Source organism: Eleutherodactylus coqui, chromosome 6, assembly GCF_035609145.1.
Source record: "Eleutherodactylus coqui strain aEleCoq1 chromosome 6, aEleCoq1.hap1, whole genome shotgun sequence".
NCBI classification, from domain to species: Eukaryota; Metazoa; Chordata; class Amphibia; order Anura; family Eleutherodactylidae; genus Eleutherodactylus; species Eleutherodactylus coqui.
This window is the reverse complement of record NC_089842.1, coordinates 242,199,092-242,270,443: the sequence shown is the minus strand read 5'-3', so window position 1 is coordinate 242,270,443 and position 71,352 is coordinate 242,199,092. Positions and strand designations below refer to the sequence as shown.

Genomic DNA, 71,352 nt, shown 5'->3' with positions numbered 1-71,352 from the left:
ATCACTCAAAATTCCTTCAAATGAACAAATTTGAGCGATAATCGTTCAGTGTGAAGAGAAAAAAAATCACTAACTTGTCGTTCGCGGTTATTTAAAGTCAGCTTAAAAAACCTTGTTAGCTCGCTGGCTTCTCGCCGGTGTAAACGCTTCCCTCTCAGAGCGTCCTATAGGAGGTGAAGCGCTGAGCAAGACGCAGACAGGAAGACCGCGATCCAGGGGAAGTCTTACTGTGTAAACGCTCTGCACGAGTGCTGACGGCCTTGGTCATTTAAAGAGTGTTGGCCCATGTAAAAGGGCCTTAAGGCTGCCAACGGTGTGGAGCAGTTGATTATGATGGGGCCCCCCCGGTGAGTGCCCCCACAACTGTGTAAAAAGCTCAATAGCTGTGGAAGCTTGCAGTGCGCTATGCACATTGCTTAAATTATTAGGCCATGCCCCCTTTTTTGCAAAGCCATGCCCTTTGTGTCTCCTCAGTAATAGTGCTCACTAGTTAGCCCTACATAGTAATAGTGTATCTGTGAACAATAGTCCCATAGTGACACTGATCCCACTGCAGTTACCTCCAATGATCACAGGTTCGTCAGCTCTGATTGGTGTCATTCTCTCTTCTTTTTCTCTTCTATCCGTGCCAGATCGCCACAATGACTCTTCCTGTCCACAACTTGTCTCTGCAGAATTTGACACACAGAAATCTTTGGCTCCTTCCTCTTCCATCGCCCTCCCTACACTTCCCACACCTCTACACAGTTCACAGTGCCCCAGCTAACAATTAGGCCCCCGGCAGTAAGTGCTCTCCACACAGTAAAAGTGCCCCCTTTTCTGCCCCGTCAGTAATAATGCTAACATCTTCTGTCCCATAATTAAAACCCTCCATTTTTTGCCCCATAAATAATGATGCTGCCTTTGCTGCCACCTGCTCTAATACTGCCCCCTTTTCCTCCCATATTTATGCCATTCTTTCTGACCCCATAATAGACAACTACCACCACTTCTGTCCTTGTAAGTAGTGGTCACCATTTCTGCCCCCGTAATTAATACTGCCCCTCTTCTCTTCTACAATAAAAAAATGCAACTCTTTTTGCCCCTTAATAGACAATGCCTCCTTTACTGCTCCTATTATTAATGCTGCCTTTTCTGCCCCCATTATCAATAGTAATGTCCTCTTTTCTGCCCCATGGGTAATAATGTTGCCTTTTCTGCTCCCATTGTTAATGTTGTTTTTTCTGCCCCTCTAATTAATAATGCCACCTTTTCAGTCTCTGTACTTAATGAAGCCACCTTTCCTGCCCCTGTAGTTGTTAAGGTCACTATTACTGCCCCTGTAGTTGTTAAGGTCACTATTACTGCCCCTGTAGTTGTTAAGGTCACTATTACTGCCCCTGTAGTTGTTAAGGTCACTATTACTGCCCCTGTAGTTATTAATGTCGCTTTTACTGCCCCTGAAGTTGTTTATGCTGCGTTTTCTGCCCCCATTATTATTAATGCCATCTTTCCTGCTCCGTAATTAATTTAATCGTGTCACTTTTTCTGCCTCATTATTATTTTTGCTACCTTTCCTGCCCTTGTAATTAATAATTTTGCATTTTCAACCCCTGTTATTAATAATGCTGCCTTTTATGCCTCAGAAACCTGACAAAGGCCTCCATGTCTGCCACGTGATTCAGTCTATTAGGCTCCACCTCCTGCAAAGTCTAATAGGCTGCTGTCATAGACTTGGTACAATGCACTACCTAAGTAATGCAGTGTACTGACCGAACAATCACATCTTCAAGTCCCATTCAGGGACTAAAAAGTAGTGTGAAAAATTGAATTTAAAGAAAAGAAAATCCTTTAAAAAGAAAAAAAAACGACTATGTATTTTCCCCCATTTAAAATGGATAAAATACAACATTTTTTTAAAAATGCAGCCCGGCAGGTATTACCACATTTGGAAGCACACAGAGAATGAAAGTATTTTGTTATTCATCTCGCTTGGTGAACGTCGTAGAACTAGTTTTACAAACTAATGCCAGAATTGTCATTTTTCTTTTGTTTGCCTCCAAAGAAATGCAATAAAAGCAACCCAAAGTTCACAAAAGAACAAGATCTCATGGATCCGCCCTGCCAGGGAATAAAAGTGTTATGGGGCTTCGGATTCGGCAATAATGGAGATTCAATTGTCTTGCCTTAATAACATGTTTTTATGGTGCAAAAGTAGTAAAAAAAAATGCTGTGAATGCTGTAAAAACAAAATGCAGAAACAATGACGGAATTTGTGCACCTTTTATCCATCTGCCAAGAATGTACTAGAAGTTGTACAACACATTATATGTGCCCCAGAGTACAACGTATCCCACTAAAAACAAGCCCTCATACACTTATGGCAACGGGTTCTATCCCTGCAATGTGATGATGAATATCGAGTTGGTCTCTAAGGGGTTAATAATGTCCCCATCATCAATAACACTATTGGGTTTTCTGCCTTTGTTAGTAACAATTTTGCCCTTTCTGCCCCCATTATTAACCCCTTCCCTCTCCATGACGTATAGGTACGTCATAGAGCGGCGGGGTATGTATGAAGAGAGGTTGCGGGGCGACATCTCTTCATACAGTGCGGACGTCAGCTGTTTGTTACAGCTGACACCCGCGGGCAATAGCCGCTATCGGCCATTCGGCCGATTGTGGTTATTAGCCATTTAAATGCCGCTGTCAATTCTGACAGCGGCATTTAAATCCCCCGAACGATGTTCAGGGGTCCCGCACAGCCCCCCCCCCTGCGGTGAGATCGGGGGAGCCGTGCAGGTGTCATGGCAGCCGGGGGCCTTTAGAAAGGCCGCAGCGCTGCCTGACCAGACTGCCTATCAAGCCATCCCCATGGGGTGGCTTGATAGACCGCCTGCTAAATGGAAGTATGACGAAATGCTATAGCATTACATCATACTGCAGGAGCGATCAAAGCATCGCATGTTGTGGTCCCCCAGGGGGACTTTAAAGTAATGTAAAAAAAAAATCAATGAAGTTTTTTTAATTGTAAAAAAAAAGTTAGAAAAGTTTAAATCACCCCCCTTTTGCCATATCTATTATTAAAAAATCTAAATCATAAAATAAAAATATGTATTATACGCCGCGTCCGTAAAAGTCCAAACTATCAAAGTAGTGCATTATTTTTCCCGCATGGTGAGCGTCTTCCGGGGAAAAAAATAAAGAACGCCAGAAATACACTTTTTTAGTCACCCTGTCTTCCAGAAAAAAACGCAATAAAAAGCGATCAAAAAGTCGTATGTATTCCAAATTGATACTATCGGAAACTACAGGACATCCCGCAAAACATGAGTCCTTGCTCAACTACATTGACGGAAAGATAAAAAACGTATTGCGCGCACAAAATGACCGCAGAAAATAATTGAAAAAAATTAATGTCTTTGAAAAAAAAAAAAGAGTAGTACAGTAAGAAAAAACCTATATATGTTTGGTATCGCAGTAATCGTACCGACCCGTAGAGTAATGTTATCATGTCATTTTGTTGCCGTTTGTGCATCGTAGAAACCAGAAGCACTGAAAGATGGAGGAATGTTTTTTTTCATTTTACTCCACTTAGAATTTTTTAAAAGTTTTTCAGTACATTATATGGTACTTTATATAGCACCAATGAAAACTACAACTCGTCCCGCAAAAAACAACGAGCCCCCATACAGCGACGTCGGTGGATAAATAAAGGAGTTACGATTTTTTTGAAAGGGGGAGAATAAAACGAAAACGGAAAAAGGAAAGGGGCCGCGTCATTAAGGGGTTAATAATGCTGCTCTTTCCACACCATCAGTTATAATGCTGTCTTTTCTGTCCCCGTTGTTAATGTCGCCTTTATTGCCCCTCTACTTAGTAATGCCGCCTTTTCTGTCTCTGTGATTAATAATGCCTCCTTTTTAACCCCCTTTACTATTAATTCCATCTTTTCTGGCCCTGTAATTAATAATGCCACCTTCCTACCCAACAGTTAATAATGCCACCCTTCCATAATTAATAATGCCACCCTTCCTACCCAATAGTTAATAATGCCACCCGTCCTACCCAATAGTTAATAATGCCACCCTTCCATAATTAATAATGCCACCCTTCCTACCCAATAGTTAATAATGCCACCCGTCCTACCCAATAGTTAATAATGCCACCCTTCCTACCCAATAGTTAATAATGCCACCCTTCCATAATTAATAATGCCACCCTTCCTACCCAATAGTTAATAATGTTGCCTTTCCTGTCATTGTTATTAATTTTGCCTTATCCACTCCTCTAATTAATAATGCTGCCTTGTCTGCCCCATAGGTAATAATGCCGCTTTTTGTGCCCCCTATTATTAAAAATGCCGCCTTTCCTGCCCCATCTATAATAATGCTGCCTCTTCTGACCCCATTGTTAGTGTCTTTTCTGCTCCTCTAATTAATAATGCCACCTTTTCTCACTGCGTTATTATTAATGCCCCCTATTCTGTCCTTACCATGACTAACGCCACCTTACCTGTCCTTACCATGACTAACGCCACCTGACCTGTCCCCATTATTAATATTGATACCTTCTTTGCCCCAATAATAAGGCCCCTTCTGCCCCTTTTCTGCTAGCTAAAAAAAAAACAAACTGCGTTATAGTCGTCCCTGGAAGCCACTCCGGACTGCTCATTCATCTTCATTCCCTTCCTGCCTACCGGGGTCAGTGTGATACAGCGGTATGTACCCAACACTGGGTACATACCGCTTGGCCAGCAGGGATTGGCCAGCACCAGTCATGTGTCATGGCACTTACCTTCATACCACGCTGACCCCGGAAGGCAGGAAGGGAATGAAAATGAATGAGCAGGTTGTCTGAGCGGTCTATCGTCTCAGTCAGGAAGGGAATGAAAATGAACGAGCAGGTTGTCTGAGCGGTCCATCGTCTCAGTCAGTCTATCAGTGCCGTTCTCTGGGTGTTTATTCACAATAGAACATTGAATGTCAGAGGTTGAAAGTAAGACTTTTTTTTAGTTTATTTTCAAAAATGAACTTCTTTCGAAATTGATGGCAGCAACAGATCTCAAAAACACTGGGAAAGGTTAACAAGAGGCTGGAAAAGTAAGTGGTACTAACGAAAAACAGCTGGAGGGTCAACTCTCTACTAAATCAAATGACGGTGTATAAAAAGAACGTGTTAGAGAGGCCGAGTCTCTCAGAAGCAAAGATGGTCAGCGGTCACCAATCTGTGAAAAACTGCGGCTAAAAAGTGTAAAACTATTTCAGAAAAATGTTCATTAAATTAAAATTGCGAAAACTTTGAATATCATCCCACCATCGACAGTACATAATATCATCAAAGGATTCAGAGAATCTGGAGAAAGTCATGTGCACAAGGGACAACGGTCAATATTAAAAGCTCGAGATCTACGGGCCCTCAGGCGTCACTGCATCAAAAACATTGTGATTCTGTACTACAAATCACTGCATGGGCTCAGGAATACTTCCACCAAAGCAGATGCCGTATATCAACACAATCCAGAAATGCCTACATCTTCTCTGGGCCAACATGGACTGAGGCAGACAGGACCCTGGCGCAACTTTTGTGAGATGTGTTGCTGCCATCAATTTCTAATTGTTAATTTTTTTAATTGAAATGTGAAACTGTCTCCCTTTCTCCTTCTGATATGTGTTCTATGTTCTATCCCCAGAGACACAGGTACCGCCCATCCCCTGAGAAGCTGACACGTTTTCTGGCTCACTGGCATGTCCACTGCCGCCACCCCCGCTCCTTCCCACGCACATGCTCCCTGGTGCAGTGTGCGGGAGCATGGAGCTGCTTCTCCCGACTCCGCTGTCACTCTGCTCCCCGGTGGCCTGGATGGATAGATGGATCCACAGGAGCCAATCGGCAGCTAGGGGCATGAATGTGGCGTTACCTCCACCTAAGGCCGATCAACCCCTAGCTTCCGGTGTAGACATAATACACCAGTACCCTATCTAGCTATATTGGATATATGTGCTGACTTAAAAGTGAACCACCCATCTGATAAACAATGAATTATCCCGATTTATGATCAATTCATTGTAAATCTCTCTCCGATACGGCTTATAATGGGCTCATTAGGACTCGCTCTGCTACCTCTACTGTCCACACACAGACCGACCTCTGTCTGTGTGGCTCACTCACATGCAGACTGCTTCCAGCTACTCTCTTGCAAGACTCCTGACTGACTCTGCACTTGACTTTGGCAGACTCACACTAGACTGTTTCCTCACTGCACACTTTGCAAGACTAACTTAGGCCTCCTGCACACGGGCGGAAATTCCGCGGTGGGATTTCCCACAGAATTTCCGCCCTTGGAAGCTGTCATAGGCTTGTGTGAGAAAACGCAATCCTGGGCAGACGGCCGCGATTTGTCCGCGCGAAATCTCGTGCGGAAAGCAAACCGCGGCACGCTCTATTTCTGTGCGGGGTTCGCAGAGCCCCACACAGAAATATCACTCCCCGGGCGCTGCGCATGCACCGGCTGGGCGGCAGCTAGCACACCACAGAGCCGGAGCGGCGGGAGCAGGTGAGTGCCGCGCTGGTCCCTGCAGGGGCTCGGGTCGGGTCCCGCTGTGAGAATTCTCTGCAGCTGGCCTTACACTCACTATGCAAACACGTATACATAGCACGATCACATGACTCACAGAATGATACATTTTCCAGACGTAACCCAGACATTAACCCATTCAGTGCTGCAAAGGTGCAATACACATCACAAATACATACTGCATATGAGACGCTGACAAGACAATGGCACGAGACAGACATTTAATATTATGGAGGGGCCCCACTAACTTAGGGTCACTACAGTAGCACTAACTTATGTCCGACCTGGAGGCGCTGGATCTGTCACTCGCAGATCTACCGAAAATCCAAATAAACGACAAAACAAGAATGGATCAAAAGTAAGGGGAACGCTGTCCCTGTACAACCAATCCTGGGAAGGCCCTTGTGACATATACAATAGAATCTTTTGCTTTAGGACCCTTTTACACGGGCGATAAAATCGCACAATTTTCTTGCGATGCGACGGCGCTACAGATCTGTACATCCGCGATGTGTGATGTTGTGTGGCCCTTGTTTCTCTATGGAGCATGATGGCTGTGATTGGTTCATCGAGTGCTGCAGTGATTGGCTGAGCAATAACGCTCAAGAACCAATTAGAGCCAGCGCTTCCTGGAGGCAAGATTTTTGAATCCCCCGACAGGAATCATCGGCTGAAGACTACAGACAAATGTGCCAGAGCTGCGGGAGGAGAAGCCTAGCAGAGCGGACAGCGTCTGTTAGGTAATGTATTGTTTTGTTTTGTTTTTTTATGCAGCTAGGGCTTATTTTTGGGATAGATATTATATTTTAAGCTCCCCTGAAAACGCTGTCAATAGAGCGCTACAAAATTGCGATATCACTGCAAGAAGACGCAGTGATATCGCACAGAACACAGCCACGATGTCGCTGCGATTTTCTCACGGCGATATCGCTGTCGCCCCCGTGAAAGAGGCCTTAAGGACCAGGTTATTGTCATTGTCACGTTGCAAGAGCCATAACTCGTTGACATAGCTGTATAAGTGCTTGATTTTTTCATACCGTTTCCCCAAAAATAAGACCTACCCTGAAAATAAGCCATACCATGATTTTTGGGGGATTTTCAGGGAGGCTTGAAATATTAGCCCTACCGCGAAAATAACCCCAAGCTGTATTCCATTAAAAAAAAGAAATACATTGCCTAGCAGGCTCAATAATGCCACGGCTCAGCTAATTCATAAATCTCATCTCCGCAACACGATGGCTGTGATTGGCTGAGCAGCGGTCAAAGAACCAATCAATGCAGCGCTCAATTAACCAATCACAGCCGATTACTTCCTGGAGGTGGGATTTCTGAATCCTGTAACCAGGAAGTGATCTTTTGTGGGCAGACGAGGACTGCAGCAAGCGCGTCTGGAGAGCAGTGGGAGGGACCTGGACAGAGTATAATAAGGCACCCGCCAAAAATAAGACCTAGCGCCTCTTTGGGGGCAAAAATTAATATAAGACAGGGTCTTATTTTCGGGGAAACGCGATATCATGTGCTGTAAAACGTTTAATACATTTTTTTAGGAAAAAAGGAAAACGCCCTCAGAAAATTTGCTATTGTTTTGGGTTTTGTTTGACCTTTGACACTGTTTTAGTCCTTGAAGGGCACCTGAAGATGCGATTGTGTGATCGCTAGAATAGTACACTGCATTACCTATGTACTGCATTCTACTAAGGCCTCCTTTCCACGAACGGATTTCCGCCGCGTAATTCGCGGCGAAAATCCGCTGCGTTGCCCGCAGCTATTAGGTTCTATTGAACCTAATAGCTCAATGCTCACGATGCGTAATTCCACCGCGGAATTACGCACCGCGATTTCTCCCGTCCTCACCCGCAGCATGCTCTATTTTCTGCGGGTGAGGACGGGCTGTACGCACTGACGGCTTCCATTGAAGTCAATGGAAGCCGTCCATTCACGCTATCTCCCGCTGTAACCAGCGGGAGATAGCGTGAAAAAAACGCTTTCCCGCCCACCGCCGCGCGTCATATGACGTCATATGACGCGGCCGGCCGCGTCACGTGACACGGCCGGCCGTGCACGTGACACGGCTGGTGACGCGGCAGCGGTGGGCGGTGACGGGCGGTGACGCGGCGGCGGTGGGCGGGGAAGCGATTTCACGCTATCTCCCGCAGGCATATTACCAAAAGAGGCCTGAGTTCTCCTGTGCGGCCGATTCAGCCAATCAGCTGGCTGGAATCGGCACCACGTGACACAGCGGCGTGCCCGCGCATGGCCGTGCACAGGATTGTGCTGCCTGAGTTCTCCTGTGCGGCCGATTCAGCCAACAGCGGCGTGCCCGCGCATTGCCGTGCACAGGATTGTGCTTTGCCCGCGCTTTCACGTGCTCAGTGCCTTGCCATGCACTCGTGTGCACACAGGATTGTGCCTTGCCCGCGGTTTACATGCCACTCGTGTGTGTGCACAGACAGTTATTGATTTGGCAGGTATTTTTTGTGCTTTTGCCAAAGGTGATGATTTCTTTTGCGCAAGTGGATTTGCCAGCGGAAGTTTTACACAGGACTACTAAAAGCCAAGGTAAGCTGCTGCATCTGCTCATTTAATTGCGCTCTTACTTCCCCTGCGCGCATTGGCGGAGAGGCGGCCAATTCTGCATGCCGCTGCATTGTCCACGAGCGCGATCCCCAGCATGCCGCTGCATTGTCGCTGCGATCCCCAGCATGCCGCTGCATGCATGGTCGCCGCTGCATTGTCCACGAGCGCGATCCCCAGCATGCCGCTGCATTGTCGCCGCGATCCACAGCATGCCGCTGCATGCATGGTCGCCGCTGCATTGTCCACGAGCACGATCCCCAGCATGCCGCTGCATTGTCGCCGCGATCCCCAGCATGCCGCTGCATGCATTGTCGCCGCTGCATTGTCCACGAGCGCGATCCCCAGCATGCCGCTGCATTGTCGCCGCAATCCCCAGCATGCCGCTGCATTGTCGCCGCGATCCCCAGCATGCCGCTGCATTGTCTCCGCGATCCCCAGCATGCCGCTGCATTGTCTCCGCGATCCCCAGCATGCCGCTGCATGCATGGTCGCCGCTGCATTGTCCACGAGCGCGATCCGCAGCCTGCCGCTGCATTGTCGCCGCGATCCCCAGCATGCCGCTGCATGCATTGTCGCCGCTGCATTGTCCACGAGCGCGATCCCCAGCATGCCGCTGCATTGTCGCCGCGATCCCCAGCATGCCGCTGCATGCATTGTCGCCGCTGCATTGTCCACGAGCGCGATCCCCAGCATGCCGCTGCATTGTCGCCGCGATCCCCAGCATGCCGCTGCATGCATTGTCGCCGCTGCATTGTCCACGAGCACGATCCCCAGCATGCCGCTGCATTGCTATGTGTGGAGACGCGGTTACCTGAGATTTGTGCGCTGTGCGCTGCTACGTGTGGAGACGCGATTACCTGAGATTTGTGCGCTGTGCGCTGCTACGTGTGGAGACAACACCCAAGATTTGTGCGCTACGTGTGGTGAGTACGTCACCTGAGATTTGCGCGACGCCACCTGACGCAACCTGTCTTTTTTTGCAGATTTGTGCGCCTTATTGCAAAATAATGTGTGGAGAGGATCCTGACGTTTGGACGCGTTTCGAGAAGAATTTCGCTTCGCTCGGACACCATCTGACATCACTCGGCGAGGTAAGCTGCTGCATCTGCCCAAATGTTCATCGCGTGCATCTGCTCATATGCGCATATTTGCAGGTGTTCGCTTGCATCTGCTGATATGCGCATATTTGGCGCATATTTGCAGGTTTTCGCTTGCATCTGCTGATATGCGCATATTTGGCGCATATTTGCCGGTTTTCTCCTGCATCACCTGATATGCGCATATTTGCTGGTTTTTGCTTGCATGTGGTGGAGGAATTTCGCTTCGCTAGGACACCACCTGACGTCACTCGGCGAGGTAAGCTGCTGCATCTGCCAAATTTTTCATTGCTTGCATCTGCTCATATGTACACGCCTGCCTCTATGCGTACATGCACGCCTGCCTGCATGCGTACATGCACGCCTGCCTGCCTGCGTACATGCACGCCTGCCTGTACGCGTACATGCACGTGTACATGCATGCGTGCCTGTATGTGTACGTACGTGCGTGCGTGCATGCCTGTATGCGTACGTGCGTGCATGCCTTATCCTTGCATGCCTTATGCGTACATGCATGTATGTATGTATACATGCATGTATGCTCACCCACTTACTCAGCCACCCCCTCTCTCTCACACACACACACTTGCTGTGTTAAATTCGTCTTATTGGCCGAAAAAGACATTCCATTAGATTTGAGTATTTAATTCCTTTTTTTAGCACACGTACAGGTGCCATCCCAATACTGCACCAACCTTCGGAGAAACAGACCAATTGTCCAAATAGGATGTCTTTATCTATTAAAGTAGGAGTGAAGAAAAGCAGGAACAGTGCAAGAACTATGAAAACCCACGGAATGAAGCCAATTGCAGGGATAATTTTTTTTTTCTTCCTCCTTCTAGGTCAGCTGATAGGTTTTGGTCAGAATCTTGCACTGTGGTAACCGTTTCCGCTGCTCGCAACCGCAGAGTTGAATCACCAGAGAGCCAGAAGTTCCCAGATGTTGGCTCCGGAGGACGCTTAAAAGCTGGAAATGGCCCATCACCTGCTATGGAAATCCATCCTCAGGATCTGATGGAGCAGTACGATGCATGTGATGCTGCTCACTGTCCCTCGTTAGTCGGTTCACAGTTTATACACTAAGCTATTTATCCCCTTAGAGAACAAGCCTGTTTGCGCCTTAGTGACAGACCCAAAATGTGGAACTTTACATGTGTCACTTGACATATCATAACTCCGTAAAGGTTTTGCATATCCAAGTGACTGACATTGTTTTCTTCCCCTTGTTGTACTTCTGTTAGGTAGTAAAAAGGACTGTTAAAAGTTGTGTATATTTATTAAAATTGCTACTTTGCACAATTTTGAATTTTCATTTTTTCACTGTCAAATGTCATATATAAAATAAGTGCCAACATTCTGTACAAATCTCTGCGAACATATAGATTTCCATCTGCTCACTTTATTCTGGATGCACGGTTTAAAACGTTTGTAAATTTATTTTTTCCATCTAGGAGACGTACAAATTTAACATTACTTTTCAGAATTTAGAGGAACACTTAGTTTTCCTCCACCAATCCAAGTTTGCAAAGGCTGCTAGGTGTCATAATTAAGGATGAGCGAGTATACTCGCTAAGGCACTACTCGTTCAAGTAATGTGCCTTAGACGAGTATCTCCCTGCTCGTCCATAAAGATTCGGGGACCGCTGCGGCTGACAGGTGAGTCGCAGGGGAGAGAGAGATCTCCCCTCCGTTCCTCCCCGCGGCGGCCCCCGAATCTTTAAGGACGAGCAGGGAGATACTCGTTTAAGGCCCATTACTCGAACGAGTAGTGCCTTACCGAGTATACTCGCTCATCCTTAGTCATAATGATAGATACTTACAAATTACCACATTTTAACAACTGCACCCCTTAATGTATTCTCTGAGAGGGTCAGGGGTATTTTGACCCCACATTTATTTTTAGGAATTAATGCAATTTAGGAGACCAAATAATATTTAATTTTTAGAAAAATGTCCTTTTCAAGACCTTTTTTTTTCTATATTGCACATCAAAAGGATTGAACCTCCGAAATGGATACCCCTGTTTTGTCTCGTGTTCACAAGTATACACAGCGTGGCCCTAATGTTATGTCTGTATGCACCACTGGGCCCAAAAAGAAAGGAGTAGTCAGTGGCTTTCTGAACAGACTGTTACAATCGTGTGAGCAGATAAAGCAGAGGGCCCACACGATTGTGACCAAAGGAGTGGTAGTCTAGTAGTATACACGCACACAGGGAACACAGGAGAGTCACACAGAATCCAGGCAACCAAACCTGTGCTACAGGGAGGATGACAGTGACCCTACCTAAGCGGGGACATCAGCCGAGTAAGAGGGCGGCCCAGCGATCTTAAGAACTGGGCCCTAGCAGATCCGAGGAGCCACACCACAGAACAGGAGTCATACACATGCCACATAACAGACACCGCCAACTGCATCAGGAGCAGGACAGGGCGCACCGCCAACTGCATCAGGAGCAGGACAGGGCGCACCACCAACTGCATCAGGAGCAGGACAGGGCACACCGCCAACTGCATCAGGAGCAGGACAGGGCACACCGCCAACTGCATCAGGAGCAGGACAGGGCACACCGCCAACTGCATCAGGAGCAGGACAGGGCGCACCGCCAACTGCATCAGGAGCAGGACAGGGCACACCGCCAACTGCATCAGGAGCAGGACAGGGCACACCGCCAACTGCATCAGGAGCAGGACAGGGCACACCGCCAACTGCATCAGGAGCAGGACAGGGCACACCGCCAACTGCATCAGGAGCAGGACAGGGCACACCGCCAACTGCATCAGGAGCAGGACAGGGCACACCGCCAACTGCATCAGGAGCAGGACAGGGCACACCGCCAACTGCATCAGGAGCAGGACAGGGCACACCACCAACTGCATCAGGAGCAGGACAGGGCACACCACCAACTGCATCAGGAGCAGGACAGGGCACACCGCCAACTGCATCAGGAGCAGGACAGGGCACACCACCAACTGCATCAGGAGCAGGACAGGGCACACCACCAACTGCATCAGGAGCAGGACAGGGCACACCACCAACTGCATCAGGAGCAGGACAGGGCACACCACCAACTGCAACATAGTCAAAACACGACAGACTCCACCCAATTCAGATTTTATAATTTATTGCTAGTGTGGATGTTACACCAAGGTTCATTCCGTGATATAGACCAAAGGTGGCTGTGTTTATGGGTCTTTTCTGTTTACTGCATTGCCGTAAAATATTGCGCAGTTTTTCAGGATCCTGCGTCATAATTCTTTTTTTTTTTTTTAAAACGTATTAAAAAAAAAAGGGAGTCACTGGGAAAAAAAAGTTCATAAAAAGAAGGGTTTCAAGATTGCTGAACGTCGAGGGTCTCTTCACTGTCCGCCAGCCTTCCCGTTCTCAAGGACGTCAGATCTGCAGGAAATGACGAGAAATCAGCACAACAGTCACATCCCACCATTATTACTGATTCCTAGATCCGCTCAACCCACTTACAATGACCACTACTCCCCCAACCAGATCAGAATAATTATACATGCATGCGTCTATGCATACATGCATGCGCCCGTCCATGCACACATGCGTATATGCATGCCATATGCATACGTGCATGCCCCTATGCATGCACGTGCCTACGCATGCCCTATGCATACACGCCCCTACGCATGCGCCTATGCATACACGCATGCGACTATGCATCTATACACGCATGCGTCTATGCATCTATACACGCATGCGTCTATGCATATATACACGCATGCGTCTATACACGCATGCGTCTATGCATACATGCGTCCATGCATGCACGCGTCCATGCATGCGTCTATGCATACATGCAGGCATCTATACATGCATGCGTCTATACATGCATGCATCTATACATACATGCATCTATACAGGCATGCATGCATCTATACATACATGTATACAGTCATGCATGCATCTACACATGCATACATCTATACATGCAGGCATCTATACATGCACGCATGCATAGGTGCATTCATAAATACATGCATGTACACACGCATGCCTGCATGTACATATGAGCAGATGCAAGCAATGAAAAATTTGGCAGATGCAGCAGCTGCTTACCTCGCCGAGTGACGTCAGGTGGTGTCCTAGCAAAGCGAAATTCCTCTCCAGAAGAGTCGTCCTCTCCAAAAGGCGGGGGGCAAATGTGAGATCAGCACCTAAAACGCCAATCTCCGGTTCCGTACGTTGTACAAAACGCAGCCAAATGTCAGGTTCCTCTCCACACGAGTCGTCCTGTGGAAAACGGAGAGCATATCACCACATGCAAGCAAAAATGCACATATCTGGTGATGCAGGAGAAAACCGGCAAATATGCGCATATCAGCAGATGCAAGCGAACACCTGCCAATATGCGCATATCAGCAGATGCAAGCGAACACCTGCAAATATGCGCATATGAGCAGATGCACGCGATGAACATTTGGGCAGATGCAGCAGCTTACCTCGCCGAGTGATGTCAGATGGTGTCCGAGCGAAGCGAAATTCTTCTCGAAACGCGTCCAAACGTCAGGATCCTCTCCACACGTTATTTTGCAATAAGGCGCACAAATCTGCAAAAAAAGACAGGTGGCGTCAGGTGGCGTCGCGCAAATCTCAGGTGACGTACTCACCACACGTAGCGCACAAATCTTGGGTGTTGTCTCCACACGTAGCAGCGCACAGCGCACAAATCTCAGGTAATCGCGTCTCCACACGTAGCAGCGCACAGCGCACAAATCTCAGGTAACCGCGTCTCCACACATAGCAATGCAGCGGCATGCTGGGGATCGCGCTCGTGGACAATGCAGCGCCGACCATGCATGCAGCGGCATGCTGTGGATCGCGACGACAATGCAGCGGCATGCTGGGGATCGCGCTCGTGGACAATGCAGCGGCGACCATGCATGCAGCGGCATGCTGGGGATCGCAGCGACAATGCAGCGGCATGCTGGGGATCGCGCTCGTGGACAATGCAGCGGCATGCAGAATTGGCCGCCTCTCCGCCAATGCGCGCAGGGGAAGTAAGAGCGCAATTAAATGAGCAGATGCAGCAGCTTACCTTGGCTTTTAGTAGTCCTGTGTAAAACTTCCGCTGGCAAATCCACTTGCGCAAAAGAAATCATCACCTTTGGCAAAAGCACAAAAAATACCTGCCAAAAAGCACAAAAAATACCTGCCAAATCAATAACTGTCTGTGCACACACACGAGTGGCATGTAAACCGCGGGCAAGGCACAATCCTGTGCACGGCAATGCGCGGGCACGCCGCTGTGTCACGTGGTGCCGATTCCAGCCAGCTGATTGGCTGAATCGGCCGCACAGGAGAACTCAGGCCTCTTTTGGTAATATGCCTCCCGCAGGTAAGTATAGGGGCTCTGGGGGGCGCCGTGACGGGCTTCGCAGCGGAATATTACGCGGCGGAGCCCATCACGCTCGTGGGAAGGAGGCCTAAGTCTATCACAGCAGCCCATTAGACGCTGATGGAGGCGGGGCCTAATAGGCTGAGCTACATGGTGGACATGGAGGCCTTTGCCAGGCTGCCTTGGAAACCCAATGGTACAGAAGGATTCCCCTTCTCATCTGCTTACATGCAGCAGTTGGTATTGATTGTGGCATGTAAAGAGTTAAACCGCCAGGATTAGAAGTTTCTCTTCTCTCGGCTGTCAGTAGTCAGCCGAGCCACCGCATAAAAAAGATGTGCACGCAGGTACAATGTCCATTAGTGGGGTCAGTAAAAAGGCGTATTGACCGTCACTAAAGGGTTAACAGCGCAGTGTAATTGGAAATGTAAAGGAGTTAGCATTAAAAAACACTTTCTTCTATTTACAGCGCCACACCTGTCCACAGGTTGTGTCTGGTACTGCAGCAAATGGGACTAAGCTGTAATACAACACACAACCAGTGACCAAGTATGGCGCTGTTTTGGGAAGAAACAAAAAGCGGCCATGTTTTTCTAAGCTCAAACAACCCCTTTAATCACAAAATTCCAACCAGACAACATTATTTACTTCAGGCAGAAAACCGCACGCAGATTGCCTTTTCCCTCATCCCCAGTTGCATCTATTTCCCCACCAGCGGCCTCCGCAGCTAAAACTACAAATCCCATCAGCCCTTGCCTTATTTATACCATAGAAGTCTCCTTATACATTCAGCCAATCAGCACTAGAGTATACAGTAACCAATCACAGCAAAGCTATTCCACGTCTGGCCAATCCCAGTGCTCTTACGCAACCTTTCCTCTTGCGTCAGAAGCTGACCTAACATGCTAGCCTCGCCCAGAGCCTTCCGAGTGGTTCGTCAGCCTGATGAATGATTTCTATTGGATGGATGTGCTGTCAATCATATTCCGAGCTCCCGGCCCACTAATAGCAAGCTCGGTTGAGCTCGGCGACCCGTATTCCCGTTTCGTTAGGTAGGAAAAAAAAACCGAGCCCCTTGTACAGCTGCCGCCATCTTGTTACCGGGCAGCGGGAGGACCGGAAGTGTAAGGCTGGGGATGGCAGCGGCGGCGCATCCAGGTGAGTGCAGCGGGGGAGGCCAGGGACCGGGCGGGTTTAATCTCCCGGTAATTCGGTGAGCCCTGAAGTGACGCGTTGTGTGGCGGCGGCGGCGGCTGTGTGTGTGGGCGGCTCTTGCTCATGGAGATGAGGTCTGTGTGAGGAGACATTTGGGGTGACTACTTCTTGTGGTCCGTGCTGTAAGCCGCGCCGGTGTCTCACGACTAACGGCGGATTCTTAAAGGATTCCATAAAGACGCTCCGATGTGCGTTTACACCGACGTACGTGTAAGGCGACTGCGAGCGCTGCTGAGAGTCCGGCCGGCGTACAGGGAGGGGCGGATACACGGGGCGGATACGTCCTAGTGAAAACCGGTTACCGGCTCAGGTAATGGTCCAGGTGGAATGCCCATAGTAAAGATGGCGGCGCGCTGGCATTTATGAAGATGATTGGATTCACGGGATGACTGGGACCCCCGCCGCGCCTCATCTACTGGATGCAGGACCCCTGGAGTAGAAGCGGGACCCCCGGATGGACAGTCGGGGCTCATGAACTTTTGTAGAAATTTTTTTTTTTTTTTCTGTTAGTGAGAATATCAGCGCGGACCCCTGGAGTTGGCTCGGACCTGAGGCTGGACTGTCTCTCTGGGGTCTCGGAAGCCTTTGAGTTGACGTGGGACCCTTGCTAGACTACCGGCGTCTCCTGGCCTCGGGACTCCAGACTGGAGTTGGCGTGTGTCGCAGCTCTGCTGTTGACGTAGGACCCCCAGCAGGACCTTCATGGTCTCCTAGGCCTGAGACCCCTGGGGTTGACGTGGGACCCCCAGCAGGACCTTCATGGTCTCCTAGGCCTGAGACCCCTGGGGTTGACGTAGGACCCCCAGCAGGACCTTCATGGTCTCCTAGGCCTGAGACCCCTGGGGTTGACGTGGGACCCCCGGCAGGACCTTCATGGTCTCCTAGGCCTGAGACCCCTGGGGTTGACGTGGGACCCCCGGCAGGACCTTCATGGTCTCCTAGGCCTGAGACCCCTGGGGTTGACGTGGGACCCCCGGCAGGACCTTCATGGTCTCCTAGGCCTGAGACCCCTGGGGTTGATGTGGGACCCTTGCCAGACCACTTGGGTTTCCTGGACTTAGGACCTTGAGGCTGCAGCCCCTGAGATGACTTAGGACCATTGGTTAGACCGCTGGGTTCTACCTGGACCCAGGAACCCTTTGGCGTGAGATTCTGGAATTGATGTTGGACCCCCAAGGTGACCTGGGACCTCTGGCAGGACTGCGGAGGTCTCCTGAACTCGGGAGCCCTGGAGTTGACTTGGGCCCCTTTATGAAGAGGCTTAGAGTTGATGTAGGACCCCCAGGTGGACCTTAGGGCTGTCCTGGACTCAGATCCTTGGGGTGAAGGCTCTAGAGTTGACATGGGACCCCGAATCAGGGGCCTTGGAGTTGATCCAGGACCTCTGAAGCAGGGGCCCTGCCAGACCACTAGGTTCTCCTGGCCTCAGGAAGCCTCCTGGACTTGGTACCTTGGTTTTAGTTTGCTTATTCCTATTCTAATGGGAAAGTATCCTGATTGTTGGGATATGCAAATGAGCGGTAAACCCTCCAGTGGGCGGTCCTCCAGTTCAAGCGCTTTGGCCTCCCATTCCTTAGGCTAAACGCACCCATCTGAGTCTTCGTTGACGTCTCCAACTCAAGCAGTCGGCGATGCCAGATGCTCCGCCCACACTTGGATCCAGCACAGGAGCAGTGGTTGGCAGCCATCGTCCCGTCACACGCATGCGCCAACCTCTCTTACGGGACCCCCGCCTATAAATGAAGACCTGGAGCAGCGCAGGGCGTCTGACCCATCTCCAGCGGCCCGAGCAGGAGACCAAAATCAAGACTGATGGGCTTCCAGCCTGAAGAAGGCAGTGAGAGGCCGGACCACGGCCGGAGGCGAGCCAGCCAATGGACGATTCACCCATCATTTGCATATCACACGGGAAGCGCAACAACCAGGATGTTCCTCCGTTGGACTATCAAACGAGCAAAATAAAGGGACCCCAGGACTCCCACCTTGGGGGTCCCACATCAACCCCGGGGGTCCCGTATCGGCTTCATCCACATCTCGCACCGCTTACAATATGATTGGCTTATACTGCTGAAATAAAACAGACCAATCAGCTGCTGCCTTCTGATCTGAGAAGTCCTTTTACTTGGTTTTGCATAAGGAGCTTTCTCGTTCACCACCCCGCCTCATCAGCGCACCCGCCCAGCTGTGGCGCCGCTCGGTACTGCGTTTAGTCTCCTGCATAGCAATAAGGCTGTTTTCAAAGTGTAAACTTGCTTGTGGAGAGACGTTACGTAAAGGGGCGGTCCGCTCTGCAGTCATGTGACGCTCGGCGCTATGATGGGGTCCTCTGTGGTCGTGAATGTTGCCGCAGGACGTGGTTAGTCGCAGCCACAGTGGAGGGAGGGGTGAAAGATGCAAGGACTTATTTTCTTTCCCAGCTTTGTTGCTGTATGATGTTGTCATGGTTACAGGACTAATTGGATGCCTACAAATTACTGTGTCTCTTTAATAAAGGGATTGTGCTACAATTGCAATTCCTCTCCTCTCCACAGGAGGGCTGATCGGTGGTAGTCCGACAAGACTCCTTTTATAGGGGATGTCCTAGACGGTAGCTCTGGTCGTGTCTGGGGTCTCGCTGCTGAGATACCCACTGATCTCTAAAATAGGGGTCCCGTTTCCCCGTCCCCCCTCTTCCTGCAGGAGGGAAGAGTTTTAATGGAGCGGCGGCGGAGCTTCAATGGGACTGCTGGAGAGATTGTAGCGGAGCAGAAGTGCTGGACTATTTTTGGCGGTCCCATTGAAATGAATGGCGCAGCACCACCACCTTGTTCTGGGGTCTCAGTAGAGAGGGCCCCTAATCGGAGCTTAGGGCCCACTTACAGGGGCTGATAAGTAATTGTTCATTGTAGACGCGTGCCAACGAACAGGAATCCATCCGCTTCTCGTATCGCTCAGTTTATGTATGCACCGGCCGTGTAAACGGGTCTGATAATACCACGAAGCCACCTTTACTTGGGGTGACTGCCAGGCGTAGAAGTGCCCCAAAGCCGTCCCACAGACCAGCGCATGACCGAGTGGTCCGGGAAGCGACCGATCCAGAGCGGGTCGGGGGGCTCTAATGAAGGGGCTGTTCAGCGTAAATTACACCCAAGTACCCGTGAAACTATAATCATACCCCATGCTGCCACTAGTAACCGCATGGGGTCCTCCACGGGCACACAAGTCTACCCCCGAGGGTCTACCCCACGGGCCGCAGCTGCTGTAGACCCTCCTAAAGATGCGGCCGGATTGGAGGGTCTCTGCACTAGAGACTAAGTTGTCAATGTGGAGATGTGAGAAGTGGTGATCCGTGGGGGTCCCGCTGATCCTTACAACGAGGGTCTGCAGCGCTCACATATTTGCCTCTCGGCTGTCTTTGCGGCTCTTCGCCTCTTTCCAGCAGCTGAAGACGGCTGCGCCGAGGTCTACAGGAAGCTATGCGGCCGTCTTCAGCGGCTGGAAAGGGTTAAGAAGCCTCAAGGACAGCCGAGGGTTAATGGTGTCAGCGCTGCAGCTCCTCGTTCTAGCGATCACCCGGGGGGTCTCGGCAGCGGACCCCACTGATCACTACTTGGGACTTGTCATGGCAAAAGTTAGGTGAAAGTGCGGCTGCTCTTTAACTTCAGCCCACACCCCTGCCTTGGGCCGCTCCCACCACGGATAGGGATTGCGGATTCCGCTAGCCATAGACCTGCGGTAATATACGGATCAGTCACATATAGCAAACGCCGCCAGCGCGACTACGCAATACATTACGTGGCCGGGCGCAGGGTCACCGACCGCAATCCGCAGACTTCTGTTTGAGCCTGGCCTTAGTAGACCCCCGTCGTGCCATTGGAGACCTCAGATCTGTGGGGGTCTTATCTCTGTGACACCCCCCCCTCCTAAATAAACCCCTGAACACGCTCGTTAAAGGACGGCAAAAATGTGTTAAACGCGCTGAATGTCATCGTCCTTTTTAGTCGGGTCGGCAGGATGAGTGCGTCTTGTTGTATAACGATGTGGTCATGCTGGGAGTTGTAGTACCACACTTCTGTATTCTGGCGGCGGACCTTCTGGTTTTCCGGCCTCGTAGCGTGAAGATGTAATGAAGACAGATGTCCTCTGCCAGCTGCACAGTCACAGGAAGGACGGGAGACTGTGGGGGGATTACGGCCCCCTCAAGGCCTGTTCCATGTCCTGACAGTCCTCCTTACACGTTAAGGGGAAATGAAAGCAAGATGTCGGCCTGCTTCACTCCCGTGCGGGCGGCGTCCTCGTCCGACCTCGGCTCAGGGCTGCCTGATCCGCTTTCCTCCTAATCCTCCCTGCACCTGAATCCCACTGCGGAGTAACGGGGGCGGCGGTGACAACCTGGGTGGCCTGCCGGGCAGTATCTGTGCGCCGCTCCTGGCCTGGGACGGACCGCGCTCACTCCGTAGGGCGAATTCCGTTCCGCGGTACGTGCTAATTTCCTGAAATGTCTCATAATGGAATTTTTACTCCTTTTTCTGCTATAATACCAAGTGCCGCCAAAAATCCGGATCCGGCGCCTTATCTGACTAATGGCGTTCTGAATGCTCTACACGATGGGGCGGCGCGTCGGCCCCTGGGGGCCCCGGGACATGGATTATAATCTGGTATTGTGGCCCCTGTAAGAGGGTTGCGTTTTTTTTTTTTTTTTTGCATGTGCAAAAGTACAAACCTGCTTGTGCAAATATGCAGCACACGTAGCGCAAATGTAACTGCGCTTCCACCCGTGTGACAGCGGCCTGGGGTTATGTTCACACCGCGGAATTCACTGCAGAATTTTCCGTGTGAATGCTGCCTCAAAATCTGTGACTTTGGCGCGGGTCTGCACGCTGAATTTGCTTTTTCAATCTGCAAAATTAGCACGTGGAATTCTGATATGGCGAATCCTGTTGTCACACAGAAAAGCGGCATCTCTGTGCCCGCAGACAATGCACCATCTTCCCTGCTCCCAGTGCCACCTGCAGGGTGCGCTCATTCTCATTCACCCAGCCTACATCTTAATGGCCCAGTGTGCGCACCCAGCTTTCCCATCCCCTGCCACTCAGGATCTTCCGCTGTCCGGGGTACTCTGGGCCTTGTGCAATATCCACCCCTGGATATACTAGAGCCCAATATAACATTGCAGTGTAGCGCTGCCCCTGCTGGTCATTCTGGACAACTGCCTCATGGCCCTGGGCAAAAAGGCTATTCTGAGAGTTCTGCAGGCGTCTTGTCCGTTCTGTTCGCCCCTGTGCCATCGGGTCCATCTCTTCTGACATCGTTCGCCGGGCGGGCAGGGCTGAGTATCTTCAATTCCGTAGTGTGACCGGCGCGCTCCCGAACATCCTCATGTGAGGACATCGGGTCCGAGGGGGAGTTGGAATATGTTATTCTCTGCGTGCCCCCAAATATCAGCACAACGTCCTCTAATGGGTTCCCCGGCCTCCATGGGCACTAATATTTCTGCGGTTGAGCAGTTTGGCGCGCTCTCTCTCTCTCGCTTGGCGGCTGATTGATTGTTTTTGCTCTAACCCCGAAATTCCCCTTGCAGCAGTAAGACTATTCTCTCTCGCCAGTTCAGCAGTCAAGCGATTGTCTCCCTGAAATCGGCGTATGAGCGATGGCCGCTGTCTCTCTTCCCACAAAACCGTCATTTGAGTGATTGGCGGTCCAGCGATTGTCTGTAGCCTTCTATTAAATATGAGTAGCCATTACCTTTATTTGCATCTCAAAAATGTTGAGCGATTGCCTTTTTTTAGGTGCAACTTCATCTTAGATTGGTGAGTGACCTGTTTAGGCAATGGAAAGTTAAGAGTAACTGTAAGAGGAATTGGCATTTTCTATCCATTGAGCGCTTGCCCGTCGAGCGGATGTGATGTAGATAATGCAATAGGCTATTGCTCGACTGGCAACCGCTCTACTGTTTGAGAATGACCTTTGCTGTGCCGGAGATGGAAATCCACCACCAGGCGCCTACTTATGTCTTCCCTAGGGAAGTGATTGGTCTTCATAGTCATGGACTGAACGCAAGTCTTAGCAGGGGGTTACACTGTCTGCTCTATATCAGGGTGGCATGCAGTGGGTATGGGAAGGGCGTGCCACCTACAGCTTATGGGAGATGCCACAGAACAGCCTAGATGTCATTTCTGTATAGGAACGTACTGCTAACGGGGCTGCAGCCAGGGAGCAGGATGATCGGGTGCAGTGGGCGGGGTTTAATAGTTGGGTGGGAGGAGAATACTATACTGCAGCCAAAGGGATTATGGGAAATTTAGTAGAAACACCAAATAGGATGTTTTTAAATAGTATGTAAACAAACAGTACAGAGCGGATTACGGCCCCTTTACACGGGACGACCTGTCAGGCGCAGATGCCCAACAAGTTGTCCCAGTGATAGGCGTTCCTGTGCATCGCCCAGTGAATGGAGGTGGAACGAGAATCGCCCGGCTCACCCGCCGCAGTCACAATAAACGGGCCGATTCCTCGTCCAGTTTGTTTGCATGCAGAAAGAGGAATGAGAAGTGAATGAATTCTCATTCGCAGTTCAGTCTGGGAATACATCTACACTGAGGGATAATCGTACAGGCTCTACCTGGAGGCAGAAATCTGAACAGTTCATCGGCCCGCGGTAAAGAACCCTAATGCTGCGTTTACACGCAACGCGAATCGTTCAGTTTACATGTGAGCCAATGACGAACGAGAAGCGTGACGGTGCCAGCTCAGGCGCCCGGGCAAACGACAATTGGGAGATTCTCGGCCCGTTGCTCAGGACGAAAAGCAGAAAATCTCTAGGAAAGGGACAGCTGGACGACTTCTAGTGGTGTGTGATGATATATGGCTGTTTAGCTTGGACTTTGTTCTCGGACGGCCCCTCTAAGGCGCCCTTCCCCCGCTGCAGGGGCCGCAGCAGTAGGTTACATTAAATTCTGTGATTCACCCAGCTTTCCCATCTTCGCCTGTCCTGACCTCGGCTTGGATCTGCTGCCTGCCCTAACTCAGTCTGTCTCATCATTGCTCAAGAACTTCCCCAGCCGTGACCTCTCTGTGTTATCTAGTTTTTTGGGGGGTTTTTTATGGGAAAAATAGGAAAAAAGTGTAGAAAAACTTTTACTAATGTAATTAAAAAAAAAAAATTTTTTACTGTTGAAATAATTTGAGTGAACGTCTCCTTTTTTTTTAACCCTTTTATTTCATCCCCACGGGGGACTTGAACCAGCAATCCTTTGATCGCTTGTATTATGTACTACAATACCTCAGTATTGCAGTATATAGTTATTTTGAGTATTGCCTATGAAGCGGGCTGGATGGGCATCTTCACGAGGCTCCGGCCACCACACTGGCTCATCGGCACCCCTGATCTTGTTGCCATTCCACCGATTGTTCAGATGCGCCGTCAGCTTTGATCCGGCATCCAGAGCATTGCCTGCTGCGATCAGAGCTGGCAGCTGTCAGAAACGCCTGCTAACCGCCGGCTATGAAGCTCCATACACCCTCCCCAACCACATGAGGTATATTTACATTACACGGTCAGGAAGGGGTTAATGCTGGTTTTTCGGAAGGTCCCGGCCAGTTGCATCAGTTCTGTGTGATATGCAGACGTGTGAAGGTCACCGCGGCGACATGTGCCGTCAGGATGTGATGACACCGTGCTGCCTGCAGTGAGGAAATAGGGGACGTGCCGTGACACAACGGCGGCGGGGACGGAGGGACGGTCTGACATTACTGCGGCTGCTGCCTGTCCTCCATCGCTGGGACACAAGGAGTATTCCTGTCTGCTGTCATCAGTCTTATAGTGACACTCTGGTCTGGACGCGTGCGGCGCCATAATCGCAGATCCGTAGAGATGGGAGCGGCGCTGTAATAACCCCCCTTGTACGGCCGTCTGATCTGGATGCGTACGGCGCCATAATCGCAGATCCGTAGAGATGGGAGCGGCGCTGGAATAACCCCCCTTGTACGGCCGTCTGATCTGGACGCGTACGGCGCCATAATCGCAGATCCGTAGAGATGGGAGCGGCGCTGTAATAACCCCCCTTGTACGGCCGTCTGATCTGGGCGCGTACGGCGCCATAACCGCAGATCCGTAGAGATGGGAGCGGCGCTGTAATAACCCCCCTTGTACGGCCGTCTGATCTGGAAGTCTACAGCACCATAATCGCAGATCCGTAGAAATGGAAGCGGCGCTGGAATAACCCCCCTTGTACGGCCGTCTGATCTGGACGCGTGCGGCGCTATAATCGCAGATCCGTAGAGATGGGAGCAGCGCTGTAATAACCCCCCGTGTACGGCCGTCTGATCTGGACTCGTACGGCGCCATAATCGCAGATCCGTAGAGATGGGTGCGGCGCTGTAATAACCCCCCTTGTACGGCCGTCTGGTCTGGACGCGTACGGCGCCATAATCGCAGATCCGTAGAGATGGGAGCGGCGCTGGAATAACCCCCCTTGTACGGCCGTCTGATCTGGACGCGTACGGTGCCATAATCGCAGATCCGTAGAGATGGGAGCGGCGCTGTAATAACCCCCATTGTACGGCCGTCTGGTCTGGACGCGTACGGCGCCATAATCGCAGATCCGTAGAGATGGGAGCGGCGCTGGAATAACCCCCCTTGTACGGCCGTCTGATCTGGACGTGTACGGCGCCATAACTGCAGATCCGTAGAGATGGGAGCGGCGCTGTAATAACCCCCCTTGTACGTCCGTCTGATCTGGACCCGTACGGCGCCATAACCGCAGATCCGTAGAGATGGGAGCGGCGCTGTAATAACCCCCCTTGTACGTCCGTCTGATCTGGACGCGTGCGGCGCCATAATCGCAGATCCCTAGAGATGGGAGCGGCGCTGTAATAACCCCCCTTGTACGGCCGTCTGATCTGGACGCGTACGGCGCCATAATCGCAGATCCGTAGAGATGGGAGCGGCGCTGGAATAACCCCCCTTGTACGGCCGTCTGATCTGGACCCGTACAGCGCCATAATCGCAGATCCGTAGAGATGGGAGCGGCGCTGGAATAACCCCCCTTGTACGGCCGTCTGATCTGGACGCGTACGGCGCCATAATCGCAGATCCGTAGAGATGGGAGCGGCGCTGTAATAACCCCCCTTGTACGGCCGTCTGATCTGGACGCGTACGGCGCCATAATCGCAGATCCGTAGAGATGGGAGCGGCGCTGTAATAACCCCCCTTGTACGGCCGTCTGATCTGGACCCGTACGGCGCCATAATCGCAGATCCGTAGAGATGGGAGCGGCGCTGTAATAACCCCCCTTGTACGGCCGTCTGGTCTGGACGCGTACGGCGCCATAACCGCAGATCCGTAGAGATGGGAGCGGCGCTGGAATAACCCCCCCTTGTACGGCCATCTGATCTGGACGCGTACGGCGCCATAACCGCAGATCCGTAGAGATGGGAGCGGCGCTGGAATAACCCCCCCTTGTACGGCCATCTGATCTGGACGCGTACGGCGCCATAACCGCAGATCCGTAGAGATGGGAGCGGCGCTGTAATAACCCCCCTTGTACGGCCGTCTGATCTGGACGCGTACGGCGCCATAATCGCAGATCCGTAGAGATGGGAGCGGCGCTGTAATAACCCCCCTTGTACGGCCGTCTGATCTGGACGCGTACGGCGCCATAACTGCAGATCCGTAGAGATGGGAGCGGCGCTGTAATAACCCCCCTTCTACGGCCGTCTGATCTGAAGCACATGGTGGTATATATAGCCACATGTGGTCCTGGTTTAGCCGCAGATTGGGCGCACCCGGGTGTTTCCGTATTGGCGCTGTGTTTTATCCTGCGGCTGTTTCTATACCTCTGTGTAATGTTTGTGGGACCCCGTCCTCCTGCCACGGTCTCTTGGCAGCACCGCCCTAGATTGGTGTTATAGCAGAGGTTTCCTACGGCTGCCCGTTTGCCCTTTTTCTGCCCTCACATAGGGGAACACACGAAGGGACGGCATAAGGCTGCCACGTTTAGCTGTTTTTTGCCAGATTTGTCGTTAAAAAAAAAAAAAAAATTCATCACGCCGCATTTTTTCCCCCCAGTAAAATAGTAGAACTCGACTGCCCCCGCCATAAGGCATTGGGGTCCGTGGGGTGCCGGATCAGTCCTATGACTGCCCCCGCCATAAGGCATTGGGGTCCGTGGGGTGCCGGATCAGTCCTATGACTGCCCCCGCCATAAGGCATTGGGGTCCGTGGGGTGCCGGATCAGTCCTATGACTGCCCCCGCCATAAGGCATTGGGGTCCGTGGGGTGCCGGATCAGTCCTATGACTGCCCCCGCCATAAGGCATTGGGGTCCGTGGGGTGCCGGATCAGTCCTATGACTGCCCCCGCCATAAGGCATTGCCGGTGTGAACGGCCTCCATAACCGCGGCTCCTCCGCGCTGCTCATTAAGACGTCTTACTGACAGCTCTGGGGTAGGAAATGTTGAGCTATCAGGGCTTTCAGTGGAACACGTCAGACGTCCCGATGTCTGGGGGCCGCGTCAGACGTCCCGATGTCTGGGGGCCGCGTCAGACGTCCTGATGTCTGGGGGCCGCGTCAGACGTCCCGATGTCTGGGGGCCGCGTCAGACGTCCCGATGTCTGGGGGCCGCGTCAGACGTCCCGATGTCTGGGGGCCACGTTCGTGCGGTCAGCGCCAGGCCTGTTCTTACAACCTCCTTCAATCACTGCAGCCAGCCTCGTTAGAAAGCCTCGTTAGAAAGCCTCGTTAGAAAGCCTCGTTAGAAAGCCTCGTTAGAAAGCCTCGTTAGAAAGCCTCGTCGTTAGCACTGCCGTTGATGTCTGTTCTTTTTCTTTTCTGCAGAGATGGCGTCGGACGTCCCTGCTCTGGGGGTGCCCTCAGGAAATCCCGGTTCCAGTGCCCAGGCCGGAGGGTCCATGGTGCAGAGAGCCAACAAGCGGCGCTCGGGGTACGATGTGATGCAGTGCGAATAGCAGAGCGTCTAGTAATAATACTGTAACATTCCGTTATAACTTGGCACGGCCCCTCTACAGGGACCTCCTACCTATAGGGTGGGCGTAACTTCCTTATGGATGAAGGTCCAACTGGTGAGACCCCCACCTTTCCAAGAAGGCGGGTGATTGCAGCTGGGATATGCCACCATACCATTCACTTCAATGACGGCGCTACTGAGTTCATGCGCTCTGGCACTCTCATTGATGTAAGAGGAGCAGCGGAGCACCTGCACAACCCCCACTGTATTCACTCATGGATTGGTCAGACCCCTTAGGTGGGTTGTGTGGAGGTGCAAGCGGTCCTGTGGATAGGGGGGTTTGGTGGGGGTCTAGCGGTCCTCTGGATAGAGGGGTTTGGTGGGGGCGCTAGCGGTCCTGTGGATAGGGGGGTTTGGTGGGGGGCGCTAGTGGTCCTGTGGATAGGGGGGACTGGTGGGGGACGCTAGCGGTCCTGTGGATAGAGGGGTTTGGTGGGGGTGCTAGCGGTCCTGTGGATAGGGGAATTGGTGGGGGCGCTAGCGGTCCTGTGGATAGGGGAATTGGTGGGGGCGCTAGCGGTCCTGTGGATAGGGGAATTGGTGGGGGCGCTAGCGGTCCTGTGGATAGGAGGGGTTTGGTGGGGGCGCTAGCGGTCCTGTGGATAGGGGGGGTTTGGTGGGGGGTGCTAGCGGTCCTGTGGATAGGGGGGTTTGGTGGGGGGTGCTAGCGGTCCTGTGGATAGGGGGGTCTGGTGGGGGGCGCTAGCGGTCCTGTGGATAGGGGGGTCTGGTGGGGGCGCTAGCGGTCCTGTGGATAGGGGGGGTTTGGTGGGGGCGCTAGCGGTCCTGTGGATAGGGGGGGTTTGGTGGGGGCGCTAGCGGTCCTGTGGATAGGGGGGTTTGGTGGGGGGCGCTAGCGGGCGGTCCTGTGGATAGGGGGGTTTGGTGGGGGGCGCTAGCGGTCCTGTGGATAGGGGGGTTTGGTGGGGGTCTAGCGGTCCTCTGGATAGAGGGGTTTGGTGGGGGCGCTAGCGGTCCTGTGGATAGGGGGGTTTGGTGGGGGGCGCCAGCGGTCCTGTGGATAGGGGGGTTTGGTGGGGGCGCTAGCGGTCCTGTGGATAGGGGGGTTTGGTGGGGGGTGCTAGCGGTCCTGTGGATAGGGGGGTTTGGTGGGGGGTGCTAGCGGTCCTGTGGATAGGGGGGTCTGGTGGGGGGCGCTAGCGGTCCTGTGGATAGGGGGGATAAAGTTTATACCTTGGCACAGACTCTTAACATATATTTACATCAGGGAGGCGCGGGGTTTGATAGAACAGGATGAGGAGCCAATCCTGCCCCGTACACAGCAGGCGCCGGCTGTCTTTGACAGCTGACACCCGCCCACAAAAGCCACAATCAGCTTGAACAATGTTCGCAGCTGTTAACCCTTTTAATGCCGCTGTCAGTTCAGACAGTGACATATAAACGTGCCAATCCGGGTTCCAGAACGGCACCCCTGCGATGAGATCACAAGGTGCTGAAGGCCTGAAGGCTGCCACGACTGACTGCTTGTGGAATGGCTCGATAGACTGCCTGTCAGAATGCAATATAATGCAGTTATACTCTGAGCAATCAAACGATCGCAAGTTCAAGTCCCCTAAGGGGTCTAAAGAAGGGCCATGTGAAATTAGTGGAAATAAACAGTTTTATTAGTTATTAGAAAAAATAAAAAGTAGTAAAAGTTAAACCTATAAACTATTTGGTGTCGCTGCATCCGTAAACGACTGCTTTAACAGAGTAACACATTATGTATGCTGCATGGTAAAAGAAAATGCACGACTCCAGAATTGTCACCCTGACTCCAAGAAAAGAGGAAAAAATAAAGTTCTCTGTCAGACGATGGCAGCGGATAATTTATTTTTTATTTTTTTCCCAAAGACTGTTTTTTACTTTTAAAAGTCCTGCAGCAAATAAAGCCTGTATGAACTTGGTATAATCGTGGCGGCCCATGAAATGATCCTGTCCTGTCTGCTACATCGTGCCTGCGCCACACTTCAGTATTTGTGGTATGCACAGTGGCATACTTAAAGCGACCCTCCAGGCCTGGAAACCAAAGATGGCCGCTCCAGCTTCTCTGACTATGCCCACTGTCTATTAGTCCGCATCATCATCAGTTTAACCCCTTAATGACATGGCCTATTTTGGGCTTAAGGACGCAACAATTTTTGGCAGATTTTCTTCTCCGTTTATCAAAAGCCATAACTTTTTTATTTTTCCGTCGACGCGGCCGTATGAGGGCTTGTTTTTTGCGTGGCGAACTGTAGTTTTTATCGGTGCCACTCTTGGGTACATAGACTATATCGTAAAACTTTTTTTATTTTTTTTATGATAGCAGGGAGAGAAAACGCATCAATTCTGCCATAGATTTTTTTTTTTTACAGTGTTAATCATGCAGCATAAATGAGACATTCCATTTTTTTTGCGGACCGGTACGGTTACAACGATACAAAAATTATTACATTTTTTTTTTAGGTTTTCCCACTTTTCTGCAATAAAACCCTTTTTTTTGGAAATCTTTTTTCTATTCTAAATTGCTGCATTCGAAGTCCTGTAACTTTTTTATTTTTTGATGTACGGCACTCTGAGGGCTTATTTTTTGCGAGACGAGCTGTAGTTTTTACTGGTACCATTTTGGGGTACATATGGTTTTTTTGATCACTTTTATTGCGTTTTTAGTGAGGCAAAATGCTAAAAATTAGGATTTTGCCTCAGTTTTTTAGCGTTTTTTTGGGGTTTTTTTCCCGTGCACAGTCAAAAGCATGTGCAACTTATTGTACGCGTCGTTACGGACGCGACAATACCAAATATGTGGGGTTTTAATTTTTTTTTTATGCTAATCTGAGAAAAAGCATAAAAAAATGTTTTTTTACTCTTTTTTTTAACATTTTTTTTTAAATTCATTTTTTTAATCTTTGTTTTTTTTACACTGTTTGTGTCCCTCTGAGGGACTTTAACCACTGCCCTGATGATCGCTGTCATAAGGCATGGCAAAGCTACTGCTGTGCCATGCCTTATCGCTTATACAGCGATCTCAGGCATAGGCAATACAGGACGCCAGTGTGACAGGCCGGGCTCTCGCGATGACATCGCGAGTTCCGGCCGGAGACAGAGGGAGCGCGATCCCTCTGTGAACTCTTTCCCTGCCGCGATCTACTTAGATCGCGGCAGGGAAGGGGTTAACAGCGGGGGGGGCGCATCTCCGATGCCCCCCCGCTGTTGCAGTGGGACGCCGGCTGTGACTGACAGCCGGCTCCCGCTGCGGGATAGCGCGGGATCATATGTGATCCCGTGCTATCTCCAGGACGTAAGTTTACGTCCTGTTGCGGGACATACCAGGCTGCCAGGACGTAAACTTACGCCCTGCAGCGGGAAGGGGTTAAGGCTGGGTTCCTACGGGACTATTCTCTGCAGAAATCTCGCGGTTTTGCCACAGTGAAGTATGTCCTTGTCGAGGCCCGGAGGGTCACTCTGTCTGCTCATCGCCCTCATTGACGTTCCGTGCGGCTGAATCTCGGACTGTGGCACAAGTGCAGCCTATTGGAAGGGCATGGCGTCCCCAGCAGATGGGCCCATTGTTTAGATGCACAGATACACAGTGATTACGCGGCTCCGTTGACTTCAATGGTCTATTTAGGTGTGTAATTCGCACCAAAACAGGACATCCTGCATATTTTTTAATGCGGCTTGAAGCCGCGTTGAGAATATTTTCATCTGAATCAATGTGCCCGTGTAAAGGAGCCTTACGTAACGGGGGCCTGCTCTGCAAGACCTTGATGTGCGGCCGCCGAGGTGTTATTATTCATGCAATGCTTTCTTTGTTTTCCAGGTTGGATTTTGATGACGACGATGATGATGATGATTCGAACAGTAAATTCCTCAGGTATTGTTGGTACAGAATATATGGCCAGAAAATCTGTGTTTTGGCATTTTTTTACCCTCTCACTAATGGATCCATTAAAACCATCTACACGCATTGTGGGGAGATTCATTAAAGGGGTTGTCCAGTTACGAGTTGATGACCTAACCTTGGCGGAGGTTCGTCTCCTGGGACCTGTGCAGTCAGCTGTTCCCCATGCGCTTCTACACTGACCTGATTTCTACAGGAAGCAGAGAGCTCCCTTCTCATTGCAGTGGTCAAGCTTGGTATTACATACGAAGTTCACACGTTTCAATGGGAACTTTGCTGCAATACCAAGCTGAGCCACTGCAGTGGGAACGGCAGAAAACAGCCTAGTAGTACGTGATCGCATGGGCCCAGAGAACAGCTGATCGTCAGGGGGCCCTGGCAATGGATCCCTGTCAATCTACTATTGATTACCTATTGTGTGGGTACGCCATCAGTACCTTACAACTGGACAAGCCTTTTAAGACTGGCATTTCATACACAAGTCTTAACCAGAGTTCTGTTGACATAAAAAACACTTAACAGGCATATCTGTGACTGTCTTTAACCCCTTCCCGCTCCAGGACGTACAGTTACTTCCTGGAGCGTTAGGGTATGTATGCAGAGAGGTCGCAGGGGCGACCTCTCTGCATACAGCGCGGGCGTTAGCTGGTTACTACAGCTGACACCCGCGGGCAATAGCCGCGAACCACCGTTCGGCCGATCGCGGCTATTAACCCTTTAAATGCCGCTGTCAATTCTGACAGCCGCATTTAAATCCCCCAAACGATGTTCGGGGGTCCCATCCGGCCCCCCTGCGGTGAGATTGGGGGAGCCGTGCAGGGCTGCCTTAAGTGACTATCAAGCTAACCCCGTGGGGTGGCTTGATAGGCTGCCTATCCGAATGCAGTATGATGTAATGCTATACATACTGCAGGAGCGATCAAAGCATCGCATATTGTAGTCCCCCAGGGGGACTTAAAAGTAAAGTAAAAAAAAAAAAAATCAATAGTTAATGGTAAAAAAAAAAAAAGTAATAAAAGTTTAAATCACCCCCTTTTTGCCATATCTATAATTAAAAAATTCATAAATTAAAAATACATATTTGGTATCGCCGCGTCCGTAAAAGTCCGATCTATCAAAGTAGCACATTATTTACCCCACACGGTGAACGTCGTCCGAAAATAAATAAAGTACGCCACAAATACACTTTTTCCGGTTCCTTGTCTCCCAGAAAAAACGCAATAAAAAGCGATCAAAAAGTCGTATATATTCCGAATTCTTACTAATGGAAACTACAGGACATCCCGCAAAAAATGAGCCCTCGCACAGCTACATCGACAGAAAACTAAAAAAGTTATCGCACGCACAAAATGACCGCACAAAATAACTGAAAAAATAAAAATTTCCTTGAAAAAAAAAATAGTATAGTAAAAAAAAAACTATACAAGTTTGGTATCGCAGTAATCGTACCGACCCGTAGAATAAAGTTATCAGGTCGTTTTTGTTGCCGTTTGTGCGCCGTAGAAACAAGGCGCACTGCAAAATGTCGGAATGTCGTTTTGTGGGTTTTTTTTTCATTTTACTCCACCTAGAATTTTTAAAAAGTTTTTCAGTACATTATACGGTACATTAAATAGCACCATTGAAAAATACAACTCGTCCCGCAAAAAACAACGAGCCTCATACAGCGACGGTGATGGATAAATAAAGGAGTTATGATTTTTTTTAAAGGGTGGGGATGGGAAAAACGAAAATAGGGGGGGGGGGGGGAGGGCTGTGTCATTAAGGGGTTAAACTAGAAGATGAAATCTTCTTGGGCAATCCAACTTGCAGTACTTCATTTGCCCTGTGGGCGTGCTGCAGGGGAATTGAGCAGCTGGGTTCCCTCTTTGATTATAGTTGAGTGCAGGATACAGACTCCTATACAGTGTAGAAGTAGGGGATATGTATATTTTTTAAAGAGTAACTGTACTTTCCAAAAACTTTTGACACTGCTGAAGTTCTTAAGGTGGGCTCATCTCATAGGCTTTCTGGTGAGCCTGTTTTCAGCTAGCAAGCACAGACAGCGCTGAACTCTTCTGCTTCATTCTTCAGTCCGTTGGGGTCTCAGCACCCGGAGCCCTCAGTGATCAAAGCTTACTTTTTGGAAAGTACGGTCACGCTTTAAGTCATTCCATGGCTGATGTACATTTCCACCGGACAGGACCCTGATCTCCACGGCTGACCACGTGTGATTGTGCAGGGCGTCCCGCGGGACAGATGTACTGTTGTCACAGCGAGAGGCTCAGCCATGGGAATTAAAGGCACCTTATGTGAAGGTCTCTCGTCTGATTAGTCTGTTCACCTTGTGAATTCCAGGTGTGACGACGACCAGCTTCCGAATGACAAGGAGAGGTTTGCCAGGTAAGTCGTCCTGTGTTCTGATGTACTTCTTACATAAGGCCCAGTAGTCCTTGTCTATTGCGTATATAAACGTGCTCTGCTTTAGGTTACCGCTGTACTTGTGCCCTACCAGCTTATGGCTTGCAGGTTGTCCACATCTTTACTGTAATACCTGGTAAATGGGCCACTAAGTTGTGTTTTCGTGAATTCTGCTGTGCTGTTGTGTAGTTTTATCCATTCCCAGGAAAGCCATGTGAAAAGCAAGATAGCCACCATACGGCTGCATTGGACATTGTTGCCCCCTTGTACCCCATGCTTCTCAGGGGCATTTCTGTCTATGCAGCGGTATAGGTGGCTGTTGGCAGTGCCAGGCGTAGCCCATAGATGGCAGTGGTGCTGCTTGTAGAAGAAAATGCCCCTATTTTCTAAATTTTGGGGTGGAAACACTGTTTAGCAGTGCGTTCACATGTCACTGATTTACTGCAGATCTGCAGCAAATCGGCAACGTGTGAACGCACCCTAAAGGGGTACTTCCATTTTGGAAAGTGATGGCATATCACTAGAAGATGCCATCACTGTGATCAGTGGGGGTCTGACCTCTTGGACCAAGAAGAATAAAAAGACTACAGTTCTAATTCAGCATTGCAGGGCCTTAAATTGGGCTTCTAGTAACCTAATCGCGACGATTTTAATTTCCCGCAGTGTTTCAGATGTTTGTCCTTTTCTAACAAGCCTCCTACACCTCATGTCACTTCCAACTGTTACTGAGATGGTGCGGAAACATGGCATCTAGAGATGAGCGAGCATTGCCTTGAGCGAGTACCTGCCTGCTCGAGACACAAGGTCTGGGTGCCGGCGCGAGGGAGTGGTGAGTAGTGGCAGTCAGCAGGGGGGGAGAGAGATCTCCCCGTTCTCCCCCGCAGCTCCCTGCCCGCCGCCGGCACCTGATCCTTTTGTCTCGAGCGGCCAGGTACTCGCTAAGGGCAATGCTCGCTCATCACTAATGGCATCCCAACATATGTACTCAACCAGCGCCAACAGCAAAGCGCTTCTGTTCTGCTGCAAAAGAGGAGACACCTGACATTCATTGGGGGTCAGACGCTGCTCGATACTACTGTATGCAGGACAGTTCTGCCCTCTGTGCCAATGTGACGAGGGGTATGGCCAGGCTATTGGAACCTTACCTTCAATAGGTGTTGAGCACTCTACCTGAGCGATCTTATTAGGTAGCGCAAGCTGGTAGGTCATTAACCCCTTCAGTGGCAGGATTATTATTCCGTGTCATGCCTCACAGGACGGGTTTTTCAAATGAGTCAACAATACAATTTAATGTCGCAAGTATTTATTAAGGAAAGCAACAATCACATCGCAACATTTTTTTTGTAATGAAAGAATACATTTATAACAATTTTGGACCTTAAAAACCCGGAAGATTTCAGACTTCAGATGACAGCTCAGTGCTCTGCACACTTCAGCACTAGAGCTGTCCACGGAAATCTTCCAGGGTTTAACTCCATTGTCAGTGCAGCAAGCCTCGGAGATTTTCGGAGTGTACCACTAAAGAGGTTAAAGGAAATCTGTCCCCTACATTTTATGTATGAAATGAATGAATCCTAACATACAATCTGCCGCCTTCGGGTGACAGACTGCCATGGAGGGGGAGAGAGCCCAGACAACTTCAGCAGTGGAGCTGCCATCGGGTGGTTCAAGAGTGATTTGCCTCCCGCACGGTAAGCGCAGAAAGTCCGATTTTTCGTCATTGAATGCAGTTCCTTCCCAGCATAGAATAGTATAATCACCTACGCTATTCTGTTTGGCACATGTGGACCTCCTCAGAGACCACCTGGGTGTCAGTTTTTGAGCTACAAAACCTTTCGGGCCCAAGAATCCATCCGGTCTGACCGGAGCTTACCGCCTGCATCGGTGGCTACATAACATCCGCAGCCCACCATTACTGCTGCCGCCAGCTTGTGTTCAGCGCTGACAGGTCACATCCTGGGTTTATATATGTCTGCTCTCCTGGCAAAACTGGATCTCTGTCTTCTGCAAACCCCGAGGCCATACAAGGTGTAGAGCCGGTAGATCCAGACCTCTTCAAGACATCTTCTTTTTCTTTCTGTTGACTCAGCCTACCTTTACACAGGAAGACGGTCTCATCTGGTGGAGCACGCCGATGATGTCTTCCCGCCGCCCGACTCCATTCACTGCAAACAGGCAGTCGATTATACATGAATGACTGCCTGTTCACACCAGTCGCTTGGTTTTTAGGCAAGCTAATCCAAGCAACTCCCAGTGAGAACGCGCTCCGTGCTGCCGCTGACCGTGTGCACATGGGAGGACTGCTGCCCGAATCTGCTGTTTACAGCCATTATTCAGGCAGTAATCGCCTCGTGTGAAAGTGCTTTAAAGTGCTTCAGCTTAAAGGGATATTGACTCTTATCGCCCATCCACAGGATGGATATGCCTGGGAATAGGGGTCCTGTGTGTCGCCCCCTCCCCCTCACTTTGGGCTCGCTGCACCCTCTGTAATGAGAATAAACTGAACGGAGTGCTAGCCATACGTGCGGGGCCAATCCATTCATTTCAATGGGGCTGATGGAAATTGCAGAGTACAAGCGCTCCGCTATCTCCGGCAGTCCCATTGAAGATGAAGGGAGCACTCAAGCTCCTCACCACAGGGGGTGCTGTGAGCCCGCAGTAAGGCTGAGTGGGAGACACGGGACCAACGATCAGACGATCACCTATCCCATGTAAAGTCAATCTTGGGAATATACTGTTAATGGATATTAGTATTTAGTCATTCGAGCCCACTGGTCACGGCTGGACGACTAATGTGTCTTGGCAAAGCTGAGCCACCCCATACACATGTCAGGGGCAATAAAGGGTTATGGCTGTGGACTTCCAGTGCCCAATCCTTTTGGTAGCCGTCTGATGGTATCCATCGCTTTATAAGGTGTAGCATGCCCCGATGGAAGTCTAGCAGGCACGCTGGGATCTAAAGGCCAGGTGAAGGCGCTGAAACGCGTTGCCCACAAGCTCTCCTGCTGCCTGATTCCTCCGTCCCACCGCTGCCCTGTTCTATACGCTGGGATCTAGAGTCCCACTTTCCGGGTATCTCTTAGTCTCAGGACGCCATCCATCAGCAGTGTTGTGTTGTGTCAGGGGTTGTTGGCTGCGGATCACACAAGGTCTTGGGTGATGGGGTATCTGGAGGCTGCCAGAAGGGTCCTCCAAATACTGCTGAGGGGAGATAAGCCCGTAGATAAGAGGTCTGCTGATTCATCCCATACCCCAGCGCTGCACCAGAGAGCAGGAGACTCCTCTTCTCTCAATGCTCACACCATCCTCTAAAGAACATCGAAAGGCCACAATATTTTAGCCGGAGGAACTAAGTTGTGACCATTCGGCCTTCATCCTCTGGCATACGAGAAATGACCCCATGTAAGCCGCTGGGTACTTGTCAAGTTTCACAATGCGCATCAGTATGTTCTTGCAGTAAATACCCCCCCCCCCCCCCCCGCCTCGCCCCCCTAAGAGGACTGAATGCAGAAATTGGATTTGCCTTTTTACAAAACGTGAAATAATCCTTTTGGTGACTGAAATGAAGGCCGTTTTATTACGCTTGACCCCGCATAAACCACTTGCAGTACCACTTTTCACCACAGTTGGTGGCTGAGTTTCCATAGGCACCAATGAAACGGCGCCCCCATTATTATCAAAGTGATCGCTAATTTAGGTAAAATGCAGATTTCTGAAGTGTTAAATGTCCGGAAGTTATGGGCGCCTTATGGATACGTTCAAAAGAGTTGTTCTTCAACGATTAAGGCACAAAAGGTTTTCCGTTTTGAGGTGAATGCTTTATTCTCTGCCATCATCCCATCCAGATGCCAACTTCTTAAAGCAGCCTTCCAGTCCCAGATAATCCCAAGATGGCCGCATCGCTTCTCTGTCTGATGCACGCTGGGGATTGCTAGTGCATTGATGGCCTAAGGGTACTTTTATAAGAGCCAATAGCCGCCTGAATAATCGCTCGTCAGGTGATTACGGATGGCTGTCGGCTCGTGTAAACCGGCACCTGACAGAGTACTGAGCAAGAAGTCGCCAGTCCCTTCTGTTCCGACTTCTCGGTGAGTATGAACAGGCAGTCGTTCATCTTTGACTGACCGCCTGAGCGATAGTCTTCCCATCTAAGACCACCCTAAGGCTCTACATGCTACTCTGATTGGGCAGCACTGCTCATGTGTGCTTGTTCTGCGCAGTATGCCTCAGGTAGTTGGGGAAGCGGCGGGGCCAGCTTGGTTTGTCTGGGACCGGATGCTTTGACTTGATTTCTGTTTTCGGCTGCTTAATAGGAGCCAAACAATGCAAAAAAACTGAAGCGCCAAATCTATAACGTAACGGACGCAATCGGCACCAGCCGGACCCCACTGAATATAATGGGATCGGGTGGGCCTTCTGTAGGCTGCTCTATTATTCGGGACTACATACTGGATGTGCCCCATAGGACCCCAGGAGCCTCCAGGGCAGATGTGAATGTGGCTAATGCTGTCATAAATTAGTATTTTTAGCTTTTCTAACCCAAAGAGGTTCCTTCCTGTATATACAACGGTTTAGAGGTTAATCACACTTACAGACCGCGCCGACGCGTCTGCCCCCTCCGGTTTTATCAGTTCCCCATTTGCACTCAGACTGTAGGACTTGTCTACGTCGGACTTCCCGCTTCTTGCTATAGTTCTGTTCTCAGCATCTGCTGTACGGCATTGTGGAGGACGTAGTGTTTACCGTCGCCGTGTCGTGAAAAAGCCGCGCTCCTCGCCAGAAGGGAACCAAATGGTTGTAGGCTGACTTGGGAGTGAGCTTTGGTTGTGAATGGAGAAGATGATCAAAGCCCTGGGGATCGGAGCCAAGTGTTTGCCAGCTGGTTTACACGTGTGACCTGTCTAAGCGTAGGGATCGCCTGCGTTCACACTGCATCCCCGAGGTATACTTTCCATGGAGGCCTCAGACACATCGGTCACCCATAGGCTGTCACAAAAAGGGGAGAGGGCAGCGGATGGTTAAGAATTAAAAAGGGGCATTCGGGTATTTTCTAACTGCTAACCTATCCAAAGGATAAGTAATCACAAGCTGATAGATTGGGGTCCGCTGCTCGGGACCCCCCATCCATCAGCTGACTTGTCTGGCCCGCTGCACTCTGCAGCAGACTGGACTTTGTTATCGAAGGTCAGAGGAAGGAAGGGGAGCGCTGCTCTGCTCTGCGCTGCTCTGCGCTGCTCTGCGCTGCGCTGCTCTGCGCTGCTCTGCGCTGCGCTGCTCTGCGCTGCTCTGCGCTACGCTGCTCTGCTCTGCGCTGCTCCACTCGTGGTCGGGATGTCACATCCTGTCTGAGCAGGAAGTGTAGCACAAGTGCAGCGCTCCCATTGATTTCAGCGGGAGTGAAGTTGGCGCTCCCCCTGCTTCCTCTGACCATTGATGATGTCCAGCTGATCAGCTGATGGATGGGAGTCCCAAGTGACGGACCCCCGTCCATCAACTACTGATGACGTATCCAAGGGATCGGAATAGCACTTTAACGCCCGTCTTTGTTGACTTGGTTGTAGTGGTGACTTTATACACATGTGACCGCTGCAGCCAATCACTGACCTCCGTGATACACAGCTCGAGATTGCAGAGGTCAGTGATTGGCTGCAATGGTCGTGTGTGTAAGGACACAAAATAATCCACGCTAAGTAAATGAAGACCGGTGGTGAGAACAGGAGTGCTGAGAATGAAATATATATATATACATTTTTTTTTTTTAACCATCTGCTGCCCTCAACCCAATTTTACTACAATGACTTGGAAACCCCCTTAAAATGAATTTTTGCTGTAGGATTTCTCAGAATAGCGCATTGGACTTACGGGGTAGGAGGTAGATGGACACATACCGGCCACTCTTTCGGCCTCCGTTGAGTGAATGGGTGTGCCTATGGATATATTTCATGTATATATGCTGGGAGGCTCCCCGACACCGTGTGACTCTACCCTTATTACATGGTATCGGCTTACTCTTCTATCAGTTACTTGTGATTGCAATGGACTATTGGATGTTGTGGGAAGCTACTGAAGTAGTATGAATGGAAGGATCACCCCATCCATGTTTGTACCAATGTATCCAATAAGACAATGAGACAATATTGTATGGAGGGCTCATACATGGAGGGCACACCCATCTAACACCAATGCCTGGGTAATAAGTCTGGGGTCCTCCGGCTCCGGCCCCCCGTCTCCTCCCAGCTGAGCTGGTTGGTTTTGTTTCCAGGTCAGACGATGAGCAGAGTTCAGCGGATAAGGAAAGACTTGCAAGGTAGGAGCAGGAGCATGGCGAGACCGCTGGCTGATGCTTCCAGGTGCCTCTGCTTCCAACTTCCTTCCTGTCCTGCACTGTCTTAGTCTTTTACATGTTCCCTACTAGATGATGCCACGAGCAGCGCCCCCCGGTGCACATGGTCTGTGCCTGTTCTTGTGTGAATGAACTGGGAATTAATGGAATTATCGTAGTTTTCTGCAAAAATGGGGGAAAAAAAAAACTTGTGTCCCTGTGTCCGTGTGCTGTCCAATGTGAGCCGGCCCGAGTCTCTTGGGTGCTACTCCTAATACTAGGGGTGTGGTGTACTACTCCTAATACTAGGGGTGTGGTGTACACCCAGCCTTCGGGCACACAAATATATGTAGTAGAAATACGCCGTGACCAAATGGGACTTATTCACTTCGTATTGGTTTTTGGTTTTTTTCTTCTTTTGCGCGTTCGTATTCATTGCTTTTTTTTTTTTTCACACGTGCAAAAGAAAACCCCAAAGACGGCCCCATTGACTTCTCCTGCCTTCATGCGTAAATACGTGGTGAGCGCCCATGTATGATGAATGTCACTGCGTATTTACGCCATCCCATTGACTCTAATGGGCAACTTCAGTCAGTATTAAGGACCAAAATCCACATGTCTGAAGACCCCAATTCAAAGCCTTGGGGCTTACGCTCTCCGTATTCTGTGCGTACAACATACCTGTGTCAGGTGGAGCGCAGAGAGGGTATCCAGGCAAAAGGTATTGATGATGAGTCCTCAGTAATTTAATCTAGGGGACCCACCCATTGGCATCCCCGACGATGAGCTGATTGCCCGGCCCGCGGTTGGTGCACCTGGACATCATCATAGGGAACAGGAGCCGAAGTGCCCTGGCTGGCCTTACTCATATTGGAATACATGGGAGCAGAAGCCGGTTCTTACTCTTCCAGCACCGGGGACGGGCACGGAGGTATGATAGCCCATTGGTTTCACTGGTAGTGAAGCCCGCTAGAGCACGTCCTCTCCTGTCCCCTGTGACGACGTCCGGCCCTGCTGCACTGAGAGTGGGCGGGGCGATCAGCTCATCGCTGGAGCAATCAGGGGGCGGTCCTACTTCTCAGTCACATGACCAGCATTTCTAACTGGGAAACTAGAGTTGTCTCCTGGCACCACCCGGCTCTGCAGTAACTCTGTTCTGTTTGCACTGAAAGTTAGTTGGATCAGTTTAACCCTCTGTCCTCCTCCTGAGCTTTATTTAGGCCGAATGCAGACGGCCGGGTCGGTTTCCGGCTGTGAGATCCTCGCGACCTGTGTCCCTGCAGTGATCCCCGGCTTACCTGTCCGGCGTCTTCTCTCTGCTCCGCGGTTGTGCCGCCTGGCGTACAGCCGCACATGCACAGCGCAGAGCCGTCGGGCCGCCGATGACGTGGATAGTGCCAGCCTTAGAATAGAACATGCTGTGATCTCCATTCTGCGAGCGGAGTATTGCAGTTGATTTGCGCTTGCGGGCATAGACAGGCATTTTTTACTGCATGTCCTATGGGCTGTATTTGCTGCGGGATCCCACAGTGCAGATACGTCCATGTGCATTGGGCCTTACACAGTGAGGAGGCAGAAGTTCTGCAAAACTTATCTCTCATTACCTATTATAAGACCAACTGACCTGTACCCGTGTATATGACATGGTTAGCCTTTAGTCAGAGGAGGGGAGCTGAGCTTACTGAATGCAGGGCAGAGAGAGCAGAGACCCAGCCTGCACCGCACATAGAGAAAGGGAAGGATGAGCCGAGCATGCTGAATGCAGGGCAGAGAGAGCAGAGACCCAGCCTGCACCGCACAGAGACAGGGACAGAGCAATAACAAAGGGAAGGATGAGCCGAGCATGCTGAATGCAGGGCAGAGAGAGCAGAGACCCAGCCTGCACCGCACAGAGACAGGGACAGAGCAATAACAAAGGGAAGGATGAGCCGAGCATGCTGAATGCAGGGCAGAGAGAGCAGAGACCCAGCCTGCACCGCACAGAGACAGGGACAGAGCAATAACAAAGGGAAGGATGAGCCGAGCATGCTGAATGCAGGGCAGAGAGAGCAGAGACCCAGCCTGCACCGCACAGAGACAGGGACAGAGCAATAACAAAGGGAAGGATGAGCCGAGCATGCTGAATGCAGGGCAGAGAGAGCAGAGACCCAGCCTGCACCGCACAGAGACAGGGACAGAGCAATAACAAAGGGAAGGATGAGCTGAGCTTACTGAATGCAGGGCAGAGAGAGCAGAGACCCAGCCTGCACCGCACATAGAGACCGGGGCAGAGCAATAACAAAGGGAAGGATGAGCCGAGCTTACTGAATGCAGAGCAATAACAAAGGGAAGGATGAGCCGAGCATGCTCCACCAGAGTGGGGATCTACCGGAAGACGTGTCCAGGACCCACCAGATGGTGGCCATGGGATGTTTAGGGGGGGATGAATCCGGACTGGTGCATTTTCAAAAAAATGGATGTATTTGAAAAGATTAAAGGCGTATTCCGGTTATGCAAAGTTGCTGTCAAATGGCTACTAATCAAATGTTATGAAAGTTGCGCAGTGTGTTGGCGCTACATTAATAAGGATTATCATTAAAGTTTTTGATGCGGTTTTGCTTTGGATTTTGTGTCTGTGGCCTATGAGCCATCACCTTCAGAAGTGTTTACTCCCTGGTTGCCATGGATACGTCCTGTAGGTACACCAGCGCTGCAGGGCGCGTTTGCTCAGTAAGAATGAACAGAGATGGCGTTTTTGGGTTTTTTCTTCCTTCGGCTCTTGGGGTTAGCTGACTGTTATCAGGGAATCACAAACATAACGGACGTCCTGAATAAAAAACCCGGGGCCCGATGGACAGCAACTGCAAAACTTTATTTAACTCCTTAGTGACCAGCCTATGTTGTGCCTTAAAGACCAAGTGAGCCATGAAAGCTTTTTTTTTTTTTTGCTGTAAATTAAACTTTATTGAACTTTTTTTTTTTTTGCACTACTTTTTAGTTCCTGAAGGGGTCTTGAAGCTTGAAGATGCAGCGGTTTGATCACTAGGATTGTACACTGCCTTCCTTGTGTAGTTCATTCTTCTGATCCAGTGATGGGAGGCGGAGCCTATTAGGCCGCATTACTTGACAGACACGGAGGGCTCTGTCGGGCTGCCAGCTGCCGTGGGAGCATCAGTACCTTGTAATCACACTGCAGGGTGCTGATGGTGACACAAGCCCCTCCCCCTGTCATCTGCTTACATGCACCAGGTGCTATTGATTGTGGCATGTAAGGGGTTAAACTGCCAGGATCTGAGGTTTCTCCTTTCCTGGCTGTTATAGCAGGAGCCCCGCTGTCCGTAGTCAGCCAAGCCACCGCCTTAAAAGGATGCAATTGCAGGGTTAAAGCCCATTAGTGAGGTCAGTAAAAAGGCGGCATTAGGTGGTTAAACTAGAGAATTAACCGCGAAGAGCGTGTGCTCGCGTTCCAATATGAGTAAGGCCAGCCAGGGCACTTAAAAACCGACACAAACCTATGGAAACTCATGAGACTTACAGCGTCTGCGCTAAACATTTCTAAGGTCTCGGGCCCACGGAGAACATCGGGCCCGCACGGATTTCTGCTGCAGATGCACTATAATTGTCAGCGTTTTTTTTGGTTTTTTTTGAAGCAGATCAATTGTGATGTGATCCCTATGAGCTCCCGCACGCACACTGACATGGAGCATGTCGCGTTTTTTTTTTTTTCCACACGCGTGAAATCCGCAAATCACTTAAAATACCATCCGCAGCTATTTAACCCCGGATGGTCAATGCTTTCCTATGGGATGCGGATTTGCGGGGTTTTTTTCACGCATGGATTCGCTAAATATAATTTCCCCGCGGACATGAGGCCTAAGCGCATTTTCCCGTGAATATTATAAGTACGTTAAGAGCGTGAAGCGAGCGGCCTGTAACCCGGTAAATACATCACAGTACTGCTACTGATCTAGAGAGAAGCGTTTCTCGTGCTCCAGAGCTGCATTTGTAGTTCTGTTTCTCATTACTTGTTTTTATTAGAGGCTATAAGTAAGGTTGTCGAGGAATGCTCTAATGCCGCTCATAAACATCAGCTGCACCTCTGCTAACCCTGCCGGCGGGACTATCTGTCAGCTTCCTGACAGCAGATGTGGGGGGGAGAGAAGGTCTGGACAATTGGATTTCAGCTGCCTCCTCCCTTTTTTTTTTTTTTGTTCTCTCGGGCATTCAGAACACACAGCGGACTGAGCATGTGTATGGGGCCGGAGTTGGGCAAGATAGCGGTCGGCCAAAGCTATCCAACCGCTATCTAATGAGTATCTTTCATTACATGACAACCTACAGAATGCCTTTTCTACTCAGTGTTCAATACTGTATCAAATCTTAGGTAAAGTCCCCTATGACTGACTCCTGGGGTGACATCACATTGCAACGTTTTCTTGTGGGGTGGTTTGCCATTGCCTTACCCAGCCATCTCTACCGATCTCAAGCCGCTACCTGAACCATGCAGGGATTGAGCCTCTGCAACCTTCAGGTCGTGAGCGAGAGCTTAGGACTGCATTTCTACTGCCTTAACGCTATGCACCACACAAGGCTCTATAAAATCTTAGGAAGATACAAATGCATGCCAAGCAGAGAAGACTGGATACGGCAGGGAGAGAAGGAGCCTTCTTGTCCCCCGCTGGCCACCACTTACACGGACAGAAGTGACCATTACAGCTTTAGTACATATAGCTTCCGTCTCTGGCTAGAATGGGGCTACCACTGCGAATTTGGTCTTGTTTGAAAGCCAAGACTCTTATTAGCTTTCAAACAAACAAGCCCAAAACCTTGACTGTAGCCCCATTCCAGATTGATCTAGAGCCATTAGGATTGAGACCACATAATAGACAGCTACATAGCTTCCACATAGTGCTGCTCCCAAATAACACCACCGTTCAGTGCTAAATAATATTGGTTTTGGTTGGTCCTGTGGCTAGCAGATGGGGGTCCTGGACTATTGCCAAGTTTCCCCACCCTAAAACTGTCTGGTATGGATCTGTAAGATGACAATTGCTGTAGCAGCCTATAGATGTTCCGCACATAAGGAACCACTTCTGCGCTCCCCCAGATCGGCTGTTCTGGACTGGATGTTCTAGTATTTGCATTGCAGCGTTTGCTCGCTCCATTTCCTCTTCTATGATGAAGTTGGACTTTTTATGACTTTTCATCACTTCCTTGTCACTTACTAGAATGCCCTGGACCACGGGCGGTTTCTACTTCGGTCGGCATCTGCTTGCTCTGATCGAATGGAGAGGAAAGCCAATTAGACGCCCCCCCCCCCCCCCCTGCTTCCATTATTGTCTGTCGGCGCTGGATACATTAGTCGTCCCATCACGTCTTCACAAGCCAGATGGGCATGCTCAGCGGCGGTCTGTGAGGAGTCGGCTATGATGAGGCTCTATAAAAACTAGTCACAATAAAGATGGTTTATTGTCTGGAGCTACAAATCCGTCTCCATACATAAGATGCTTCTTCTATTCTACTGATTGATATGGAAGCGAAGAATATGCCATCCGTGCCACCTTCACATTGGAGATGGGTTGGTTGGTAGGAATGGCTGTCTGACAACCTCCTGTCAAAGGTTCTAGTTGTCAGGCAGGGCATCCATAGCAACTAGTCCGTCTTAGGCAATTCATTCTCGGCTCAATGCTTACAGATGAAAAAGGGGACCATCTGCTTGGCATGCTGTCTGCCATGTCTATTAGACGTATGGTACAGGCTTGGTATATTTAGCAGCCGAGCCTTCAGGAGCAAGATGGCGCGGGGCAGTGGGGAGGCAATGGTATCTGTATAGTTGTACTAACGTGTTATTTGACCCTCTCTTCTACTCACTTTGACGTGCATGGCTGGCATGATGGCACCGTGTCTCATAACCCTGAAGAAGTGGCTGACCTAACCCTTTTTCTGCTCTTCTGCGCAGTCTGACCGTTCTTCATTATGTTCTGCAGGGAGAATCACAGCGAAATTGAGCGGAGGAGAAGGAATAAAATGACGGCGTACATCACTGAGCTCTCCGATATGGTGCCCACATGCAGCGCCCTGGCACGCAAGCCTGACAAGCTCACTATTCTGCGCATGGCAGTGTCTCATATGAAGTCTCTGCGGGGAACAGGAAACACTCCCACTGATGGCGCCTACAAGCCATCATTCCTGACCGATCAGGTAAAGCTTGGTAATGAGGGGGCTACGGGCGAAGTGTTAGAGGGGCTCTGTCGCATCTATAAGCACCATCAACTAAGTTATGGGAATTATGGAAACAGCATAGCGCCTCCCACTGCTTCTGGCCACCGCATGCAGAGGCATGGCTGACATGGGAATACCCTTTAAGGCCTCATGTCCACGGCATAATTCTAATTTAAAATCCGCAGTGTTTCTCCCGCACGCGGATCCGCGCCCCATAGGGATGCATTGGACACCCACAGGTAGTTAAATACCCGCGGATGTCATTTTTCCCTTCAGGCGCGGAGCCGCGTGCGGGGAAAAAAAATCGCGACATGCTCCATGTTAGTGCGGGTCTCCCGCAGGCTTCTATGGAAGCCGTCCGGATCCATGGAGCACCCGTACCAGAATTAAACTCGCCTCTTCGGACGCTGCGGTTCTTCCTTCCTTCGCGGGCGGATCTTCTTTCTTCGGCCTGGCGCATGCGCGCAGCATGGCAAGCACATCCGCCAGGCCGAAGAAACAAGATCCGGCCGCGAAGGAAGAAAGATCCACAGCGTCCGGAGAGGTGAGTTTATTCTTAGGCCTCATGTCCGCGGGGCCGGAGGGTCCCGCTACAGATTCTACATGGAGAATCTGCTGCGGGCCTGATTTTCCCCGCGGACATGAGGCCTAAATGATGTCACTGTGGTCCGTGGGGGTCTCTAGAGATGCCTTCAACAGACCTTTATGTTCTAGGTAAAACCTTGTGCAAAAAAAGGTTAAAAACTGGATGTACAGTCAGTAATCAGTGGCCACAGCGGTCAGACTGGTATGTTTTGTGATTTATCATGTGAGCATCCAACGTTCCTGTTCTGTAGGTGAGAGAGAAGTGCGTTTAGATCACTTCCTCGTTTATACTGGCCTCGCTGTTATCAGCTCCAGCAGATGCTGGGGCAGCACAATTGTCTGTAGATATGATGTGTACAGTTTTCACTCCTCAGCTGTCTCCAGAGGTTCCTTTAAGGTCTTTTTACAAGGCAGTTATAAGTTTTTGTTTCAACTTTTAATGTCCTTTTATTTTTTTTATTAATATTTTTTTTTACTTTTACATTTGCTTCCGTTTTTTTTTGTTCCCCCTAATGGGACTTGAACTCGCTATCATGTGATCGCTCATACAGTATAATGCAATGCCGTAGTATTGCATTATACCGCATTCTGACAGGCAGTCTTATCGAGATGTGCCACATTCATTCATGACCTCTCTGGGTGCCTTCAGGAGGCCCTGGGCTGTCATGACAACCGAGCGGCTCTTCACGCCGATACGGGGATTTAAATGCCATTGTCACAGTTGGTAGTGGCATTTCAATGGTTAACAGCCACAATCAGTGTGAGCGCTGATCGCTGGTGTCGGCTGTGAAAGACAGACGGCACCTGCCTTGTATGGAGCGGGATCAGCCCCCGATCCCATAACATATGTCCTGTGGAGTGAAGGGGTTGTCCGGGACTTTTAGGACCTTTTTTCCTATTGACAGCCTGTCCTCATTGGTAGATGGTGATGGGGTACGTTGGGATCCCCTCCGATCAGCGGATTCCCAGCCTCACTGCTAGTGTTGCCGGAGATATAAACAATGATTGTTTTTACTAACTTACAGCAAGCAGAGGTATTGAATGGACTGAGAAATGCAGTAGAGAGTTGCAGATTTGTATTTTCCATCGTACAGTGAAGAACCTTTGGGGTCTGTTGTATCCGGGCTTCTTACAGATCCATAGAGTGGTGCCATTATTGTTTCCCCTTACGCATAGAAACCCCAAACATGGGTACTTGGTTTTTCCCCAAGCACCGGCTCCCTTACATACAATGGAGGGACACAAGGGGAATTATATGAATGGATGTCTTTACCACTGCATATAGAGGTTTGTGCCCCCTAGTGGCCGCATTCCTGACTCTGTAATCATTTTTTCTCCTTCTGTATTTCCCCTGTATAGGAGTTGAAGCACCTGATTCTGGAGGCCGCCGACGGCTTCCTCTTCGTTGTGTCCTGCGAGTCGGGAAGGATTGTGTTCGTCTCTGACTCGGTGACTCCCGTCCTCAACCAGCCGCAGACAGAATGGTTTGGGAGCACCTTGTATGACCAGGTTCACCCCGACGATGTGGACAAGCTTCGGGAACAGCTCTCTACAGCGGAGAACGCCATGACGGGTGAGACGCGGGCTCTATGTGGTGCCCATAGCCATTATTTAGGCGGCATGGAACCTAGTTAGATTTTTTTTTTTCTGTCTTGAAGGGCGCATCCTGGATCTGAAAACTGGCACCGTGAAGAAAGAGGGTCAGCAGTCCTCCATGAGGATGTGTATGGGGTCTCGGAGGTCCTTCATCTGCAGAATGAGGTAAGGGCACCTACATTGGGGGCTGCAGCAAATACAAAGCTCACTGGGTTTTCAGTGGGTTTCCCACCGCAGCGCCGCTCTGCATTAGACAGAGTTAAAGGGGTATTCAGGGTACTAAATCATTTTTCAAGTTTTTGCCCATCCACTGGACAGGTGAAAACTGAGGAATCATTTGGGGTCCGACCGCTGGGATACCCACGATCCCGAGAATGCAGCGGTCTTGTTTTTTTTCCCCACCCCCAGACAAATCCCCTACCCGATCCCACCTAAGCAAGGTCACGTTCAATGGAGCGCTGAGCACACGTGCACAATGGCCTCCAGCGTTGACTGTGCATGCGCGGTGGTGCTTAGTTCATTTCAATGGCGCTGACTTAACTCTTTCCAATCCACTGTCTGACGTCTTCCTACGTTCTGACTCAAGCTTGTACAGCTCCAATGTCAGAAGACGTCCAACAGGGTATTCTTACCGTTTATTTGCCAGCCACTCCGCTGTCGGAGCCTCTCTGGCACGCACACACTGGCTTTAGCCAGCAGATGGCACCGTTGTATAACAGCAAAAAGAGCCTTTTAGGAAACCCTGAATCCAAAATTGGATTGGAAAGGGTTAAACAGCTGAGCACTATGCTTGGTTTTTTCCATCAGGCTCATTGCAACGAATGCAGCGGTCAGCGCTTCATTGAATGTGACCTTGCTCAAGTCTGATCTGCAGTCCTCTGGTGAATGGAAGTGGGGAAAACGGGACCCCTGCATTTTTGGAATTGGTTGGAGGAAAGGGGGGTTTGAGCGGTTGGACACTCGCTGTGATCCATCAGTATTCACTCATCCAGCGGATGGCTGAAAAATAATTCTGCAACCAGAACACCCCTGTAAGTGGTTTTGTGTCAGTGGAAAAGCTGAAGCTGGTTGAGGCAATGCCTGGCAGAGGGGCCACGTGCTGTGCAGCCGCTGTACCGTTGCTCCTCATATCTCCATCTTTCCTTTATCCCTAAGGTTAGTTGTTAGATGGTAAGACTGATGGATTTGGACCTACATGCAGCTTTCCACAGATTAACCACTTCCTGCCCTGTGACGTACATACAGCACATTAGATAACACAGTCTGTTTGCTATTGCCGTATCTGTAACGACCCATACAATAACTGGTAACCGTTGTATCCAGCATGGCGAGCCGCAACAAGACAGAAGAGCCTAAATACATGTTGTTCAGGTTTCCGTTTCTCCTCCAAAAAATGCAAAAAAAAATGATTATAAAAGTCACCTGTACCGCAAAATGGTGCCAATAAAAACTACAACTTGTGCAGATCTGCTCACGGGCAAATACAAGCACTCCGAGTCTGAATGCAGAACGCAAAACAAAATCCTATGGCAGCGGGCACGGGCGGAAATTCTGCGGGAATCCCGCAGCGGATTTGGCCTTGTACCGCATGGTGAATGCAGTAAACACAAAAAATAGCAGAATTGGTTTGTTTTTCCACCCGGCCCCGACCAAGGGCATAAAAGCTAAACAATACATTATATTTATACCCAGAAACGGTGCCAATGAAAACTAGACTTGGCATTCAGTGACCCGCCCCCAGATGGCTGTGGTGTTGGAAAAAATAAAAATTATGGCTTTTGGAAAGGGGAGAGGAAAATCCCCCAAAATCATTGCGTCCTCAAGGTGTTAATAGGTTAATGAGTGTTAAACAAGTTGTTTTTTTCCAGATGTGGGAACGCTGCGGTGGATCCGTCCTCCATGAACAGGCTCAGCTTCATGAGGAACAGGAACAGGTGATCTATGGGGGGCTGCAGCCAGTCAGATAGTGGCCTGCTGTGATGGGGGGCTCCATTCCAGGGGCTGCAGCCAGTCAGATAGTGGCCTGCTGTGATGGGGGGCTCCATTCCAGGGGGCTGCAGCCAGTCAGATAGTGGCCTGCTGTTATGGGGGGCTGCATTCCAGGGGGCTGCAGCCAGTCAGATAGTGGCCTGCTGTGATGGGGGGCTCCATTCCATATGTCCTTGACAGAATGAGTCTTACCTTTTTTGTGTGTTTCAGGAACGGCCTTGGTCCGCCCAAAGACGGAGAGCCTCAGTTTGTGGTGGTACATTGCACAGGATATATTAAAGCATGGCCGCCTGCAGGTAATTCACGTATTCTTCTACGTATGAGACTGTGGCATTTTAAATAGTGCAATCCATAAGATGCTTGAGTAGAGCGCCCCCTGTTCAGTCCATGGCAGATGGATGTGCGGGTGGAATGAAGTGTCAGTCAGTGGCTTTACTCCGATCCATGATGCCAACCACTCAGCATATGCTGTCATAACTGCCTATCGTCACGTCTCCTGACTAGGGCAGCGCAGTGCCAGGCATGCCAATGTCAGCGGTCCGTCACTTACATCCATCTGTGCGTCGCCAGATCGACCGATCTCCCCATGTTACTGGGTATAGGGAGGACATGTTCGTCAGCGGCAGGAAAGGCTGCATACATCAATACGAATCTGTCCAGGACGCCTCTCGGACAAGTAGGAGTTGTAAGACCTGCTGCACTGCCCCCTGACATGACGCTCCGAGCATATAAAGGTCGTCCAGAAGTGGAGGAAATTGTATCTAACAGAAGGAAATACTGTGAAATAAAAAAATGACCCATTAACCTCTTAAGGACCAGACACCTTTCAGGGATTTTACCCATGTGGTGGTTTTACTTCCCCGGTTTTTCTTTTTTTTTTTTCTTAGGCTCTCAAAATTATTTTTGCTGCATGTTTTTCCCCCTTTGACATTATAGGGCTAATTTTTTACTTTTATTCCACTGACCTTTTTTAATTTCCCCCCCCCCCCCCCCCCCCTAAATTTTTATTACGGGTAAAAAGATTTAAAACGCTGTTTTAATTTATAGTTAATTTTTAAAATGTAGTAGATTGATGCTAAAATTAAAGTGCAGGAATCTGTTCCTCATTGGTTTTTGCTCGGCGTCAGCAATGGGAAAGTTTCTATGTATAGATTTTTACTTTATTAATTAATTTTTTTTTAACTTTTTGTAACATCTATGACCCCCATGACGTCATATCAGACCTCTGGGGGACACTTATATTGCCGTTTTTTTTTGTTTGTTTTTTTAAGTTTCCCACTTTTCCACTGTAGCTGGGGCATCCATAGGAGTCTCAGTTACAGGGAAAAACATCCCCCTGCAGTGACAATAGTCACTAATACAGCTGATCAGGGTCAGACGAGACCCTGCAGCTCTGCCGTAGCGGGACCACCTGGCGGTCACGTGATTGCCGGGTCGAATAGTGGAAGTAACACTTCCCCTGTCTCTGCACTACATAGCGCTCATTGAGCACAGTGTAGCCTGTAATTGAGAAGGCAGAAGCGTTTAAAAACAGTTTCTACCTTCTCCTCTGGGTCCTCGGCTATGACTAACAGCCAAGGTCTCGACCTGCTCCTGCTACATTGCAGAAGCTTTAATCCTGTGCTGTATTTTTGCTATTGGACAGGATTAAAGCCCAGGACCAAGCGCTGTAAATTTATTCTACTTGGTCCTTAAGGCGTTAAAAGGGTTATCCAGCCCCTAAAAAGGGTGATGCTAGCACGTACGGCACGACTGCTATATTTCCACCCGCTAGTCTAATGGCTTCTACTCCTGGACAACCCCTTGAAATGTAATATGCTGCTATACAGATCTGCCTGGAGTTGGGTCATACTAACGGATTATTATATTGCCAGGGGTGACGTTACCAGACGACGACCAGGATGCAGGGCAGAGCAGCAAGTTCTGTCTGGTGGCCATCGGCAGGTTACAGGTGAGTCGGGGTCTTACTGGGATGAGTTGTACATCATGTGAGGGGGTCCTCATGCCGCTCATGTCCCTTCCTTCAGGTAACAAGTTCCCCTAACTGCACAGACATGAATAGCATCTGCCAGCCTATAGAGTTCATTTCTCGACACAGCGTGGAGGGCATGTTCACATTTGTGGACCATCGATGCGCTGCGACTGTGGGCTACCAGCCGCAGGTAAGATACGGCTTCTGGGCTTCGGTAAATATTACTTGTCTTTCATGTGAATGTTGAGTTTCATTCATCACATGCGGACTTTACGTCCCCCTGCCCCATGATCTTCCCTTGCATGACTGTACAGGGTTACTTCTGGCCCTTTTATGACAGGATGCAGATCAAAGCCATCGCTGCTCATTCTAGAATTTCCTTCTTATTGTCTGTAAAGGTCATAAACCGCTTTCTATTCTCATGTCTTTTATTTTAGGAACTCTTAGGAAAGAACATTGTGGACTTTGCCCACCCGGAGGATGAGCAGCTGCTGAGAGACAGTTTCCAGCAGGTAATCTGTATGTTTAGGGACAAACCCATCGTAGGTTATAGTGCAAGCGGGCAGTCTGTGTTCTGGACTCCTCTTTACCATGCATGTTCTTTCCATAGAGATAAGCAGCTGTCTGGAGGTCTCTGGTAACCGCTTATCTCCAGGATGATAAATAATCCTCCTCTTTGGCTGGGTTCACACGGGACAGAAATCTCGCGGCTTGGCCACACCGCAAACCCAAGATTTCCGCAGGAGAGCCACAGCTTCGTTTCCGCCCGGCTTTGCCACAACGGATTAGCCACTCCATGTGGATGAGATTTTTGCAAAATCTCGTCCACATGGCTGGCTTATCCGGTGATTAGCGACCATGGGCAGAATTGCTACACGGAAATTCCGTCCCGTGTGAACCCAGCCTTACACTGAAAGCGAATTGGTTGCGTGAACGAACAAGCTGATGACGTCCTCACTAGCTCATTTGCACTGGTGCAGTGTGTTTACATGGGCAGATTCATTGTTGACTCATTCAACTAGAATTTTACACTTCTCCTTGAGTGTTTAATCCATGTTGAAAAAAATCATTTTGCAACCGCAGCACTGCGCCCCCTGTTGGCATGTGTCAGGTGCGGGCATGCTGCGCCCTTAGTTGGCAAAGCTGGCTTTTTCTACAGCAATGCATAAAATTGCTCTCTGATCGGCTGTACATCTCCACATGTGAACAGGGGGATTTACAGCCGATTCGTGGGAACGTACGATCGTACTGATGATCGCTTGTCTCCGTATGATCCCCATAGCTGTGGTTCTCGTCTCCGTATGATCCCCGTAGCTGTGCGTCTCGTCTCGGTGCCGTCCCCGTAGCTGTGCGTCCTCGTCTCGGTGCCGTCCCCGTAGCTGTGCGTCCTCGTCTCGGTGCCGTCCCCGTAGCTGTGCGTCCTCGTCTCGGTGCCGTCCCCGTAGCTGTGCGTCCTCGTCTCGGTGCCGTCCCCGTAGCTGTGCGTCCTCGTCTCGGTGCCGTCCCCGTAGCTGTGCGTCCTCGTCTCGGTGCCGTCCCCGTAGCTGTGCGTCCTCGTCTCGGTGCCGTCCCCGTAGCTGTGCGTCCTCGTCTCGGTGCCGTCCCCGTAGCTGTGCGTCCCCGTCTCGGTGCCGTCCCCGTAGCTGTGCGTCCCCGTCTCGGTGCCGTCCCCGTAGCTGTGCGTCCCCGTCTCGGTGCCGTCCCCGTAGCTGTGCGTCCCCGTCTCGGTGCCGTCCCCGTAGCTGTGCGTCCTCGTCTCGGTGCCGTCCCCGTAGCTGTGCGTCCCCGTAGCTGTGCGTCCCCGTAGCTGTGCGTCCCCGTAGCTGTGCGTCCTCGTCTCGGTGCCGTCCCCGTAGCTGTGCCGTCCCCGTCTCGGTGCCGTCCCCGTCTCGGTGCCGTCCCCGTCTCGGTGCCGTCCCCGTCTCGGTGCCGTCCCCGTCTCGGTGCCGTCCCCGTCTCGGTGCCGTCCCCGTCTCGGTGCCGTCCCCGTCTCGGTGCCGTCCCCGTCTCGGTGCCGTCCCCGTAGCTGTGCGTCCTCGTCTCGGTGCCGTCGCCGTAGCTGTGCGTCCCCGTCTCGGTGCCGATCTGCATTCTTGCCTATTATCATTCAATAACATCAGGTCAAGAATCGGCCTACGGAAAAGGACCTTTAGGCTCTTAAGCGTTATCAGCCGCTTCCCTCCTGTCGTTAATCTATTCCTATACTGCTCTGCAAGCAAATGAAGACATGTGTTTCATCCCTTACCCAACCTCTAGGGGGCATCATTTCATCATTCTGAGTGCAGCTAGTTCCCTTGTGATAACGTACAGAAGCGTCTCTCCGCGTGGACTAGATTATACTCCATTACATATTCGGTCGTCTTGTCTCCCCCTCTAGGTGGTGAAATTAAAAGGGCAGGTTTTGTCCGTCATGTTCAGGTTTAGATCCAAAAACCGTGAGTGGCTGCTGATGAGGACCAGCTCCTTCACCTTCCAGAACCCTTACTCCGATGAGATTGAGTATATCATTTGCACAAACACCAATGTAAAGTAAGTCACGTGGGTGTGGCGGGTGTTTATATGGTACGATGGGGACTTCTGACTTTTTGGGGTTTTTTTTAAAGTGGTTTTCTGGGACTAGAATATTGATTCCGGTTCCTCAGGTTAGCAGGTCATCTGCATCCGATCGCTGCGGACCCCACTGATCAGCTGTTAGATGAGGCCGCAGTGATTGGCGACGATCCTGATCAGCAAACCCCCACCAATCTGATATTGACTCTATCCTGAGGATGGCTCATTAGTATCCTAGTCGCGGAAAACGGTTTTAACGTGTTATTTTTTTTTTGCTAATTAATTATCTCTTATGTTTAGAAACTCTAACCAGGAGTCACGACCAGCCTTAGCCAGCTCTATGCAAAGACCACCATTAGGCCAGAGCATTCCACACTCTCTGGACATGGGGCCAGGACAGTTGGCTGCCAGGTGGGTAACATGTGGGTGATGATGGAGGAGACGACATGTCTGGAGTTTACAGATCGGTGAAACTTTCATTATTTGTTCTGTTATGCCCCCATGTCATCAGGGCCGGCTGCATAGATTTGCATCCACAGCCCCCATAACACTATCACTACTCTTTTTCCCCTACTCTCTCCCACCAGATAGGATCGCTTTAGACTTTTTTTTATCTCTCCCGGTACTTTGAATGTGTTAAGTGGCCAGTCCCCACCGCTCACCGTTAATCGAAGACTTGAGATTTGATTGACATTAGTGGGGACCACTTACTTGACACACATGAAATGCTGGGAGACTAATCCAAAAACGGCCCATAGGGGGCTATGGGGGTGAGTAGGGTGAAACGTAGAGCAGCGATGGCATCAGCAGGGCTGCCGCTGCAAAGCTATGCAACTGGCCTTGCTGACCTGAGGACATGACAGGTCCTCTTTAAGGACTAAGTAATGCGTATAGTTCTGAAATATAAATGACAGCAACTATATCAGTAGGTGGCGCTATAGGGTACTTTACCACATCTACTGGAGTCAAGTGGTTCGCTTACCCAACAACATTTTGTTGTATTCCTCAGCATGTCCTCCTCGCCTCCATGCAGTGAGAGAAGTCTCCCCCTTCGGGGACCCGACAGACCGTCGCACCAACTACGCTGTTTATCCAAGTTTGGTTAAACTGCGATCAGCTGCTGAACTTGGTTTAAGGGAGAAGCGCTGCAGCAATACTACTTGGTCTGTGATTTGCAAAAGCAAGTTCACTTAATCTGCGATCAAAGAACCTAGAAGAAATGCATCGTGCACGGCGATTGGTGACTGTAGTCAGGTGACCTTCCCAGCATTCATAGCGATAGTAAAAACCTGGCCGCTACCAGCCGCAAATGTGGGTGTAATATCCCCACCCAGGAAAAAACCGATCAGCCAAGTCGGCCATCTTGGTTTGTGGCTGCTAAACGAAGCTCAACTAGTTGGATCTGCCAGAATCAGGGGATCAAATTGATCTGATTTGAACCAAGATCCCGGACCGAACTGTGTTGGGGAAACGTGTTTTTACCTGATCACATATCAAGGCTTTGGTGCATTGGGCCCCAAGTCACGTCTTACTGAGCACTCCTCCCCGCTGTGACACGTCAACAGTCACATGTCTGCAGATCATAAGTCACGTGTCTGCTGGCGTGACCCAGAGAGGAGTGCTGCGGGATGAAATGTGTTCCAGAATGGAGGGGGTTAACTCCTCTTGCATGGAGGCCGGGAGGACACACCGAGGAAAATTGGAAGCTACAGGACCTTGGGCCATGGGGAGAGGGATGAGAACCTCAGCAGAGCTGAACTTCAGTAAAGCAATTAGTAAGTGCTTTACCTGGAACACCTATATGCAATAGTGAAGTTTGCTCTGCCTGGATTGCCATTTATGGTCCGTTTACACGTAACGATTAGTGCTCAAAACTCGTTTAAACAAAGAAATTTGAGCGATAATTGTGACGTATAAATACTAAAAAATGGCTGACTATGGCTGACTATGGCTGACTATGGCTGACTATGGCTGACTATGGCTGACTATGGCTGACTATGGCTGACTATGGCTGACTATGGCTGACTATGGCTGACTATTCGCTCACTTGTCGTTATTGCTGACTTTCAGTCAGCGAAAAAATGATCACTGGATCACCGGCTTCTCGTTCCGTGTAAACGCTCCCTCTCAGCACTCCACGTAGGCCGCCTGCAGACGGGCGGGTCGGATCCAGCGGGGAGAATTCTGGCCACGGGACCCGACCCGAGCGTCTGCAGAGACGAGCGCGTACTCGCCCGCGCCCGGCGGCCCCGGCTCTTTCATGTGCCGGCTGCCGGGCAGCCGGCGCATGCGCAGACCGGAGCCGGCGGCTGGGTGAGTGACGTTTCTGTGCGAGGCTCGCAGAAATAGGACATGCCACGGTTTGTTTGCCGCGCGACATTTCGCGCGGCCAAACCATGGCCGTCTGCATAGGGGTGCGTATTGTAATGCACTCCTATGCAGGCTTTCAGTGGCGGAAATCCTGCGGGAAATCCCGCCGCGGGATTTCCGCCCGTGTGCAGGCGGCCATAGAAGGTGAAGTGCTGAGCAAGAAGCCCACGATCCCGCTGTAAGTCACTGTAAACGCTCTGCAGGAGCGCCAACGACCTTAGCGGTGATGTCAGCAGTCATCCAGTCGTTTGAACGCCTGTCGGCCCGTGTAGAAGGGCCATTAAACGTAGCTGCCCTCTGCCTTGCATTGATATTCTGTTCTACCCTAGTCTGGCTATTGTAACACTAACGTCTTCTCTTCCGCCCAGACCGCCGCCCCCGCCACAGTCAGAACTGGATGTTGTTCCCAGTAGAGAGAATTTGGTTGCATACAACCACTCGCAGGTAAGTTACAAATGTAGTGACGGCAATGTTACTGATGACTGCCCTCGTATGACTGCTTTTAGGGCTGTGTGCGCATCAAAATGCTGCCCTACAATGTGAGATTAGCCTGGTCCTTAACCCCTTAACACTAAGGATGTATGGAGGGGGATCGTGGGCCGACGTCGCTCCATACAATGGGGCTCCAGCTGCCTGCAACGCCTCCAATAAGCTGCGCAGCTGATTAGAGTTGTTAACCCTTTAAATGTCGCAGTCAAATCTGGCAACGGAATTTAAATGCCCCGACTGATGGTTGGGGCCCTGCATTGCCCCCGCGATAAGAGCTCAATTAGCCCTACAGCTGCCATTGTAGTCTTCCTAAAGCCCCCAGGGCTGCCATTGCAGATTACCTATCAAGTCATGCCTGTGGTGTGGCTTGATGGAATGCATTTCAGATGGTGGTATAATGTAAGGCTATGGTATTGCATTATACTGCCGGAGCGATCACACCTTCACAAGTACTTGTCCTGTGGTGGCTAAAGAAGAACACAGCTGGGTATGGAGAAGGGAAGCGGCTCGGCTCCCAGGCCCACTTTATACAACCCCCGCCCCCCAGGACCGCAGGACCCATTGTAGCCGTGAAGCGATTAAAGAGAAGTTTCACCTGTAAACCTTTCCTGGTGTATCACTAAGCAAGCAGTCCCATGGTGGTGAATGGGAGAGGCCAGTTACAGCCATGCCGCCATGTTGGTGCCCCTTCTTGCTCTACTGGTTGTGAGGGTCCCAGCACACAGATCCCCACCTATGAATGCGAACGGCTGAACAACATGCAAACGCAATTGAAACGATTCCTCTGCCTAAAAAGACAGGCTGCATGAGTTTGTTCTCACTCTGTATAAACGGAGCCTAATTCTTCATCTACGGGGGTGTTTTCAGAGTGGAGCAGCAGAGTTGTATTTGTCACTTTCCTTGTTTTGCTTTGCTGCAGGTTCCAGTTCAGCCGGTGACGACAGCAGTTCCTGATCATAGCAAGTCTATGGAGAAATCCGATTCTCTTTATGCGCAAGACAGAGATTCCAGGTTTGCAGAAATCTACAACAGCATCAACCCGGGTGAGTTGGTCATGGAGGACGGATGGATAACATATGACGTCGGTGGGCGCTATGTACAGCCTGATGCAGAGAGCTCCCCCCAGTGGAGACTGACTGCAGACAGAACTTTATCATATAACTCCATGAGCTTGTGGTTGTACCTCAGATGTAAAAAAGCGTCAACCGCCATGCAAGTCCATTATGAATCTGCACACAGTTTAAAGGGCACATGCCATCAGAAAAAAGCTTTTATTTACATTTTTTTATTAATTTTTACATTTTCAATGTCCCAATCTATATTTTTGTGGATTAGACACGTATGAGGGGTGGAATATCCTCCATAACGCCTTTGTCTAAAGGCCTCCATGCACACTAGAGTTTGGTTGCCTGAACTTGCTAATAACGGTGAAGCCAGATGACTCTGTGTATGGGGGGGCAGCTCAACTTTTACCTGCCAGATGATGCCTGCAGAAAGAAGGATCGGGGACCTCAAATTTCACTGGCTGATACTTTTGTTCCCCGAGAGATGGCTAAACATCCTAAGCTAGAAGAAGATGGTGCGAGAAATCCATCTTCACTGCATAGCAATAGGGGGACTTCCAGCTGCGCCTGCACTGTTCTCTGTAGTGCACACAGAGCTGCTCCTATATAGCAGTTTATTTTAGAGATGCCTCCTTTATATTTTACTTTTCCATCCTCCTGTACCCTCATGATTTGTCTGTTTCCCAGGCTGGTTTTGTTTCTGTCCCCAGGCATTATGTAAGGAGAACCGTTCTGCGCTGCAGACGGCTTCTCCCCTTCACAGTGCCCTTTCCCCACTGGACCTCATGCACTGTCAGGGTCTCGTTGCATCGGGTGTGCAGCACTATGTGACAACCCGATGCGCTGAGTCTGACAGTGTGTATGTTGGGGAATGGGACGCTGTGAAGGGAAGAAGACCTCCCCAACACAGAACAGCTTCTACTAATACAGCACCCCAAGTACAGCGGCAGGAGTGGGACAAGACATTAATAAAACACCCAGGGCGGTGGGACAGACAGATTGGGGGCACAGGACGGTTGAAAATATAATGGAGACATTTACTAATGCCCTGTTATATGGGAACAGCTATGCCTGCGCTATAGAGAACAGTGCAGGCACAGCTGGAGTGTCCCTTTCTGCAATGCATTTAGGTAATAAACGGGTTTTCAGCCCATTCTTCACCTAGCTGCACAGAAGAGGGGATTTGTAAGAAAAAATGTACAGAATAGGCTGATGGGCATTTTTGCAATATGTCTTATCACCTATTCTGTACATTTTTTTTTTTTTTTAAAGTGCAGCTACTCTTTAAGTTGCCGAGGCCGGTTGTTCCTCATCTGTCATTGTATTCTCACAATTCTAGACCAGAATAAAGCACTCAATCCTAGCGGAGTCCCCGGCAATCAGCAGCTCTTTCAACAAGCCAGCACTTTCACGCCAGCCCCCCGCCCGGTGGACAACTTCAGGTGAGAATCCAGCAAATCTTCCAGTTGAACTGACATGCATGCAAAAAGAGGAGTCCAAGAAGTATGAAAAAGTGACTATCCAATCCATGTGGCCTTTTCATGGCTGCACTTCTGTTTGCGAACACCAGGTGGCAGTGTGGACCTTTTCAGATCTTGATATTTTTTTTTTTTAGGGGTGGTGGGATCGTTTCTCCAGGCAACATTATCCAGCAGCCCGTGTCCGCAGGGCAGATCCTCGCACAGATCTCACGGCACACAAGCCCCACACAAGTGACTGGGACTAACTGGAGCTCCGGCACACGTCCGTCCTTCACAGCACAGGTAGAAAGCTTTACTGTTCACCGCGATACATCTAAAGGTCTCCGTCTTTTGGGTCTGCAAGCTCTTGGATTTTTATGTTTGCCTTTATTACTCATTCATTCTAATTTACAGGCAGCAAAGACTCAGTCTCCTCCGTTTGGTATGGGAAACTTTCAGACCGCTCCTACCAACTTCAGCCCATTGTCCTCCCAGAGCTCAACCTCCTCTCCAGCTGGGGCCACATACCCCAACCTGGGCAGCAGGACCAACAGCTTCGGTAAAGAGAATTGGCCTCATGTTTTCTGTTTTTGGGCTTTTATTTCTTGCCCATTGTTTTGCTTCTTGGATTATCTTTAACTGCTTAGTGACTGCCCATATGCCTTTTTACGGTGGTCACCAGTGGGCTCTATACTGATACAGCGCTGCATTGGAATACTGGCATGGGTACCACAGGCCAGTAGGAATGGGGCTCGGCTATCTGGGGACACACCAACAGCTGTTTGAACAGTGGAGGCCAAAGAAACCGCTGATCCCTGTTGTTTCACCCATGTGGCCATGGCTTGTAAAAGTCTACCAGAGGGAAGGGCGTTCCCTCTTATCACCCTTCGGACCCATGTAATGGGATTACAGGGTCCCAATGGGTTGCTATGGCACCTGGAGGCTAGAACATGGCCTCCGGGTCTGCCATCTACAGTGGCCTATGACACTCAGCCTCCGGACTTTCTGGATTGGTGCTGGCACCCCCACCGATAACAAAAGTATCCCCTATTTTTCGTCAGAGGGCCCCAATTAATTATAGTAGCTTCCATTGTACTTTGTATTGTGTTTAAAGCAACCCTCCAGTTTCAGGCCAAACTCAGTCCCGGGACAGGAGGGAGGGGGGGGAGGTGTATCATACCTGCTATTGTTCTTCTCTGCTTTCCATCCCATCCACTGGTTCTCGTCCTGATTTTTTGGCTGTCCAAGATGGCCGCACAACTTTCTATCTAGCTTATCACTGCATTGCTCTCCAATTTGCCTAACACGACCAATACACTATGAAGATTGCTGGAAATCTTGGATGACTAAAAACTGACCCCGGAACCAGCAGAGCAGATCAAACAAGTGCAGGTGATATACACCCTACCCTCCGCCAGGCTTCATCCAGGATTTTGTCCCTAAACCGGAGGATCACTTAAATGTTTCCTGCCCTACATAGTAAAAAAGAAAATTATATATATATATATATATATACACACACCTACCTGGCGGGTCCCAGGAGGACAGTATTTTGGCTTCGGTTGGGTCTATAGTGGTTTATAGACATGTTCGCTGCCTGCTCTAAGTGTTCCCCATGATATATGCCTACTATACACCAAACCTGATGTGGATACCGTAAATATCACCTGTAAAGTGGCCATCATGGCCGCCACATGCTATTACTGACATTCTTGTTTGTCTTTTTAGCCACAGAGGTGGGACAGCCTCGCGTACCCTTCCAGACTCGGGCAGCAGATGCGGTAGGAGTGTGGCCCCAGTGGCCCCAGAGTCAACATCACGGTCAGAACAATGCAGAGACTCATGTCCAGTCACAAGCCAACCAGTCAGAAGTCTTCCCAGTAAGTCTATTCCCAGTCACTCCAGTATGGCCGACAGTCCCTCCGTAGGGAGCGGGCGCAGGGCAGACAGTAATACTCATGCTACCTGCTGATATGCACCTTTATCCTGACATTTCTGTAATTGCACACTTGCTCTCCCCCATGCTTGCCGAGTGGTCTCCCTCATGTGTACATTCAGCTGCATGGCACAATGGGAAGAGCCCACCAAACACCAATACAGGCTTATACAATCGGGGGTCTACAGGGGTGTATCTATAGGGTTTGCAGTTGTACTCAAGCCCTGGGTGGGCTCAAAAGAATCCTCTGCCCCATATTGGGAGGCCACAACTAAATGAAGTGTGATAGTTGGGGGGGCCCCTGTTGTAGACATCACATTAGGGCCCATTGGGTTGCTGTTGCACCTCAAGATGTCTTCCACTTGCTGCTGTTTATCTTCATAGCAAGCAATCTTGCATGCAAAGGGAGAGAGGTACTGCAGCTCCGTGCCCCTGACTTCCGTGCCCCTGACTTCCGTGCCCCTGACTTCCGTGCCCCTGACTTCCGTGCCCCTGACTTCCGTGCCCCTGACTTCCGTGCCCCTGACTTCCGTGCCCCTGACTTCCGTGCCCCTGACTTCCGTGCCCCTGACTTCCGTGCCCCTGACTTCCGTGCCCCTGACTTCCGTGCCCCTGACTTCCGTGCCCCTGACTTCCGTGCCCCTGACTTCCGTGCCCCTGACTTCCGTGCCCCTGACTTCCGTGCCCCTGACTTCCGTGCCCCTGACTTCCGTGCCCCTGACTTCCGTGCCCCTGACTTCTGTGCCCCTGACTTCCGTGCCCCTGACTTCCGTGCCCCTGACTTCCGTGCCCCTGACTTCCGTGCCCCTGACTTCCGTGCCCCTGACTTCCGTGCCCCTGACTTCCGTGCCCCTGACTTCCGTGCCCCTGACTTCCGTTTTACTGCATTACTTCTAATGGCGTTTTTGAGAACTGGGGGATCCCTCAATATATACGGGGTGCAGTCAATAATCCGGCTCCGGCGCTATATCTCACTACTGGTGTCCTACACGGAGATAACAATAGGGTACTTGAATAGGAAGACATGGATGCATTACATGATGGCATGGAGCACCGGCCCCTGGGGGCCCTGGAATATGGATTATAATCTTGTGTTGTGGCCCCTGTAAGAGAGGAAAACCCAACTGCAAAGTTGAAGAGTAGCATGTGAGAAGCAGAAATCCGCTCCACATGTCTCTCTAAATCTCCTAAGACCGCTGCTAGGACTGAAGAAGAGAAATGTAAGTTCTGGTATTACGGCCTGTGAAAGAGTACTGGAAGTGGGCCCCTTCTGCTACGATAGGACGGATAATCCAAGAAGTCGTCTGCAGGAGATTCCGGTACCGATCCACGTTGGGACTCCAAGTACACTTCTGCATAGGCCGTAATACCAGGACCTATATTTCCTTACATCAGTCCTAGCAGCGGTCCCACGGGACTTAGAGAGACGTGGGAGAAGCTTTCTGCTCCTCACATGCTACTCTTCAACTTTGAAGTTGGGTTTTACTCTCCTTCTCTCACAGGGGCCACAACACAAGATTGAAATGTTCCGGGGCCCCCAGGGGCCGGTGCACCATACCACCATGTAACGCACCCATGTCTTCCTATGTTATCTCAGTATAGGGCACCAGTATTGGGCTGTAGAGCTGGGACCGGCTTATGACTACACCCGGTATACACAGAGGTAAGCTGGAAGTAGAGGCAGATTCCTGATTGACTTCTTCTCGCCCCCAGGATATGTTGTCCATGCTGGGAGATCAGACCGCAAGCTACAACAACGAAGAGTTTTCTGAGCTCAACATGTTCCAGCCTTTCGCTGAGTAAGGACAGATAATGGATCCAGATGCCTACAGATGAGCACTCGCTCCCTCCTCCCCTCAGGCTCTTTTCTCTTGATCTCCTGCAATGGCCAAGGAGAGAAGATGACTATTTGCGGATGAAGGAGGTGGATGATCCAAGCAGGACATGGGGAGGAACCATCACAGGGACACCACAGAACTGCCTTCTATATGAACTAAGGAGAGACCCTCTCCAACCCTCACCAGCTTTAAACCCCCAGCATCGTGCCACTGATTATTTTTCATCTTCCTCCTTGAATCCAGGGTTCATGTGACGAGAAGACCAGCAGCACCCCCACACCCCCGAAACATTTCATTATTATGTAGTGACCTTAATATAAGACCCTAAAAGCTATCATTTTAGGCTCTATCAGGGATGAAACTTGCGTAGGATAATCACAAACATTGTCGGTGCCTTTTTATCATGTCAGGACAGGAAATTGCTAAAGGACAAAGAATCCGTGCCCAGGGGGTAGTGCAACGAACCGTGCCCAGGGGGTAGTGCAACGAACCGTGCCCGGGGGGAGTTCAACAAACCGTGCCCAGGGGGTAGTGCAACACACCGTGCCCAGGGGGTAGTGCAACACACCGTGCCCGGGGGGTAGTGCAACAAACCGTGCCCGGGGGGTAGTGCAACAAACCGTGCCCAGGGGGAGTTCAACAAACCGTGCCCAGGGGGTAGTGCAACAAACCGTGCCCAGGGGGTAGTGCAACAACCCGTGCCCAGGGTACTCCTACATCAGTGAGACACATGTAAAGTTTTTAACTGCTTTCCAAAACTTTTTGGCATGTCATAGGGACGTGTCAAAAACTTTGATCACTGGGGGTCTGAGCGCCCGGACCCCACCAATCGCTAGAACGAAGCAGTGGAAGCGCTCATCAGAGTGCTGTTACTACTTGCTACCTGAAGATGAACCCATAGAGTTTCTGTTGAGCCAGTCTTCAGCTAGCGAGCTGGGACTGCACTTGGCTGAGCGCTTCTGCAGCTTCGTTCGGGGGCTCAGCACTTGGGCCGCCAGCTATCAAAACTTTTGAGATGTCCCTATGACATGGCAAAAGTTTTTAGAAACTACAGCCACACTTCTAAGGTCCGTTCTTTAACTCTTGATTACTTCGAGGAGATACTTTGGCGTCTACTTATTCATCAAGCGTTAAAAACCTCCAATATTATAGACCAATTCCTTGAAGTTCAGGCCGGTGCAGCATGGAGAACAGCAAAGACCCTAGTGGGGTAACTCAGGACTATCTTAACGGGGTTGTCTCACCATGACCTATATCACATGTGGGGAGGTTCCCTGCTCGGGACGTCCGTCCTGTGAGCCACTTGCTCACTGGTAGAGCTGGTCCATCCATGACTTTACATGGTCCGCCATTCATTTGGCATTGCCAGAGGTCAGAGAAGCCGGACTTGCAGTGATGAGCCGATGGACAGGCCAGCTTCCATTTACAAAGAGGCGGCCTTCGTAAGGGAACCCCTCTAATAAGGTGGATTTTTGTTTAATATTTGATAATAATGCATGGATGACAATCTTTTACTGAAAAGCTTTTCGGAATTTCAAGATGGCCGCCATTAATAGTGAAAATAGGAGAAATCTCTAAATGGCGGCCGTTCTCGCACTTCAGAGAAGTGACCGCCCTGAAGTACCCGTTTTTGTTTTTAGATGTTCTAAAATCAGAGTTTTGGGATATTCTCCTGGTCCGTACATACAATTCAGTCTGAGGCCGATTCTATTGGACTTTTGGGCAAACATAGAGTGCAGCGTTAAAGCGGTTGTACAGGGTTAGGGGGAAATGGCTGCTTTCTTGCGGAACCGACGCCATACCTGATTGCAGCTCTATTAAAGCGTATGCACTTGGGCTGCTATACAGCCAATGGACAGGAGTGGCGCTGTTTTTGGAAGCAAGCAGCCATGTTTTCTCTAGCAGAGGTGCCCCCTTTAAGGCTGCTGCGTCCTGTGTAGCCACTAGCGTGTGAGCAGTATACCGTCACGCTGTTTGACGATCCCCGGATCAGCACAGGTTTTTACGTCTTGTATTACGTTGCGCACGTTTCTTCTGCAGGATAACCGGCTTCTTTCTTGACTTTTCCGCGCTCTCTTGTTACTTCAAAACTTTTTTTGTGCAAAGTGTTTTATGTGTAAACAATATGAAATAATATAATTTTATGATAATTTTTACTCGCTCCTGTAAGCGCGGTGGGCTTCTGTGGCTTCTGTGGCTTCTTTGTGTCTTATTCCCATGGCCGGTTCACCCAAGTATGAAGAGTGGTCCTGTCTAATCATGGTAAGTGGGGCTGAGACTAGAGCTCTTCAACAGGAGCGCCGCCTTTGTGCTTTATGGACGCAGCTCCAGTGCAGACCGCTTGCACTACGTACTCCTCCTACAACTGTGATGAGGTGTTGCAGACAAACTATGGGCAGACATGTCTGCTTTGGAGCTGTGTACTTAAAGGGGTTGTCCAGTTGAAAACTATCCTAGGATAGGCCAACAGGAGTCTGATGCCTGGGATTTCCACCGATGAGTTGTTCACAAGCCAAAGCGTTCCTGCATTGTGCTGATTTCTGCAGGAAGCAGACAGCTCTGTTCCCCCTGCTGTGGCCAGACTTGGTATTGCACACAACATTATCATTCACTTCAATGATGACCAAGTCTGGTTACTGCAGTGGAAAAGGAGTTGTCTGCTTACTGCAGAAATGGGCTCAATCCATGAGCACACGGACCCCAGGAACAGCTGATTAGTGGGGATCTCAGGCAGCAGATCCCCGCTGATCTACTTTTGATGGCCCATGCTGCAAATATTTTACAACTAGATGACCCCTTTAAAGGTTAGGGACACCTTTTTGCGTTTATTTTTAAAAAATACTTTCTGAAATGGGATTAATTACCAACTACCTACCAATTTTGCTATTGCAGAGTCTGTGACTTCTGCTGCGTGTGGAGCCGATGACGCACTCCTCCTCGCTGTGTCGGCGCTCTCTGTTTCCGTCTTTTCTCTCTTTAAGGCTAATTGCATATCACTAGCACATTTATGCGGCCGGAATACTGATTAGTGTCCTGGCCCGGCTGCGGGTCTCTGACCCAATCTCATCATAAATGTCTATAGAGTTAGTGTGAGTGGACCCGGACTTGGGCCAGGACACTTGTCTGTTACAGATGCATAAATGTGCCTGTGATACTTGTATAAACTGGCCTTGGTGTTCGGCTGCCTGTCCACGGGCGGGTTTTCATTGCGGATTCTCACTGCAGGGAAAGCTCTCCATAACGTCGCTATGCAGAGCGCTTCCTCCCCCCTGTCCACGAGCGGAGAATCATTGTGATTCTGCGCTCACAGGCGGCAGATCGCAGCATGCTGCGAATTTACTGCGATTCTCCGCGGTCAGCCTATCAGCTCCTGCTCCTGGGCGCCAGTATCCCGCGGCAGGATATTGCAACGCCCGTGGACAGGCAGCCTTAGAGATGGCAGCAGGGAGGAGATTGTGCAGAGCAGAAAAGAGTGTGGAGAGAGCAAAGCATCCAAGTTATCAGGGAGGGCAGATCACAAAGGGTTTAAATAGGGAGGAAAGCACAAGGGGAGGGAGAAATCATATAGGCTATGCTTCAGCGTGGAGAGATGAAAGAACCTGCGGCAGATTGTCAGGGCAGGGAGGGGAGAAATCACACACACCACACCATCAGTGTGTCAGTAGAAGGGAGCAGAGATTTTACATTGGCTGTAGAGAAAGAAATCTGTACAGGAATGAAGTTGAAACTAGTAGCAGCTTACAAACTGCATATCGGGGGTCTGAAAAGGAATGGAGATTGAAACCTAAAACTTAGTGCAACTTTGTTGACTTAAGATCAGTAATATATGCTAATCATTTATTGCAGCAACAGGGGGGGGGGGGGGTCCATGGTCTTTAAAACCGCAGGACAATTTTAATGTTTAATATTAGAGATGAGCAAGTATACTCGCTAAGGCTAAGTACTCGAGCGAGTAGTGCCTTAGCCGAGGATCCTTCCACTCGTCTCTAAAGATTCGGGGGTCGGCGGGGGGCAGGGGCCGGCGGGGAGGAACGGAGGGGAGATCTCTCTCTCGCCACCACCACCCTCCTCCCCCCCGCTCACCGCCCCAACTCACCTGTCACCCGCGCTGGCAGCCGAATCTTTTGAGACGAGCGGGAGGATCCTCGGCTAAGGCACTACTCGCTCGAGTACTTAGCCTCAGTGAGTATACTCGCTCATTTCTGTTTAATATGTTTTTATTAAAGCTTTTGTAGAATTTTACACAGTAGTAACAAAACAGACCTAACGAGTAGCTCGTCTCGCAGGCCTGCGGCATTAATATAAGGGCTGTAAAAAGGATAGATCGCACCAAAATATAACAAGGTGCCTAACTGACACCCCTTTAGTAATTGTACTTTGGCAGTGGATCGTTCGATTACCGGACCCGCAAATACACTTAGCCCATCTGAACAGGAGAAAGATGGAAAAGAAAACAAAGTCCAGTTTTTAAATAGCGACGACGACAAAAAAAAGAGAAGCACAGAAGAAAAGAGACCCAACACACCGAGCGTACACGCAGATAGGGGAAGGGAGGGTGAAGAAGAAAATAAACAAAAAGGGGGGGGGGGGGGTACCGGGAAAAGAAAAAGGGGAGGGGGATAGGCGGGGGGAGGTACCGGGAATAGAAAGACAGACAGAACAGGGAGAAGCCCTTTCGTGGCTAACAAAAAAAAGGTGGATGGCCGCTCAATTCCAGTGGGTCGTCATTCCAGGAATCAGGTCCGCGTCATGACTTCATGAAAACCTCTGGGACGACTTGTCACCTCACCGCCCCGTAATATTCTGAAACTCAACTGAGTCACGAAATTCGTTCCATATGGACCAGGCGCGCCTGCCTGAGCCCTCGGCACCAGAGCCCTCACCCCCAGCTCCTCCATGTACATCAGTTGATTCAGCTCTTGAATAAATTTCATAGCCGAGGGGGTAACGCCGCTTTGCCAGTGGCGTGGAATAACGGCCCTGACTGCGGTGAGGAAATGGCGTAGGAGACCCTTCTTAATCATAGCAAAGGGACCGGGGATAATTGGGAGCAGCGCCAGTTGTGGGGTGACCTCCACTGTGCTACGTGCCACCCCCTCGAACAGCTCAAAAACCGTCCTCCAGAAATGCTGTATAAGCGGGCACTGCCACCAGATATGCAGCATGGCACCGCGTCTGACCCTACATCTCCAGCAAGTATCGGGCAGCGATTGAAATATGCGGTGAATCAGATCTGGACATCTGTACCACCTGGAGAGGAGCTTAAAGGGGTTGTCCCGCGCCGAAACGGGGTTTTTTTTTTTTTCAAACCCCCCCCCCCCCCCCCCCCCCCCGTTCGGCGCGAGACAACCCCGATGCAGGGACCTAAACAAAGCTTACCGGAGCGCTTACCTTAATCCCCGCGCTCCGGTGACTTCTATACTTACCGGTGAAGATGGCCGCCGGGATCCTCTTCCTCCGTGGACCGCAGCTCTTCTGTGCGGTCCATTGCCGATTCCAGCCTCCTGATTGGCTGGAATCGGCACGTGACGGGGCGGAGCTACACGGAGCCCCATAGAGAACAGGAGAAGACCTGGACTGCGCAAGCGCGGCTAATTTGGCCATCGGAGGGCGAAAATTAGTCGGCTCCATGGGAACGAGGACGCTAGCAACGGAGCAGGTAAGTATAAAACTTTTGATAACTTCTGTATGGCTCATAATTAATGCACAATGTACATTACAAAGTGCATTAATATGGCCATACAGAAGTGTATAACCCCACTTGCTGCCGCGGGACAACCCCTTTAACGTTTTTCTCCTGCGCCACACAGGCCAGGGGTAATTTGTGTGCGACCGTGAATGCTCTCCCAATCAGAGTCCTGCAGCTCCAAAGACAAGTCCCTCTCCCACCCCTTGGTGTATTGAGGAAGACCCTGTGTGAGCTTCCCTAATATAATACCGTAGATCCTTGAGACGACACGGGGATGGGGTGGGATGGGGATGGGGGGGGGGGGGGGCTAGTTTGTAGAAATAGCTTTTCAATGGGTTCAGTGGGATCCCAGAGGTGACTCTACCCCATCCGAGCCCTCCAGAAGGAGGACAATTGGAGGTACTCCAGCCACTGTGGTTTCAGATCTGGCCGGGACGCCTGTAAATCATTGAATGATGGAAGGCCCACCGGACCTGTTATCTGACAGCACCTCATGTCCTCCTCCTCTCTCCAGTCAAGGAAGCTCTGTTTCTCCTGTCCCGGGGAAAAGGCAGGGCAGTGGGACATTTTTAATCAAGACTATGTACTTCATTTTTGGTATATTGCAGCCATTAAAATACCTTTGTATCCACGTCTGTCCTCAACCCTGAATTTCAAGGGGTGAGGCCCAATGTCCACGGGCGATTTGATTTGCAGAATCTACATGGGTCACCTGCGCAGAAGATTCGCAATTCAAAGTGCCTGCAGGGAAGCATTGGCAGCTGCGACTGAATTTAAGGGTGGATTCACACGAACGTATATCGGCTCGGTTTTCACGCCGAGCCGATATACGTTGTCCTCGTGTGCAGAGGGGGGAGGCTGGAAGAGCCAGGAGCAGGGACTGAGCTCCCGCCCCCTCTCTGCCTCCTCTCCGCTCCTCTGCACTATTTGCAATGGGGAGAGGCGGGACGGGGACAGGGCTAAGTTCCGGGAATTAGCCCCGCCCCCGTCCTGCCTCCTCTCATTGCAAATAGTGCAGAGGGGCGGAGAGGAGGCAGAGAGGGGGCGGGAGCTCAGTCCCTGCTCCTGGGCTCTTCCAGCCTCCCCCCTCTGCACACGAGGACAACGTATATCGGCTCGGCGTGAAAACCGAGCCGATATACGTTCGTGTGACTTCACCCTAAGCCTGTAGGTTTGATTTGCGGACCGGTTGGTGCAGA

The 71,352-nt window shown here is 50.4% G+C and overlaps 1 protein-coding gene and 1 long non-coding RNA gene across 3 annotated transcripts; one reads left to right on the top strand and one right to left on the bottom strand.

Annotated features, from left to right (window-relative positions):
• Positions 1-13,359: 13,359 nt before the first annotated feature.
• Positions 13,360-15,540, bottom strand: LOC136631662 (uncharacterized). Its single transcript, XR_010793079.1, has 4 exons — positions 15,289-15,540; positions 14,693-14,800; positions 14,310-14,483; positions 13,360-13,628 (listed from the first exon to the last, which is right to left on the bottom strand). It is a non-coding gene; the product is annotated as an uncharacterized lncRNA (long non-coding RNA).
• Positions 15,541-16,564: 1,024 nt separating this feature from the next.
• Positions 16,565-66,620, top strand: ARNT (aryl hydrocarbon receptor nuclear translocator). Of its 2 annotated transcripts, XM_066609197.1 has the most exons (22): positions 16,565-16,746; positions 27,620-27,725; positions 31,612-31,665; positions 34,030-34,074; positions 40,355-40,399; positions 46,381-46,594; positions 48,560-48,773; positions 48,859-48,961; positions 50,665-50,730; positions 50,996-51,081; positions 52,660-52,736; positions 52,813-52,947; positions 53,195-53,269; positions 55,135-55,286; positions 55,608-55,718; positions 58,046-58,121; positions 59,086-59,209; positions 60,570-60,672; positions 60,846-60,993; positions 61,105-61,249; positions 62,419-62,570; positions 64,340-66,620. In XM_066609197.1, exons 1-22 carry the CDS (start codon positions 16,725-16,727, stop codon positions 64,427-64,429), a joined length of 2,343 nt encoding a protein of 780 aa, XP_066465294.1. In that variant the 5' UTR covers positions 16,565-16,724; the 3' UTR covers positions 64,430-66,620. The 2 variants fall into 2 exon arrangements, with proteins under 2 accessions (XP_066465294.1, XP_066465295.1); XM_066609198.1 differs by lacking the exon at positions 40,355-40,399.
• The last annotated feature ends 4,732 nt before the right edge of the window (positions 66,621-71,352 follow it).

Excerpts from the sequence above, each read along its gene's own strand:
- ARNT (XM_066609197.1), top strand. The coding sequence starts at position 16,725 with ATGGCAGCGGCGGCGCATCCAG. Across the intron at positions 31,666-34,029 it reads TCGAACAGTAAATTCCTCAG|GTGTGACGACGACCAGCTTC; the intron begins GTATTGTTGGTA and ends TGTGAATTCCAG. Across the intron at positions 51,082-52,659 it reads TAAAGCATGGCCGCCTGCAG|GGGTGACGTTACCAGACGAC; the intron begins GTAATTCACGTA and ends TTATATTGCCAG.